Below are 72,089 nucleotides of genomic sequence, written 5' to 3' on the forward strand. Positions count from 1 at the left end.
TAATGACCATGTAGTATGTGTTGTAAAGAAATATATATAACACCATTTTAAATATAAAGAATTTATGGCTTTCAAAATTGTTTCCATCTTGGTGATTGATGTAGAAAGCTCAGCATGTCTCTATACAAGTTCCTATGAGACTTTATGTAACACCTTATGCTCCATTCCTCTTTCAGACCATTCTAATAAATTTTCATGTTTCTCTATGTCATATATTTGTTTGAATTATGTCAACTACATACACTAGATGGTCCAAATTTTATGTTGATTGTTCACATCTGTAATTTTGAATGCATCTATAAAAATATCTTTGATAGTATGTAGTACATGTCTTCTCTTCTATTCTCTATTGCACTATTCTTTTTTTGCCTTATGATTTAACAAGATTTTGAATTGTTCCATTTTAACAAGTGTAAAATTATTCAAATAATACTTAGATCATGTAATTACCTCATCAAGGTGTTGGAAATATTTAACACTAACTAGGTTACTAAGAGGGGAGGGGTGAATCAGCAACCTCAAAACATTTGACAAATTCAAAACTCAATTGCATAATCAAATCACTATTAATAGATCTCATCTGCTACATGCATGAGAAACTAAAAGTATAAAACACTTTGAACAAAATATTTGATGACCCCAAAATCTTCCAAAGAGAAAGTAAAACTAGGGTGGGAATGATACCCACAAAATGTCAATACGGTAGCATAAAGTTGGCCTACTAAGGCTTACAATGATCACTTCTAATGATCTAACCTATTACGAGCAATTAGGACTACTAGGTCAACCCTTTTAGAGGTTTTACAAACATACAATGAAGTATGCACTCAGTAAAGAGATTTAAAGAAAGAACTATTAAGTCTACCCTATTAAAGGATTTGAAGCTGACTCACTTGTTAGGATGAAATAATGGATCTAATTTACAACTAATTTTCTGATTGAGATCCTTGAAGTATTGATCACCTCTATGTGATAGATGTAATTTTGTTGCTCCTAATATAACCTTGCAATACACTTTATTTTTCTATTGATTCACATTTGCATGTTTACGTTTCATTCATATACTCTCATATCAATTACTTTTTCACACTTTGGATATAATACAATATATTATGTATATACCAATCCAATTCACATAATTACAAGGTTGGCCATTGCACAAGTTAACACCAATAAAATAAAGTCAGCCCAAATGTAGATACTCAGGTTCTGAAAATTGACTTGGTGAATTTTTGATACATGGCATCCACTGTCATTACTCGACATTGTCATGCACTTGATAGAAGTAGAGGCTCAGTCCATACTAATCACTTCAACATAGTTTCAAACTTGGTATACACATGTGACTTGGTAGATATAGTGTCACCTGATAGAAACTAAATTCCATGTTTACCATGCCTACACTTGGAAAACACTAATCATCACATCATTTGGTTGACACTAACTTTGCTTTACAAGAATTGATGACTCAATAGACACTATGAAGCTTGGTAATCACTAAAGTACTTGGTAAGAACTGCTGGACTTTAACTACCTAAATTCACTTGGTAACCACTGGAATGATTAGTAGGAACTGTGAAGCTTAGTAACCACTAAATTACATGGAAAACACTGGAAACTAATCAAAGAGCTTGGTAACCATGTAGAATTTGAATAAGTTTTTTCACCAATAAAAAACTTGACTTAATGCCAACAATCTCCCCCTTTGGCATTAGTGACAAAAACACTTATCAGCCAAAACTTATATACAGTGTAGTGTGATACTTAGCTTAGTATGGCATGTTGATTTTTGATATTTTTGAAAATTTATCTTTGTAACTCTATTATATATACATTTTCTTTGCATATATGCATATATCTACCCCTTACAATATAAATATTGTGTCATACTAAGTGTATCTCCTGGTATGGAATCTTTTTCTCATGATATTGACAAATATCTCTCCTCTTTGATTTTATAGATGTCTCTCCCCATTTTTGATAGTAATGCCAAAGTTTTATAAAAAAATCTACTTATATAGAGACACCAAAATGTGAGATTAATTTAGAATGTACCTTGAGAATAAGAGTTAAGGTATTGTCAAAATTTTCTTGCAAAACATTGTAGGTTTGAAGAGCAACTTGTACTTTTGTAGAGAGCTTGATCATGTGATCTGCAATTAAGAAATTATTGTCATGGATCAATGTTTTGGAATAGGTAATGTACTTCTGCAATGTATCCATGATGGAAAGGATCATATTCTGAATGTCTATAAGTGTAGACTACATCCTTGCTTCCTCTCTCAATAATTTTAACTACATATCTGATAAGAATCTGATCTTTGTATGATGTACAAAGCTTGAACTAGGGTCAAGTTGCAACTGCTTTGCACTAGCCATTAGATCTTCATCAATTTTATTCAATTTTCTCTTTATTTCCTTAGTATGCCCGATAATATCACATAACTTTGTAGAAAGAGGTGTCACATTTGTGTAAGAAGTTTCAAGATTTGTCAAATTGAAGAAAGCTCTACTTGTTGGATAACTATTTGCTGAGCAATGTGCTCAAGTGCTTTGTTATCAAACTTCTCTTCTACTTTCTCAATTAACTTATCTTGGCCACTAGAATCTCCATTGAATTTGCTGACTGCCTCTTCTAATTGCAAAAAGATGTGTTGAGAAGAATCAACTTCAACACCTATAGCTTCAATAAAAATATTCTTAGCACTTTCAATAATCATAAATTCTTTGTCTCTCTCTTCTTTAAGTTTCTTTTGTATTGCTTTCTTATGGAGGATTTGACTAGCTAATTGCATTTGATCTATAGTGGCATTATAAAAATCCAATTTGGGAATTCCAATATCCTCATCTAGATCTATGTCTATTTTATTTCCACTAATCAAAAGTCTTGGTTGAGTCTTTGGTTCAACTATTTTTGAAGATTGACACAAGCAAAAGATAAATAACTAGGGCCAAAGGCTCACACAGCTATCCAAACCAACCTACAAGAGTTAACAAAATGGAAGCAAACATAAGGAACAACAATCAAAGGAGGAAGAAGAGTGAAATACTTTATTAATTCATCAAAATATCTTCATACATGCTCAACTTTAAGGCCTTCTAGGTTACATCCAATTACAAATACATTCACATTCAAATATCCAACTAGAAATTCACTCTTTTAGTTCTACTCTCTAATCCTCTTCTCAAAACTTGCTTAACTCTAAGCCTAAACACTCTATATATACTTACCAAAATGGCTTACAAATTATTCTAGAACATTACATAAGGGGAGGGCTGACCAACAATGGTTTGGACACATCCCAAGAAAAGATTTTAACATAAATGTTGTGATTGAAAATAAATCATACAAGTCAGCTCATAGAAATGACATCTGAATACTATCACTCAGCATACACTGGGTAACTCGACACATGAAGAGTCACTTGGCATACACTGGGTAAGTCAGCACATGAAGAAAATGCTATAGTAACTTGGCACATGAAGGAATTGCTACAGTAACTCGACTCCCACTAAGTGCTATAGTAACTCGGCACATTAAAGAATTTTTATAGTAACTTGGCTCCCACTAAGTGCTACAATAAATTAGCTCCCATTGATTGCTACAATAACTTGGCTCCCATTGAGTGCTACAATAGCTTGGTGCCCACTAAGTGCTATAGTAACTTGGCACCTGCTAAGCACTATAGTAACTTGCCTCTCATTGAGTGCTACAGTAACTTAGCTCCAATTGAGTGCTATAGTAACTTGGCTCCAACTGAATGCTATAGTAACTCAACTCCCATTGAGTGGTATAGTAAATTGACTCCAACATGTAGAAAAAATTAAAATGAGCAAGATAACAAGGCAACCTAGGATGCTCCTACATCAAACAGTTGGGGTTGAAAGAAATGATTCTTCTGAATCTTTGAGATGTCACAACTTGAGCTAAATCCAACTCAAATTGAGAAATCCATGATGCATCTCCAATAGGTCTATTCTTCCACTTCACCAAATATTCATAATACTCTTTTCCTCTTATGCTCTTGCCAACTCTCTAATCCAATATCTGTTCAAGTTCTTCAATTTTCTTCTTAGGATAATCATCTAATACAACAACTTCATCCTCTGACTCATGATACTTATAAAGATTGGAAATATTGAATATAGGAGACATATCCATGTCATCAGGTATCTCAACTTCATAAGCATTACCACTATCAAACTTCTTCAAGATCTTACAAGGTCCAAATTTATTCATCTTTAGCTTATTGTATGTTCCAATCGGGGATCTTCCTTTCTTCAAATGAACCATCACCTCATCACCAACTTGAAACTCATGGTGTCTTCTATACTAATCAACATTCTCCTTATACTTTTGATTATTTTGTTCCAATCTTAACTTCACTTCCTTTTGGAAAGACTCCATAAAATCAACAAATTCTTCTCTTACAACACTTCTCTTTTCTTCCCTAGCAACATCACTCAAATTTGATATACCTCTAGGATGCATTCTAATAACAATCTCAAAAGGTTTCTTCCCTATACTCCTATTCATATAATTATTATATGCAAATTCAGATTATGCCAATACCATCTCCCAATTACTTGGCTTATTCCCAACGAAACATCTCAACAAATTACCCAGGCTTCTATTCACAACCTCTATCTACCCATCTGTTTGTGGATGGAATGTAGAACTGAACTTCAGCTCAATACCCATCTTCTTCCACAAAGTCCTCCAAAAAAACCATCAAACTTACTATCTCTGTCAGAAATAATACTTCTTGGTAATCCATGCAATCTCACAATCTCTTTAAAGAAAAGTTCAGCAACATGCTCAGCATCTGATGTCTTCTTACATGGTATGAGATGATCCATCTTATAAAATCTATCCACTACAACAAATATAGAATCATACCCCTTCACTGGGTATGTGCAGGATAATGGCATGCCAAAAAGTGGCGATCTAAAAAATCTATAGTTCTAAAATATCTCAAACCATTTCAAAATTTATTCCAACTTTTTTCCCACCTACCTTGATATTAAATGAAAATGATTAATATATTTATAAGGTCTACTATATCTTTTGATACCAAACCTATATGATCAACTTTAAAAACATCCTAAAAGTGTGCTTTTGGCCTATTTTTATGTGATTTTTACTTCAAACATGTAGCTAATGACTTTTTTTTCACCAAAATTTGATGAAATGAAAACGGTTTCTTAAGAATGTTCTCATCTTTCCATAAATGTAAGGTTTGTCAAATTATGAGTTTAGTAAGTAAATATTACTTATTTTCTAATGGAGTTATGTATAAAATGCTGACTAACACACTACTTGAAAAAGAACAATAACATTCAAATGGTACAAAACATTTTAAATCCAAAAGATGCATTACATTATATGTTTCTTCTACTATAAGGAAAAAAAAGAAATGAAAAATTGAATTTTGTAGAGTTTTGAATTAGTTAAGGTGGTTAGACACAAGAGTTTTTTTATTCCAAAAATACTAAAGTCAAAAATTAATTATTTATTATTTATTTACTATAAAAATGCCCAAAAATATGTGACACATCTAGTCATGAGTCTACTACTTATATCTAGAATATTATTTGAAAATATTATCATTTGATTTTGATTAAGGTGGTTAGACATACATTTACTTCTTATTTTTGTTCTAAATTTTTTGTAATATTGCATTAAAATTTAAATTTTTGACCAATCAATTTTATTTATTTTTAGATAAGTCTTAGCAGTTTAGAAACTAGATTCAATTTTCTAGAGATTCTTTTCTCTCAAATTTTTGTTTTTAAAGTTAATAATGAGTAGAAAATCACACGTAAAGTTGACATAACCCTAATTTTCTAATTTTTTATTACCACTTAAGAGCATAGTTTGCTTAACCATGGTCCTACACATAGCCCACTAACTTAGGCAATCCACAAACAAAATCCATACTGATGTCAGTCCAAGGTTTCTTAGGAACAGTAATAGGTGTATACAAACCAATATTTTGACTCACCTCTTTTGTAACTTGACAAACTCCACAACTCTTTACAAATTTTTAAACATCCTTATACATTTGTGGCCAATAATACTTCTCTTTCAACAAACTAAATGCCTTATCAATTCTGAAATGTCTAGCTAATCCACCACTATGATTTTCCTTAATCAGATTCAACCTCATAGAACCTCTAGGAATACACAACTAAATACCTTTGAACAACATACCTTCTTGAATGAAATATTCATCATACTTACTTATGTGATCTTCTAGATTTTGTGTTCTGCACTCTCTCCATGCCTCAGAAAAATTAGGATCAGCATCATACAACTCTTTCATTTCATCAAAACCAAGAACTTCAACCTTCATTTCAGTCAACAAAGAATATCTTCTACTTAATGCATCAACAACTCTGTCAGTAACTCCAATCTTATGCTTAGTGACAAATGTAAAACTCTACAAGCACTCAACCTACTTCATATGTCTTTGATTCAATTTATGTTGAATTCCCAAGTATTGTAAAGCTTTATGATTAGTATACAATACAAACTCCTTTGGAATCAAATAATGTCTCCACTTCTTCAATGCTTGAATAATGACATAAAATTCTTGATCATACATAGAATACTTCTTTTTAGCATCATTCAAATTTTTAGTAAAGAAAGCAACAGGCTTACGTTCTTGACTTAGTATAGCTCTAATTGCATTACCACTTGCATCACATTCAACTTGAAATACTTTTTAAAAAATTAGAAACAACTAACATAGGTAATTTAGCAATCTTTTGTTTCAAAGTCTCAAAACTCTTATGAGCTCCATGTTTCCACTTGAATTTCTTTCTATCTCCCCTCATCATCTCAGTCATAGCATTACAAACAACACTAAAATTATTTATAAACTTTCTATAGAAACTAGACAAATCATGAAATGATCTTACCTCTCCCACATTCTCAGGTGTAGACCATTCCAAAATTGCTTAACCTTCTAAGGGTCCATCATCAATTCGTCAGCTGAAATCACAAATCCCAAATACACAATCTCCTCTTGCATAAAAGAACACTTTTTTAGATTAATCAACAACTTTTCCTCTTTCAACCTTTTCAATGCTTGTCTAATATGCTCAAGGTGTTCTTCCTTAGTCTTACCGAATATCAGAATATCATCCAAATAGATGATCACAAAGTTGCCCAAAAATATTTTCAAAACTTCATTCATCAACCTCATGAAAGTACTAGGTGCATTAATCAAACCAAAAGGCATAACCAACCATTCATATAAACCATCTTTTGTCATTAAAATTGTCTTCCATTTATCACCTTCTTTGATTCTTATTTGATGATAGCCACTCTTCAAATCAATCTTGATAAAATACTTTGCTCCACTCAAACAATCCATTATGTCATCCATCCTCAGCATAGGGAACCTATATTTCACTATGATCTTTTTAATAGCTCTAGAATCAGTACACATTATCCATTCTCCATTATTTTTAGGTGCTAACATAGAAGGTACAACACATGGACTCAACCTTTCTTTGATCAAACATTTTTGTAGCAACTCATGCACTTGTCTGTTAAGTTCTTCATTCTTTGCAGGTGCTTTGTTTAGCAAACTAGCTCTAGGAATCAGATCCATACAATGAATTATGCTTATTAATAGAGGTAAACAATTAGGAATATAATCAACAATAATTTTTTTATACTCATTCAATAATTCTGTAATTTCTACCGGTACTCAATTATCACTATCTACTATGACTTGGTCATTACTAGTTTCTATTGCTCAACCATTACTAGCAACACTCGGTCCTCTAGAAACTATGGAAAAATAGACTTGATTCCATTTCATTTCCTTTTCAAATCATTTCCCATTAACCATGAAAATTTTTATAGTAGTACAATTAACCTCATCTAGACTTTCAATCAAAGGCAATAGTGTTTGTTTCTTCCCATTTACCCAAAGAGTATATTGATTCAATCTTCCATCATGTACAACATATCTATCATATTGCCAAGGTCTAACAAACAAAATATGACAATAATCCATGAGCATAATATCACAGAAAACATCATCAAAGTAATGTCCAATTTTGAACTTCAGAAGGCATTGCTCACTTACCAATATCTTATGCTCATCTTTGATCCATGAAACATGATAGGGTTTAGGATGTTTCAGCCTCTACAATTGCAACTTGGTAACCCACTCTTCTGATGCTAGATTTGTAGAACTTCCACTATCAATGATCACTTTGCAGAATTTCCAGCCATCTTACATCTTCTCTTGAAAGGACTTATCCTTAAAATAGGTTCCTCATCACTTCCCTTATTACATAAGGTTCTTCTCACCATCAAATTTTCTCTAGCCTTAGGTCCACTTGGTGAAACTTCATCATCTTCTTGAATCATAGCTTTTCTATTACCTTGCCTACTTTTAGAAGATCTACATTCAAAAGATATATGTCCCTCTTTACCACATCTAAAACAATTATTATGAAATCCACCTCTAGAATAGGAATTACCACTTCCTTAGTAAGAACTAGTGCCTCTTAGTAAGAATTACCACTTTTCCATTCAATTTCACCTTTGTCATCATTCTTCCATTCAAATTTGCCTTTATCCTACATAGAACTATCAGATCTACCACTTTCTCCATAAGATCTATCTCTACCTCTCTAGAATCTGCCACCTCTACCTCTTTGTCTTTGTCCATGCTTCTTTGTCAAGATCTCCTTAGCTTTCAAGGCATATTGATATGCATCTTCTATACTTTCTAGCTTCACAAAACTTATTTCATCTTGAATTCTAGATCTCAATCCATTAATGTACCTTGCAATTTTTTCAACATCATCATCCACATGTCCAGATCTAATGTCCAATCTATAGAATTCCTCAGTATATTCTTTCACACTCATGTCCTTTTGTTTCAAATTTTGCATCTTTCTCAATAGGCTAACTCGGTAATTAGCAGGAAGGAATTTTTTCTTTACCTTGTTCACAATCTTTCACCAAGTTCTAATCTTCTCCTTTCCTCTCCTTTGTCTATCCATTTGCAAGTGTTCCCACCATAGTGATGCATGACCTTTCAACCTAGTGTCTGCAATCTTCACCTTTTTGTTATCAAGAGTGTTTTCCTACTCAAAGAACTTCTCCATATTAGAGATCCAATCTAACACAACATTGGTGTCTAATTTTTCATCATAAGTAACAACTTCTACAAGAAGCTTTGAATTTTTCCTAGAGAACACTCACAAAAATCTTTCCTCATCTTGATCTTCTTCAAGTTCTGGATAATGGTTTGGTGTTGCTGCTTTATCATCACTTACGTCATCAAGATGTGCTCCTCTCCTCTAGGTTTTCTCCACAGCATCTAATCTAGCCATAATTTGTCTCAACTAATCCAATATGGCATCATCAACATTTCTTCTACCATGAACCATCTTTACAAATTAGGTTCCTACAAGATCATAACCCTCTACAAGGTATAGGTCAAATCTGTAGATTTGTAACCCTACAACCAAATCTAAATTAGGGTTCTACATGATCCAATCTCTACCTCAAGCTCTGATACCCACTGATGTAGGAAAAGGATGAATAACTAGGGACAAAGGCTCACACAGCTATCCAAACCAACCTACAACAGTTAACACAATGGAAGCAAACACAAGGAACAACAACCAAAGGAGGAAGAAGAGTGAAATACTTTATTAATTCATCAAAATGTCTCCATACATGCCTAGCTATAAAGCCTTCTAGGTTATGGCCAATTACAAATACATTCACATTCAAAGATCCAACTAGAAAATCACACTTTTAGTTTTGCTCTCTAATCCTCTTCTCGAAACTTGCCTAATTCTAAGCCTAAACACTCTATATATACTTACCAAAATGGCTTATAAGTTATTTTAGAACATTACATAAGAGGAGGGTTGACCCAACAATGGTCTAGACACATCCCAAGAAAAGATTTTTTGCATAAATTTCATGATTGAAAATAAATGCCACAGGTTGACTTGTAGAAATTAGGTCCAGATACTATCACTCACCATACACTAGGTAACTCAGCATATGAAGAGTCACTCGGCATATACTAGGTAACTTGGCACATGAAGGAAATGCTATAGTAACTTGACACATGAAAGAAATTTTATAGTAACTCAGCTCCCATTGAGTGCTATAGTAACTCAACTCCCACCGAGTGCTGTAGTAACTCGGCACATGAAGGAATTGCTATAGTAACCAGACTCCTACTGAGTGCTATAGTAACTCATCTCCCATTGAGTGCTATAGTAACTTGGCTCCCACTGAGTTCTATAGTAACTCAGCTCCCACTAAGTGCTATAGTTGCTCAGCTCCCATTGAATGCTATAGTAACTTGGCTCCCATCGAGTGCTATAGTAAATCTACTCCAATTGAGTGCTATAGTAACTTGGCTGTCATTGAGTGCTACAATAACTTGACTCCAACATGTAGAATGGACAAAAATGAGAAAGATAATAAGGCAACCTAGGATGCTCTTTCATCAAAGGTAATTCATTATGATTTAGATTAGAAATAATAGTAGAAATAGTAGGGCTAGCAGTGAGAACTTGTATAGTGCCTACTAGTGGAATACTTACTGTAATAATTATAGAATCCAAAACTGATGTATTTGCCAAACTTCCCAAAATTGAGGTATTTACAAGTGAAGTATTGATAGAAGTATTTATAACTAAAGCACTTACTGGAGTATGTACAACTAAAGTAGTCAAAATTGAAGAATCCAAAATTGTACTTACTACTAAAGAACTTAAAATTGTGGAACACTTTGTATCCATTGTTGAGACTAGCTTGGTAACTAAAGGATTTTTTAGCTTGGTGGATGAAATGGAAGACACTTCTATCTATGATGTGCTAAGCTAAGAGGTAGCAAGGAGTGATTGGACATTTGATGTATCAATGGTTATCACAATCAAAGTTGTTGAAGTTGTCTCTATGCTTGATGATGTTGCAATTTTCGCTGGAGAGTAAGGAAGGGAGGCTATGATAGCCATAACTATCTTGAATAGGTCAATCTCTTCTTCTTCTTGCCTAACTTCCCCTTTAGCTTCATCCTATTTTTTTCCTTCACCATCCTTCATCAACTTCTAATATTCTTTAGCTCAATTGTGACAAATGGAGTATTGTCTTCATCATTTTCTTCATCCTTGTCACTATCATCATTATCATCATCTTTGATTTCAATAGGATTTTCACTAGTTTTATGAAGTTGGAATACATATTTCCATAGGTATATAGTATTCTTCACAACATACTCAATATCTTTCATTAAAACTAGACAAGTTTTGAACTTTAAAGTCTTTTACTGCTTTATTCACCTCTACATCTATCAAGTTGGGCACCAACTATTTTAATATTTGAGAAAAAAATTCTTTGATAGTTTGTTTGGTGCTCTCCCATCTAACCTTGACCTTATCCAACAAAATTGCAGGGACTTGTGATGCAAACTAATCAAGAGAGAATTTCCGTCTGCCTAACTTGTCCATGATCAAATCTTCAACTTCTTTCTGCTCTGCTGGAGTCCTAGTGTCATATTTGAGTGCCTTAAAATTGTGTATTCCAGTACCTTGTCTTACTAACTTTATCCTTTCTTGAAATGTGAGAGGAAGTCAGTTGAAGACAACATCACTATCATCTTTTCCTACTTTCTTCCTAGATCTCCTTGTGAATACTGCAGTGGATGGCTTTGGTGGCTTGGTGATGATCACCTTGCCTTTCTTCCTTGCTAGTTCTTCTTCCTTTTCAAATTCCTCTTCATTTTCAAATTCCTCCACATCTTCTCCTTTTCCTTTGGCAATCATAATAGGGGTACTTTCTATTTTCAACTTTGATATCCTCCTCTTTCATTTGTTCACTGCCTGTGGACACTTGATCTCAAGTTCAATTCTTGCTTTAACCTCGTCATAGGCTCCAAAAAGAGGCACCTTTTTATCTACATGCTCATTTACCAAGGCTTAAATAATTTCCTTGCCTCATCAATGTTAACCTCATATGGAAGAGGTTTTACCAATACAACTCTAGGCCTTACTGCCTGGATGTATACTCTATCACTATCAACCATAAAGCAAACATCATCCTTATAATCTTCAACCAAATTCTTTGGTATCTTGAATCTATTATTCATCATTTCTTTGAAGGTTTCAAAATAGTTGTCGATGATACTATCCAAATTTTCACCCATTTCTACGATATACTCATTGATCTGATACAAAACTAGTGTGTCTTTTCTCCATACAACTGTGCCTTTAGAGGGGAAAAACTTTTGAACATAGAAAAAAAAACATGTCAACAATGAACCAAATTTGCATGGTTTATTCTTTGATGTTCTAATTCTTTCCATATTTTTGTTCAACTTCTTCAACAACAAATAAGCTAGGTCATATACAAATTCTTCTTTATGACCTTATAAGCTAAGTCAACTACTCTGCATGTCACACTATTGAGTAAACTTGAACTGTAAATCTTGTGTGCTATTACATAGATGCCAAATTTAAGTTCTATATTAGATACACTGCTAATTTTCATTCCTTTTCTATCCCACTCGACTAGGGTTTTCTTTTTTAACTCATCTTGACCTAGGGTTTTACTGACTTTAGCTTTGGTGAGCATGGGGAGACTAGTAATGCAATGAATCATTTTCTTTGTAACTAAAACTAGTTTCTCTAACCATAGTTTACCATTATGAACTCAACTTAGGATATACCTAATCCATTTAATTTAAAATTTTTGAGGTAGGTAAGGAATATGGGTTAAACCTTTTTCTTCCAAATGTTTATGCTCAGGTTTGAGAATTCCATCTATATAGAGTTCACTTAGGGCTATATCCATTTCAATGGTTCCTATCTCTTGAACTACACATTTAGAATGAGTGTGAATTTTATTTGTGAGAAGTCCCTTAGGTGGTATCTGTGACTGAGCTCCATTTGGGTCGAGGGTTTTGGCAATCACTAGCACCAGTTTAAAGTTAGGGGCTTTCCATTCAACAACTCACACCAACATTTTAGATCCTTTCTTCACCTTGTTGCTACTAATAGATGCCATGATAACTTGGTTAGCTAAGAAAATTCTTTGAAAAAATTTTGCTAGAAATTCTACTCAAGATCCTTGGGATGCTTTACAAATCACTCTATTTGCAATATACTGAATTCATGGTGAAAATGAAGTCAATTTCCTATCTTCTAATAAAAACTTCCCATTAATTCTCAGTACAATGAGAGCCATAATGGTTTAGTGTGTGATATCTTGCCATCCACTATTAGTATAGATCGCATAGTGAAAGCTTGTAACTTAGCAACCAAACATAACCATGTTACTCCTGAATTTTCTTAGTAGAGTCCATGACCCTAACCTTGCTTAGTAGAGAAGTCAATTTGGTGATAATTATTGCTAATGATTCTTTTGTATCTTGAATACTAATATGAATCTTTACCTCATTTTAATTCGAACTATTTAAGATGTTACCTTGACAAGATAGTTCTAGTTCTTCCTTAAGAACTTAATTGGAAATGGTGGGAGTCACCCACTTCTTGACTGGCATGACTATCATCGCTTGAACTAGCCTACTTGGTAAATTTGGGAATCCACTATTGTCTCATCTACTTCTTGATGTTATTTTCTTTTTCTTTCTTTTCATCTTCAACTCTACCTGTATTCATGCAATTCTTAGCTATATGACCAAGTTCAGTACATGTGTAACATCTTATGGTGGTTTCCTTTCTTCTCATGTGATGTTTAACACAATTTATCCTAATGTGTCTACATTCTCCACAGTATTGACATCTACACCAAGTGTTGTAGTCCCAACCAAATATTGCCTTCACAAACTGTTTAGCTGGATTGAATAACTTAGATTTGCATTCAGATGCCTTGTGACCTTGTTTCTTGCATTTGTGACACTTGCCCTCAAACTTTGGTTTCTCTTTGTATTCATTAGCTTTATGACCATGTTAACTATAATTGTAGCATTTTCCATTGAATTTTTCCTTTGCATTTCTCCAACATTTATTTGATGTATGACCTATCTTACCATAGTAAATGCAAGTAGGTCTTTCATTCCTTTGTGTACCTTGTTTGGAGGATTCACTTTCTTCTTTGTATCTAAGTCCTACCTTACCCTTTTGCCAATAAATATTATGCCCATTTTTCTAATTAAATTGATCCATGTTTGCTTGGGATTTCATTATTCTTTCATTGAGTTGCTTTTTAGAATCTAGATCAATTTTCAACGTTTCATTGATTTGCCTTTTAGAGTTTAGATCATTTCTTATTCTTTCATTTTTAGATCTTAGACTCATTATTTCTTCATTTGCATTGGAGAACTAATTAATAAGATTTTCTTGTTGAAGGGATTGATTTTGAATTTCATTTTTCCTTACCTCAAAATCTTCTTTTGCCTTATTTCTTTGTTTTGAAATTTTACACAATCTTATTGATTGAATTTCTTGTTCTATTTTCAATTTTCTTACTTCTTCTTCTAGGGAGCCATTCTTTTCTAGTTCTTTGATTGCATCATTTTCTTCATCTAAACTACTTGAGGGGAAAAATATTCAATCTTCTCTTCAACATACTGGTGGCCATTCATTTGATTTGCAAGTTTCGTTCTTCTTTTTAGATATTGGGAATGATGCTCTTTTTCTTTCTTGAGTTGAGCTATGGCCATCTCTAGATCTAGTTTTTCATTGACAATAGCTTTGTTAAGTCTGAATATATCTATTATCCTTGATCTTTACTCAATCTATCAAACCTTATCCTGAGAACCACAAAGCTCTGATACCAATTGTTGGAAATATTTAAGACTAGCTAGGTTTCTGAGAGGGAAGGGGTGAATCAATAACCTCAAATTTTTTAACAAATTTAGAACTATATAGAATAATCAAATTACTATTAATAGATCTAATCTATTGCATGCATGAGAAACTAAAAACATAAAACACTTTGAACACAATATTTGATGACTTAGAAACCTTCCAAATAGAAAGTAAAATTGGGGTGGCAACAATACCCATAAAACTTCAATATTGTAGCATAGAGTTGGCCTATTAAGGCTTACAATGATCACTACTAATGATCTTCCCTGTTAGGAGCAATTAGGACTGATAGGTCCACCTTGTTAGAGGTTTTAGAAACATACAATTAAGTATGCACTTAGTAAAGAGATTCAAAGAAAAGACTGTTAAGTCTACACTGTTAAAGGATTTGAAGTTGATTCACCTATTAGGATGAAACATTAGATCTAATTTACAACTAAATTTCTGATTGGGATCCTTGAGGTACTAATCACCTCTATGTGATATATGTAATTCTACTACTCTTGATATGGCCTTGCAATACACTTTTTTCTACTCCTGATTCACATTTGCATGCTTGCATTTCATTCACATAATCTCATATCAATTACTTTTTCACACTTTAGATATTATACAATATATTACATATATACCAATCCAATTCACATAATTACAAGGTCGGCCATTACACAAGTTAACACCAATATTACAAAGTTGGCCCAAATGTAGATACTCAGGTTATGAAAGCTAACTTGGTGAATTTTTGATACATGGTGTCCACTATCATTACTCGACATCATCATGCACTTGATAGAAGTAGAGGCTTAGTCTTTATTGATCACTTCAATGTAGTTTCAAACTCAATATACACTGGTGACTTAGTAGATACATTGTCACTTAGTAGAACCTTAATTCCATGTTTACCATGACTACACTTGGTAAACACTAATCATCTCATCACTCGGTTAACACTATCTTTTCTTTACAAGAACTGATGACTTGGTAGACACTGTCAAGCTTGGTAACAACTGAACTACTTTGTAAGAACTACTAGACTTCACACTGCCTGAATTCACTTGGTAACTAGTAGAATGCTTGGTAGGAATTGTGAAGCTTGGTAACCACTAAATTACATGGCAAAAATTGGAGACTAATTAGAGAGCTAGGTAACCATATAGAATCTAAATAAGTGTTGTCACTAATAACAAACTTGACTTAATGCCAACACAAGGTTCACAAACACATCATATTCCTCTTCTACATGAGTCACATCCTAAGATCTTGATGGTGTGTGACTAGGTGGTGATAGTTGTTGTTGTTTCCCCTTTTCACTTGATCTAAACTTTAGCTACTACACTAGTGTTGAAATCACTTGTCACATATGTGTCACATTTTTAGGTTCTACAACCTTTGCACTTAGCAATTGAATAAGAGCTTGAGTAGCATCACACTCTTTCTATTTCACTTCAAATTCTACTAACATTGTGCATGAATCTTTATCAAATATTTCTTTCTTTTGCCAAATTGGCATACAACTCATTGGTATATATACAATTAATGCCTTACCAAGTTGCTCAACATTTATAGCCTCTATAATTGATGTAGGAGTAACATCATCAGTCTACTTGACTTCAAGCTTTGGATATTCAACTATTTGTAACAAAATTGAATTAGTATAGATTTTTCTTAAGTCTTTCATTAAACCTTGAATTTCCTCTTTAGTCATTATATTAGGATTAGGTGGAGGGGTGTGAGTGTTATCTTTAATTTTTATAGTGTTTTCTATTCATACCCACTAAGAAGTTGTTGAATCTCCTTTGTCAGCTTGGCAACTTCTTTCTTATATTCATCTTCAAATTCAATAGAATCTTGAGCTTCCCTCACCTCTACAAATGGAGTAATAAATCCAAATTCTTCTTTCCATAATCTAATGTGGCTTGCTCAACTTTATGAGCTTTATTTTTTTTAACTTTATATGCCTTGTCCCTTGCCATAAACTTCTTGAAAAGATCTTTAAGGGCAATAGACATATGACTCTTCCCTAAATTTGGTACAACTTGTGCCAATATTATCTCTCTTATTTTATTTTTAGTGGATAATGCCCATTACCACTTAGCATACACTCTATTGTATAATCCCATTGGAAATACATTTACTAATTCTAGGGGTGTGTGTGTGAACTTGATTATCATGTCAATCATTATGCCTTCAAACTTAACTTGGTTAAAATTATTCAAAGAATAACACTAAATGTCTTTGAATCCTAGAATGTTTTCTAATTCTACCAATTTTACACATACATGATCCATAGCCATTGGAGGGAGTCTCTTCACTACTTGAATTTTTATAGTCTTATCAGACTTGGTCTTTTCTTCATCTTCCTCCTCCTATTCTGAAATGATCATTTTCCTCTTTGTCATAGCTTGTTCTTTAGCCTTCTTCCTCTTCTTTGATGGACTTTATGTTAATAGCTCAACAGGAGGATGTACTGACCTCATTCTGGTGTTGATCACCTTGCCCTTTGGCCTCTAAGTTCTCACCATTTCTTTCATGTATTTCTTGAGGTCTTCCTTTACCTTTTGTTCTATTATAACAACCTTTTTCTATTTGATGGCCTTTGGCTTCACAACTGCAAAATATTTTCCTTTGCCTTCTTCATCTTCTATGGGTTATCCCAAGCCTTCTCCTTGTTCTTTAATACTAGCCTCAGCAACGTTTCTTTTTCTTTACCTACCTACCTTGGGTGTGCCAGACTCAATAGTTAGCTAGACAATAATAGTCTCATATGTGCCAAACTACTCAGTACTAGCTTTATTTTCTTCTACTAAGAGTGCAATAACTACTTTAATAACATCAACTACATTTACCTCATACCATATTGGCCTTATCTATGCTACCCTCTATAATACTACCTATACATACATAAAATTTGTGTCCACAATGAAATATATTTCATCATAATATTTGTCTACAACTAACTTTGGAATTCTCATTTTGTTCTTCATTTTAACTTCAAATTCTTCAAAGTAGTTGTTCATTACTATCTCAAAATTCTCTCCCAACAAATCATTCCAATGGTAAGACAATAATTTTATACATAGAAAAATTTTACAAACGAATAGGGAACCAAACTTATAGTGGGTGTTCTTTTCTTTTCTCACTGCCTCAAGGTTCTCTATAAGTTGGTGAAGCTATAGCACAACAAGATCATATGAATGATCTTTCTTCACAATTTTATAGCCCAAATCTAGTCCTACACAAGGTATGTTGTTTAGTTCGCTTGATTGATAGATTTTGTGTGCAATCACATGAACACCAAATTTAGTTAATGGATCCTCAATGGCATGAATTAACATTCCATGACCATTCCACTTCACCTTGCTCAAGTTCTTAATTTCACTTTTTATCCTACTCCTTATTCTCTTAGATCAATCTAGATTAGGTTACCCAATTACCCTTCAAATGATTTCCTTGTTGATCTTGATTGGCCCACCTTCCAACCACATTTTCATATCATGAACTAGGCTAAGCACAATCATGATCCATTTGACCTTGAAATCTTTTGGAAATCCTAGGGCATAGGTAAGCCTTTTGTTAGCAATGATCTTGAATTTGTCTTTCAAAATTCCATCAATGTATAACTTCTCATAAGATGCCCTAATTTCAAAATCTTCAATTTCTCTAATCTTGCATTGATAACACAATCTAATGGTCAAGACTCTATGCAGAATTCATGACAAAGCTCCAATGTCATCAATAAGGGTTTCAATGTTAACTAAATTTCTGAATTTGGGTGGAGGTCTCTAACCATTCCTAGGGATTTTCACAATATTTTCTTTATCATTTCACTTCCAGATGCCATTCTTACTAGGGTTTCTAAAAAAATCTTCACAAATATCTTGACTAAATATTTTCTTGGCACTGAGACTAGTACTTGCTTCACAAATTTGCTGAAAAATCTGCTTGGATTATTTGCTCTAGTTTATAGAAATCACTTTGATCTCCTTTAAATATTCTTGTGAGATCTTTGATCACTTGGTGAGGAAAAAAGAATTTTAAAATTTGATAAATACCTTCAATCTTTCATTTTTAGGTCTTCAATTAATAACTTCATACTTAGTTAGAGTATGGTAGCTAGCTCAGTCTCCATTTCAGCTTGGTCAAGGTTATTCACTTGATCATAACCAATTCACTTGGTTGGTATGTTATCTTCCTTGATCACTTGGTCTATACTACAAGGCTCAGTCAATATAGACTATACCAATGATGCTCAATACTTTATGGTTTTCTATTTCTAGCAGTACTTAATGCAAATTTATTTATGTAGATATGACTTTTTATCACGTATGTGCTAGGAACTGATATAAAATATAACATTGAGTATACAGTTCCTACATACCTTCTTTCTTTTAGTGAGATCTAGTATGATCACATGATCCATTAGATTGGGCAATCATAGTTTCATCTTCTCTACTACTTCTAACTCTTACTATTCTATTCATGTTTTCTTTCATTCAAGTTTCCATTTCCATTACTTGGTGTTGGTGTTGGTGTTGGTGTTTTGGTTTTATTGGTTCTATCGATGTGTCCAAATTTGAGATAACTAAAGCATATTATCTCTCCATTTAACCATTTCTTATAATTTCCACTAAAATGTGTTTACATGCAATCTTCTAGAATGTGTCCATATTCTCCACTATAGTGACAATTGTACCATGTGTTGTAATCACAATTATAGGAATTTCCTTTCCTTATTGTATGCATTTATTTTTTAGGGCGTCAGTTTGATTATTTCTTAAGTCTACACTCATGAGCCCTATCTCCATACTTGTGAGGCTTCACTTGATCCATCATAGTATAGATGACATAATTGCATTATGATACTTCTAATTTGATGTTTTGATATACTTTCAAGACTATAAAGTTATGTTATTTTAATATCTATATTTTGATGATCTACACTTATGTCTACACATTAAGACCTAAATGATATAAGTAATGATTTCATTCATGTACTAACCCTTTTCAATTGCTTTCATAGAAGTTGAACTAGTTGCAGAAATTCTTATAATGAAATGTTAAGTGGGGGTATGTTACTTGATTTTGATATTTAAGAATTGGATATTTTGACATTATTCAAGACTTAGAAGGACAATGACTTATTTTATCTATTGATTTTGACATTTATAGTAGTATTATACATCTATGATATGTACTATGCACTTGATATTGTGAATGGAATGGTAAAACACATATGGATGCAATTGTATGACATGATAAAACTAGAGTATGATATGATGATTACGGTGATTTGTGATTTAATGTAATACACATATTTTTGTAGGTTTGATGATTAAATGTTTTATAAGAAAATGATGGGGAATAGGAAGTTAATTATGAAATGTGTTATATGTGAGTTGTAGAATAACAAAATTATTATGTATCTCTACTTCATGTGTATTTTATATGTGACTTTTTATTGGACTGCTAATGCTCGAGTTTAGTGTGCAAGAAAGGAATCATGGAAACAAGGTATAAATACATGTTCATATGACAATGCCAAGGTGAATCTTTAGAAGATTCGTAAACCTCATTGTGATGTGTTTATTATTTAAACGTGAGATATATGTGTGTATTATGTATTTCATGAATAGATTCAAAACATGTCATGAGTGATGTATAATAAATTTTGTGTGTGTCACTTGACACTTGTACTCATTGTGTGAAAATGACATGTTCTTTGAAGATGGATCATATGGCCACCTCATCTTGAGTTAAATTCCTTAATTAAGAATTAGAGTTATTTCCTTGACTTAGTAAGGGGAACAAAGGTTATAACCATAGGAAACTTGAAATTGGACTTTACCTAGCATTATGAGGGTTAAAAAGTAGCTCTAAGGTGAATTTTGACAGAAATATACCCTACCCATGATAATACTTTAAGTTAGGGGGCTAATAGTGACTCCTAGGGTGCCTAGAAGACCTAGGAGACTCCAAAAAGAATGCAGTTTTTATTGAATCCGAAAATAGGAGACTTTATATAGAGGAATGGCCAAATTAGAAACTCACATGCCCACTCTCTAACTTTAGAAATATTTAGGATTTGGAGAAAGAGGATAAGGAACTCTACAACAAATTTCATTTGCCATTGGTTGGAGTGAGGTTAGTATCCATGATCCATGGCAGTGATTTTTTTAGTGGTGAATCTTTGCCAATTGGATATTCCATCTCTTTGAGAAATTAGAATTTGGCTAATAAAACCTACATTGGGGTCAACCATGTTGTCAAGATATTAAATAATTTGGGTTAAAATCCAAGGCTAATTGCTCATTAGTTTACAAATAATTGTTCCAAATCTCAGTCCAATCACCAATGTAATGTATATTTAGAAAACAATTATTTTAGAATTTTTTCCAGCATTTCCCTAATGTTTTCATATTGGACAATGTTATTTCACCTTTAAAATAAAATAATATTTTCCCTCGGGTTGAGCATCGCCTACCATTTTACTCACATGTGTCGCCAGCTATCCCTATTTAGCCAACTTTTTTATGTTGTGGTCTTTGGGACACTTGTCCTAACTATGGGAAAATTTAGAGTTTATGGTATGCCATTTAAAATTAGACCCGAAATAGAGTTGAAGACATTGATCTATATTACATTAATGGTCCAAATTAATTCCTTTCACCATAAAAAATGATAACGTTAAACATGATGATGACCAAGTTGGCAATTAAAAAGGGCACATTATTAACTAAATATTAATGGATTGGCATACTACAGATACATTGTATAGTGTACACTTGGCATGTAGGTCATGGACCACTTGCAACTCTATCAATTCACCAAAATTTTACATAATCTCTCTTTGGAAAATGACATATTATCAAACTATATTAATATTTCGTGTTATATGAAATAATTAATTCACCTCTTACATTATGAAAATGTTTATGATTGACAAAATAAATCACCTAAATTTTTTTGCATACCAAGAAAATAATTTTAATTTACCACAATTATTATTAAATTTTGATATGAAAAGGAAAATTTTGCCAATAGTAAATAATTTTCTCCCTTGCATTGAATGAAAAAATTGCCCTCAATTAGAATTTTTTCCTACATATTTAATGTTGAATTCGCCATCATTTTACATATTTTTCTTAGGAGGGGTTTCTTAAAGATATCCCTGATCCATGGTGTTCATCATTGCATTGCAGATTTGATATGGTGTTTCTTCCTTGCATTGTAGATTTGATATGGTGTAGATGTGGTCTTGTGAAGAATCTTGTTGTATTTATGTTGAATGCGTAAATTTTTATGTGATTTCTTCCTTGAATCTTGTTTTTTTCATGTTTTTTGTTGTGTAAATTGGGTGTGAAGCATCACTCACCCTTGGGGGGGAAGAGATGCTTGGCTAAAGGGGTTAATTGGGCTCACCCATGTAGTTGAGAAAACTCTTTCATATGTGGAGATGATTTTGATGTGATTCAATGGAGTATGGAATTCATGATTACTTGCATTCTTGGGAGGTATAAGGAGGTGTATGAAGGGGAAAGATATTGATAAGCCTTGAAAGGGCATGTTACTTATGGAAATATCTAATTTATGAGATTAATGGATTTGAAATTCTCCTCATGGAGAGAGCCCACCTTCACCCTATTTCTTGATTCTATTGTAGAATCTAAGTGCAAGCCTTCGGATGGGTTGTATTGTGTTGTGTTGAATTATGTTATTATAGTTTTCATGATATGTGAATGTGAAGGTGTGCAACCATTTGTTCCTTGTTTCCCCAAGCTCGGTGGGAGGCCTACAATGGTAGGTGAGCCTCCATGGATCCCCATTTTTGTCCCTCTTTTGCAAGTTTTACTTGGTGATTGTAGAAACTTGGAGATACATGTAGTCTTCCCATTGCATAGGAGAAGAAGACACTATTATGTTGCATTGAAATAGAGAGAAAAGTCCATCTTGTTATGTGATTATATTGTATTTGTGAGAGTGTTGTCCTTGTTCTATTTCTTTCATCCATAGAGAGGTTGTGAGTCATCTATGTATTGTAAAAGGTATTTCCATTATATGTTTCAAAAATGTTGATTCCACCACCCTATGTTAATGTTTGACAAGTTTGTAGTATGGAATAAATCAGAGGGCTTTGAAGAGAATTTTGTTGAATAGTAATTGCAGTTTCATTTCCTTGGATATGAATGCATTGAAGAGAAGAATTAAGTGTCATGATAGATGTTAGAAAATGAATAGAAGATTATCATTTTATTATTCTTATTTCCTCAATTCTCATAAAAAGGAAATTTTGATCTATTTGTATTCAAGTTTGAATTGTATTAAATGTAGATTTTGTTTCTAATTGTTAATGAATTTGTGGTCATGAAGGAGACATCAACAATAAAATTGGAGTATTTGAAGTTCATAGTATTACATGTAGAAGATTGCATAGTGTCTCATGTAGAGTATGCATTCAATTTCCATTGTATTCATAATTAGAATATATTTATAAATAGATATCATCCATGAAATCATAATACTTGATTTTCATAAAGATGCATGAAAAGATTTCATTTTTGCTTCATATAAAAGTATCTAGGAACTAAATTTTGGTAACAATTTGATAGTGGTTATATGCAATATATTAGATTTCTATTTAGATTTTGTATTGGAAGGTATTATACTATGATAGTATATCATCAACTCAATAATATATAACCATAGAGATCATATGAAGAAAACTAGGAAAATAATCTTAACTCTAACAATAATGCTTGTAGATGCATGTTAACTTGATGGAAAATGTATGGCATTTGAAAAAGAGCCTCTCTCCAATAATACAGGTCAATAGAATAATAATCTCTAAATAAGATAATAATATCTTGCAAAATATAAGTTAGTAATAAATAAATTTTACAACCACTCTTCATTAATAAAGTGTCAATCTAGTGATATGATGTTATTAGATCATGATAGGATCTTGAACAAAAAAGAAGAAGGAAATAATAAAAAAATTCAACATTGAACCAAATCCAAAATGTTAATATATTTGTAAACAAGATTACAACATTGGTGATCCTTGCCAAACCTAGGCATTACCTTTTGTTGCATTATATCATATTTAAATATAGGAATTGGAGCTGAATTATTCCCTTGGTGTACTTGATCTGTCACAGTCTCATTAACATGTTACATGACAATGATAAGAAACTTTTTATGATTTGACATAAACCCATCTTCCTTACCTTGGCACCTATTAAGTTTGCAAGCTTGCAAAACATCAAAATCTGACCTTATTCATCACATCACACCTAGAGAAAGGAACCTATGCATTGAAAAATAGAGGAAGCAGGTTCTGGCATTGGGAAATGCCCATGCCTTGGGATCATGGTTGTAGGACCTTGTCCTTAGGAGCTTTAAGGGAAGGAAGGTAATATTGCCTAAAATATATGGGAAAGTGGATTATGTGGACACATGACCCCATACTCTAGGAGTTTGAAAATTTGTGGAGTAGCTTTTGGATTGAATGTGTAAAAAAGGGGTGGGACCATGTGTAGTAAAGGTTAGAATATAGATATTTGATAGTATTGACTTAGGAGACTTTTGAATTATGGTTAGGGGCTAATTAAAATTAATGATAATAACGTATGTTATTTTAAAGGGAATAAATGGGATTAATTAGAATTATGAGGGGTTTATTAGATAACCTATAAAGTAATTATGTAATAGTGAATAGACATTGGGTTTTAGAATGAGTATAGAAATCACAAAGTAACTAACTTACATAGAGGTAATCATAAACAGATAGGTAGGTGAAGGGTTAACAGAAAGACTTGTAAATTAGTTGATATTAATATAGTTATGATGGTGATATGAAATTTGGGTGTACTTTTTCTTCCATCATTTGTAAGTTAGGAAATATGTAAGAAGTAGATTACAAATGTTAGGGGTAATGAAGTAAGCTTAATTCAGTTTAGTGTTTGATCCATGTGATGTGAATAGGTTATTTTATTAAATGGATTATGATTAAAAATTTAGTTAAGTTAATGATTATAAATTTGTGGAGAGACTAATGCATATTTAAAAAGGTAGATGAAGAAAACAATAATATTAATAAAATGAGTAATGGAACTTATTAAATAAAGCAAGATGATAAAAAAATTTGTTTGTGTTTTGCCTTGTAAATTTAGGGCATGACAATAGTTTTGACAATTGTAGCAATGACCTTGGAAAATTTAGATACCTCTCTGGTTGAATCATTGTTCTTTGATCTGCATTCATGTGCTTGATTCTGTACTTTCTCACAATTAAAACAATTACCACTTGGTCTAGGTTTAGGAATTTGTTTACCATTTTTGCTTCTATAGATATTGGCTATGTATCAAATTTTTCCATAGTAATGATATGTGGGTTTACCTTTTAATTTTACATTCATTTGTTCTCCATGTTTGGATGATTCTCCTTCTTCAGTAGATGAAGATTTATTATTGTATCTAAGTTTAGAGGTGTCTTTAGTTCTGGCTAATTTCATTTGTTCTTCAAAATGCATGATTTTTTCATTTGGTGTATTCAACCTCTCCATGACTTCATTTTCAAGCCTTAACTCATTTTTCAATTTCTCATTTTGTAGACTTAGATTTGTGATCCCCACATCTTTTCTATTTGATTCCTTGTTTGTAATCAGTGTTTGATTTATCATATTCAGTTGATTATTTGTAAGCTTATGTACTTCAAATGATCTCTCTTCAATTTTTCTATCCATCTGCCTTTTTTCTCCTTCATCTATGTTCTTAACTTCCATTGCTTTCTTCTCTTGTTTGATTGCTTCACATAGTGCAACTAATTGAATTTCATTTTTTATCTTGAGATATTTTGCTTCTTTTACTAAGTTATTGCTCTTCTCTATAATTTATGTCAATGATCCATCATTTTTACTATTCTTTCCACTATCTAGCATTCCTTTTGTGTTAACATCTATATATTGAGTCTCATTTAGCTAAATAGCTATCACTCTTCTTTTCTTTAGGGTTTTCCTTAACTCCTCTCTTGTTGCTTCTAATTGTTACAACACAATCTATATTTCAATCATCTGATTCTCAATGATGTTTCCCATCTTATACACTTCCATCTCCATGATCTAATCCTCTTAAGTGGTTAGACTTCTTAAAATGAAAATTGTGTTCTAATACCAATTATTGGAATGGGTATATTAGAAACAAGATACTGAGAGATGAGGTGAATCAAGATCTTATACTTTTGACTTTAGAACCAAATTCATTCATTCATACCTAATTCATCTAATCGATTTATCATTAAAATTGTAATGTTGAAACATAAATGAAATACATCACATCCATTAAGAGTTCAACACATAACACAATAATTTGGTAACCCAGAAACACTTCAAGATGAAGGTAAAACTAGGATGGGACTGAAACCCACAAATCTTCACTATTGCAACAATAAAGTTAACCTATTAAGATTAAAATGTTTGATCATAGGATATGTTCTATCCTATGAAAGTTCTTCCCTATTAAAATCTTAAGAGACTATTAGGTCTCACCTTATTAAAGGATTTTACACTCATAATGAAGTAAGGAATCCATTAGGAGGTTTACATAGATCTATTATGACAACTCTACTAAGATATTTACCTTGCTTCAATTAAGAATAATTTATTTTGTACTTGACCCTCAATTTTCTCTACAAGTTTATCTTGGATTTCCTCTTTCCTAGATCTCTGATTTGATTTCTTAATTTCATAACTTTGTTCAATCCTTCACTTCTATGATTTGTCTTTAAAACTTTGTTTTTACTCCTTGACATGTGCATACACTCCTTATGAATCCCACACATTTATTGTAGGGTTATAATCCACCTTAAATAAACATTCTATGAAGTTTCTAGATCTTGATTGATGACTTACACTTCATCTTTTGTTGTTTATACCCCATTTTTTGATTGGTTGAATTGTATGCCTAGGCATCATCAACTTTGGTAATGATGCCTAATCAACATCTTTTCTACCTCTACAAATATTAAATATCATATAAAAGTAGGCCAAAATGGTTTAGATATGACTTTGTGCAATTACAAACAAACATATCAAAATTGAACACTTGGCACTCGAATGTTTCTATGCTCAGTCATGTAGAAACCTTCATGTTGTTACTTAGCTACTTTATGCCTACTTGTCCATCACTTGATAACCTATCAATATGCTTACTCTTGATTGTATTGCTCAGCTCTTACAATATTTCTTGACTTATATATCTACTTGGTCTCTACTAAATACTCTAAAATTACTATACTGCATGATATAAGCTTGTAATGCTCAACCTTTACTAGATAATTGGTCATAGCGATGACCCTATAATCTTGCCTAGTAAATGATTGAGTGTTTAGACATTAATAGACAACCTAGGATTAAAGATCAAAAAATGTTTGAATGGGCATATTTTGAGCCATAGATAAAAATAATTATCAATGATGGCTTTTTCTAGTGCGAATGATGTATAAAGGATTTGATTGTCACTCAAATTAGGAATTTCAATTATTTCCTCACTCACAATCTACTCAAAAGAATAGAGGAAAATGTTGAATTGTTGCAACTTGTATATATCCATAGGGGGTTATGATTGCAATGCCATAAGGATTGGGGTAGTAGGTATTACCATGATAATGGTGGCATCAGCTAATGGCATCCCTTCATTTTTTTTGTTTGAAATCTACGAGAATAAACCACAGAAGATGTTGTTAGTGCAAATGATTGTGTGGCTAATTTAAGAGGAGAACAATGCCTCAAACAAAGATTTATATTATATTTGGTTGTTATCCATAGTAGACTGACATAACCACACACAAAGATTATTTTATTGATTTCCTTCACAAGCATTAGGATGAAATGATAGTATAAGTTAAGAATGTATTTTAGGGTTTATTAGTGTTGAGAAGATCCTTATGCATCAACAATGGATTCTGTGTATTCACCTACTATTGTTTCCTAGCTTGGAAACCTGTGATAGCTTGAGAAGATCATACGAACTCAAAGTGATGCATTGAGAGACACAGATCAAATAGAATGTGAAGGTTGAATGTTGTATTTTGGGAGAAATAACCAAAAATAATTTATCCCACATGTGTTAAACAGTGAAAGTTTAGGATAAATTTATGCACAAGCATTATGTATGAATTTCTCTTAAAGGTACACCCTTTAGATCATGGAGACACTAAAATGCAGTAGGGCCTAGGGCTAGTCTGGTGCCCAAAATATATGATTTCAAAAAAAAGATTGGTCAAATTTATTTGGAATAAATCTAGATATTAATAATAACCTATATAATTTACATATGTGTTAATAAAAAAACTAAGTTAGTATAATTGAAATAAACAAGTTTTTATAGATCAGTTGGGATATGTTTAATTAACCTATTACTATATATTTCATTACACATTTATAAATAATTTAATTAATTTTTTAAAATAGTAACACTGATTCATACCATTTAGAATAAATCCCTTTTTAAAAAATTAATTTTGATTTAGCTTTGGAGTTAGTTTAATTGACAAGGGATTCCTATTATAAAGCATAAGGTGACAAGGTGTTGATTCCCCAACCTACATATTAATGAAGTGTGTGTTACATCAAGCACTCCAATAATCAAAAGTTTATTAGATGTTTTTTAATAAGAGATATTATAAGCAATTTCTACATTATAAAAAAAGAATAACTTACTATTTACTTCAAATAAAATATTAAAATTTATTTGACTAAAATATAGAAGTCTAAATCAATTATAAATCTAAAAAGGTACACTTTAACAAATATTTTCTATATATATATATATATATATATAACTAAAAATTAATCATACCTCATTTTTGAAAAAAAACAACAAATATTATTCAATTTTATGCTTCAATAATTGGTGAATTATTTCACATAAATAAAGGAATATTTACTTTTTTTTATCGGTGAACATATAGTTTAAAAAATCACTTTAAATTGAAAATCTTATAAGAAACCAAGCAGATTAATATAAGTACATTATTTAACAATCTGAAGGCTTTGAAATATACAAAGTTAAGAGAATATATCTTAGTTGTCAAGTGGAATCATTTTATGGAAAATGAATAAGTTTCGAACCAAAATTTAAAGTAAAAATAAAATGTGAGCCCTCTAATGAGGGATTCCACGATCCCCGCCACCATAATCTTCTACTTCAACTTCTTCAGTACTTCTCTTTTCGATCTGTTTCACCATTGGCACAACATGTAATCTCATTTTAAACCAAAATAAGGAGGCATTCTAGATGGTCTTTAAAAATACAAAATATTTGTTGAAATTAGAAAATTAATGATAAAATCAAGTGGAGCTATATTTCAATATACCTCTATGTTGGACTTCTCTCTTACGCCTATCTTCCCTTCATCTCTATTATGAGACTCTGCAAATGTAGTACAAACGGCAAAATGATGTCAATAATAAGCTTTTATAAAGGCTTAACAAATTACAAATTGTAAAAATAAAACAGAAAATTACCAAGGAGATGACAGTCTGATTGAAATACTAACACCACCATTAGTAAAACAATGATAGCCCAATGTCTTCTCATCGTAGTCTGAAAGAAAAGAAGAGAGGAGATATGAGGTTTGGTATTTGTTCAATTCATTGTGTATGAATGGATAAGTGTTCATATAGAGTTCAGCGCTGTGACTTTCAGCTATTCGGAAGCATTCAAACTTGACTTTAGTTCCGGGGTCCGTACCATGAAGGGACCTCATATTCATCTATTTAGTAGTCGACTATCGACTAAGCGAAAGTCGCAGTTGTGACGCGCGTTTGATTCATATCGCTCAATATAGTCCAAAACGTGCTAAGACTTTAACAAGTCAATATGTTTATTTTTATTTCTTTGAATAGGTATAACATTCAAGCTTAGAAAACAATAAAACTAGCATTTCTGTTCCATGCTCATGATAATAGTATGGTCTATGATTTTTCATTAAAAACTGCCTAAATAATATGATCATGCTATTTTAATATCTGAACTTTCTATTATGTCCTTCAAATTGATAATTGATTATTGACTTATTGATATTGAAGACTTCTAGAAGTGGGAAGTCTGAATGGTGATTTGAATATCACTATATGTCTTTCAAATTGATTATTGACTAATTGACTTATTGACATTGAAGACTACAAATGAAAATCGCCTTTCAAATTGATTATTGATTTGTTGACATTAAAAGCTATTAGAGATAGGCAACATCTATAAACCATCCAAAATGTACCATTTGTTATATCATTAGTTAATTAAAAATAAAAATACAATAAATATTATCTTATTTAATTAATTAATAGTTATATTAAATGATGTATTATGGGTCCATAGCCAATGGATTTTCCAAGACTACTCCCCACAAGAAACTGAATCACCTAAATTAATGAAGGATAAGTAATTCTTTGAATTGTTCACTTTAATGTGGCATACGTTCAGAACTCGTGGGTCCACCCCCTAGTTGCCAAAAAGTGTGACGGCACCAATAGAAAACCATGACCTCAAAAACAAAGCAAATGGGGTTGTAAGCTTTGGGTTCAACCATGGAGGAAACTCTGTAGTTAAGCATGCTCAGGCTGGAATGGTACTGGGATGGGTGACCTCTGGGAAGTTCTAGTGCTTCACCACTGTAAGCATCACATAGATTCAATGAGTGCTAATTGTTCCATTTATTTTCATGAGAGATGGATTCATGTTGAATCACTACTCCTCAAACATGGGTCGATGAAATTGACTCAAAATCACACAGTTAAAATCTTATAGCAATATCATGATTTGACATGTTGTAAAAATTATCTCCTACTTATCAAAAGCAGTGGTTATGCAGTTGCCAAAAGATTTATACCAAGAGAAAACATTTATTGATTTTCTAAAAATTCAAAAAACAGACGGTTTTTGTAGTTGAATAGACAATACCGAGAAAAACGATGTCTGACACTTCAACGTTAAAAAACAAAACGTCTCAACTTGACTCAGCAATCGATTCAACGTCCTTCATAATTATTCACTGCAACTTGTGAAGCTTCCATTACTATAAGTTATTTTGTAAACTTGACACTACATTTATTATAGAGCCTCTTTCCAAGTCACATTGAGCATAAAAGCAAAAATATTTCGAAAACTTCCTTAAATTAAAGAAAATTCTAAATCAACCAGTCCACAAAATTTTATCCACGGTTATTGTTTGCTGGCTATTGACATTATTAGGGCATTTTCCTGCCCAAAATGTTCCTGAAGCTTTCACCCACCGCTTCCTCCAGTTGGGGATTTATGTTTGTGTCTTCGGCCATTCTATGGTTTCATTTTTGTGGACTGGTTCTGCTGCTTAGAAGTGCCTGTTGCCTTTCAGAAGAAGGCAACATACTTTTACAAATCAAAGAGTCAATTGAGGGCAGTGAAGCTACAGATTTTCTTCCAGACTGGTCCGACACCTCCGCTTCATCTGATTTCTGTAAATGGCAAGGCGTCAAGTGCACCTCAACATCAACATCACGAAACGTCATTTCCCTCGCTCTACCTAGCCGAAAACTATCGGGCCATCTTTCTTTTATGATTGGGAGGTTAAGCCGATTGGAGGAGCTCGACATTTCGGGCAACAGATTAAGTGGGCATGTTCCTCCTGAATTGGGAAATTGCACCCGCCTTCACAACCTGAATCTCTCAAATAACTCCTTCAGTGGTGCAATTCCGTCGACTCTGGTCAACTGCAGCTTCCTTACTACCCTTGACCTGAGTTCAAATAATTTATCTGGTTTCATTCTTCCAGAACTGGGAGAGTTGTCAAATCTGTCAGAGCTTTATTTATATGAAAACAATCTCTCTGGAGAAGTCCCCGCCTCTCTTGGTAAGCTGTCAAACCTTCGAGTTTTAAGACTAGGGTATAATAGGTTTTCAAGCTCGTTACCACCTGAAATTGGTAACTACAGAAAGCTTGAATCTATAGGCTTCGCCTCCTCCAATCTGTCAGGCACAATCCCAAGGCAAATTGGCAAATTACAAAAGCTGGAAGTGCTGTATCTGTTTGATAACCAATTGAATGGTTTTATTCCTTCAAGCATGGCGAATTGCACCGCCCTGCAAGAATTTGGCGTTTACAAAAACAGTCTCCAAGGTTCCATTCCAAGGGAGTTCGGCCTTCTCGCGCGCCTTCGATTTCTGTGGGTATACGAGAATCTTCTTTCAGGGGATCTTCCCGCTGAAATAGTCAACATGTCAATGCTACATGAGATAGATGCATCTCTCAACAATCTCGTTGGAAGATTACCAGAGGAAATCGGTAAGAGGAAAAGCTTGAATTTTCTAAGCCTTGCCCATAATAGTCTCTCCGGAACGGTTCCGGCATCCTTGGGAAATCTTTCAGGCTTAGAAACACTAATTTTGAATGAAAACCAATTCAGTGGAGAATATCCTCCTGGCATATGTAGGGCAAAGCGTCTTAGTAATCTCATTCTTTTTGATAATTTTCTAGCAGGCAATATCTCCTCGCTTTTGAAGGATTGTATATTGTTGAAAAGAGTTAGGCTACAAAAGAACCACTTCACGGGACATATTCCTCCAGACATCTCTAAAGTTTCTGGACTGTATTTCCTAGAGCTTTCCTTCAACAACATTAGCGGTGAAATACCTGCTGAGGTAGGCCAACTGAAGAACCTTAGTAATCTCATTCTTTCTGGGAATCAGTTAACCGGATCTATTCCTCCTCAAATTGGGAATCTCACAAACGTGGGCAGGCTGAATCTTAGTGACAATAAACTTAGTGGAAATATCCCTCCCCAGTTGGAAAGACTTGTGAATTTAGAAAATCTGGATCTCAGCCGGAACTCGCTTGAAGGTGCTATCCCTCAATATCTCGGCAGCACTTTTACAAACCTGCTGTTCTTCAAGATAAGCAACAATAATTTGACCGGAACCATTCCGGCCTCTGTGGGAGATTGCTCCAATTTGATAGAGCTGGACCTGTCCCGAAATCGACTTGAGGGATCGATTCCAAGGGAAATAGGAAAGCTGGTGCATCTGTCTACCGGGTTGGATCTCAGTTGGAACAGGCTATCTGCTTCTCTTCCACCGGAGATTGGATATCTGGTACTTCTTGAATCATTAGACGTCTCCCAAAACCAACTATCCGGTCAGATCCCGCTCGCTTTGTCAGGTTTGAAACTTCTTTCCAAATACAATTTCTCATACAATCGATTCACGGGGCGAATTCCTGCTCTGAAAGGTATCTCTGAAGGTGCAGCAAGCGCCTTTGATGGAAACGATGCTCTGTGTGGTCCACCCATCACAAATTCCTGCCCCGGAAGTAGTAATAGTACTGGTAATGGCAAAGGTACAGGATTATTAGATTATTGGCTTTTAGCTTTTAGATTATTTAATCGATTTTTAGAATTGTAGTGATGATCCATATTCAAAATGTGAAGAATTTTTTTTTTTTTAAATTAACTACCATGTCCATACATTTAAGTTAGATAGTCATTTATAATTAGATAACAAATTATATGTATTTCATCAAATTTTACTATGTGATATTTTAGAATAGCATGATAGTATATTTATTTTAATGAAACTTGCTATCATTTCAATAAAAGAAAAATCATATAAATATATATTTAATTTTACGATAATTATATTAATTAAAATAAAATAATATCAAAATATGTAATAGGAATGAAATTGTCATTGTATGATGCACAAATATTTCATCAATGGCAATTATCCACATTAAAAAGAAATCCTTTATGTTTTCATCTATATTTTTTATGTTTACTATGATAACTTTCTTACATACCAAATCTTGCATGCTTTGGCTTCCATGAACGATTCTAAGATGCATTTGGGTGAACAGTTGTTGGCATTAGCTATTCAACATAAGAAGGCCTAGGATAAAGTAGAGAAGGTTATTGAGGGTATCTTGCCTGAGATTGAGGAGAGGAACTTAAAGAGGAAACATAGATAGGAAAGTCATGGAAGGAAAGAGAGTCTCTAGTTGCTGACTAAATGAGATGTAGCTTCTGGGGATGTTGCTTCATCCAGATCCCTCGAGTAGGCCTTTATCCTAGGGTATCTCAAGGAGTTGAGAAAATAGCAGTTGCCATTCCTATTTGAGATTTGTGTGCTCGAGGACAGTTGCTATTTTCTAGATGTTGGTAATGGGTATTGATTTTTTTAGTTTTAGTTTTAGTTATTGGTTAGTTTCTTTTAGCTAGTAGTTTTATTTTATTTGTTGCAAGCATCTTCTTGTAAACCCATTTTTTTAAATCTCTATTGGATGTGGTGTTATTTTTCCATTAATGGTTCACACCCTCTCCAAATTTATCTAACTAGAACTTGGTTACATACTAGAACAACCATGGTATAACTTGTTTTGTATCCTTATCATGAATGTTGATGTGGACCTTTATGTCCACATACCATCCACTAATATATTTTTTCTTTAGTTAGGTTCCAATTAGACCACCCAAAGGCCTTGCAAGTAGATCTTTATTTTCCAAATAACAAAGCCAATAAGCTTATTCTTAGCAAGAGTGACTCACTAGAGTATTTGTATAATTCAACCATCTTACTCCATGAAATGCAAAGATGGTGTTGAGAAAAGAGAGAGTATGTTAGGAAATGTTGCATCTGATTGGAATTTCATGCTTCACTTCCTCATATCAAGTGTGGCACTTGTCATGCTCTAATGAATGTTCATTTTTTTGTCATATGCATATAATTGCATTTTCTTGAATGGTTTTGAATTTTTTTTGACTATTTTATTCATACCCTCTATGGCACTTGCAATCACAATATATGACTTCAAACCCTTATTTCTCACCAAATGCCCATACATAGTTTTAAAATTTTATTTGAGCATGGATAAGGTGGATACTCATCGAGAATATGAAGTTGGGATTTATGCAAGAAAATTAAAATTGGTCAAAAGTTTCTAAAACTATTTTAACAAACTCATTGAGTGTGTTGTTTTGAAGTCATTGCAACCTTAAAGAATGTCATTCGTTTAAAGATTTCTTTTACACAGCACATGCTCAGGGTGGATTTAAAATAGCTATTTAGCTTTTCTTCTTTCCTATCACTTTTATGAAGAGTTGTTATCTAAATCTTGATATCAATTAAAAATTCCAACTCATCCTACATCTAAGACTTCATGAATCAACACATATGAAGAGACAAGATCTAAAATCTAATGTAAGTACCCATTATAGTTGTGTAAACCGAGATGGGCCACTTTTGTTAATTGGAAAAGAGTGTGCCCATCTCATCCATAGATGCTTGATCCCTAATATTTTTGCACCACTTGCTACTTCCTTCACTTGTTGTTATTGTGTATGCTTCTTATGACCATGTAGGGTATTCATGACAACTTTTTCCAAGTTTTTGATTAGAATCCATTCCAAAATTTGGCCAAAATTTTGAACTATTTTTGTAACTTATTTTTCATACATGTCATGTTTGAGGTCAATATTTGAGGAACTTGGGGACTGAATCTCCAAAATATGCAATTGATTTTAATAACTAGATAATTAGTTTTAATTTTTAATAATCATTATTAAAATTTACATTTTAAAAATTGACATTCCAAGACCATATCTTGTTCGTGTGTGGCAAGTAAAATTTGCTATAAATGAAACTATTTTGTTGAATCCTTTTTAGGAATGGTATATAAATAAGCTAAGATTCATGAAAATATTTCTTGAATTTTTTTGTTAGGCATAATTGGTTATAAAAAAGTCTCTTGCGAATGACAAGCACAATTTGACCTAAACATATGATTTTTTAAAAGTCATGTAGAATTACTTCCAAATTGATGCCATATAATTTGTATTACCAAAAAGTTCCAAATTAATAAAAGTTATTAAAGTAAAAAAAAGGGTCGTGTCCTCTAGATATTTGTACACCCATTTTAGTGGAAATTTAATGAAAATATAAGAATTAATCAAATATATATAAAATTTTCAAATATCAAATCTATATAGTCTGATCTATAATGGGTTTATATTGTTAAAAATTTCTATAGTTATCTCAATTGAACTCATGTCCAAGGTCTAAAATTTATCTATGAGTTCAATAGGCCTCCAACTTTTTGATCAAACTAGATCCAAAGTTTAGGGTTGGTTGACCAAGCCATTTTCAAAGTCAATCCTGAAGCAACTTTGTAGGGAGCCCTTAGAATTTTTTTAATTAGATCCCACTTATAAACCATAGGCCCATTCCAGAAGTGTGCTCTAGCATATTAGAGTTCTACAAAATGTGGTCCCATTAAGAAAGGGGTGACATTTTGAAACTAAAATGTCACCTCATATTAAAATGGGTTCATGTTTCAAAGATAAAATGTCACCCAATTTCTAAATGGGGTAAACCTTTTACAATTTTAAAAATCTTATTAAAAAATTAACTAAATTAGATAGATGTACACATATATTAGGAACTTTTATTTGCAGATGCCCATATTAGGATCTAATAGGTATCACAAGGGTTATAATGGGTCGTTATGTGTCTTAGGACAACTTACAACATCTTATGACCCATTACAATATTTTAGGACCACTTATGTATCTTAACGATATCGTACAATATGTAATGTATTCTATGGGGTCCTATGATGGGACCTATTGTATCCTAAGGGATCTTAATGGGCTCTAATGGGTCTTAAGGGGCCTATGACAACTTAGGGCCCTTAGAGACACAATTGTGTTAGAGGTCCCATTAGGACCCATTAGGTATCATAGGGGTCATAATGGTTCCTAAGGGGTACTGATTGGTCCTAGGACCACTTAGGACCCATTATGAGCTCTCATGATATGTTAGGAGCACTTATGTATCATGAGAGTATCATATAACATATAGTGTGTTATATAGAGTTGTAAGGGGTCCTAAGGTGTACTAATGGGACCTAATGTGTCCCAATAGGTCTTAATTCTATTTAATGGGTTGTAATACGAATTAATTGGTCATATATGGGTTCTAAGGTGTTATAGATATCCTTAATGCAATTTTTTTTTTCTAATTAGGAACCCTTAGGACAAGTATTGTATGTTGGGACCCACTATGTATCACAAGGGTGCTAATGATTTGGTATGGATCCTAATACCTTACCTAATGTGTTTTATTGGGACTAAGTTTTTCTTAATGGGTCTTAATCGACTACAATGGATGTTAAGGTGTTGTAGGACCATGTAGTACCCATTAGGACTCCTTAAGATCCTTATTACACATAGGATCCCATTAGGACTCATAGGGTATCATAAGGATCATAATGAGTCCTAATGGGTCCTAGTTGTACTTAGTAACATTATGAACCCTTATGATATGTTAGGACAACTTATTTATCACAAGGTTATCATATAATAGGTAGTGTGCTCTATGGGGACCTAAGGAGTTCTAACTTGTTCTTAATGGGTCTTAATTATCGTAATGGGTTTTAAGGTGTCTTACTATATCACAATGGGTTTAGATGGTTTCAATCAATTTCAAGGGGTCCTCATATCACTTAGAACCACATATGACCCTTATTGTGCATTAGATTCCATTAGGACCAATTAGATATGATAAGATGTTTAATGAGTCTTAAGGGATCCTAATAAGTCCTACAACCACTTAGGACCCACAATAAATCCTTACAAGCACATTTAAACTCTTATGTTTCTTTAAAATGGATGTTAGGATAAGTTGATAGCTAAATTTAAGTAGGTATAAAGAATGCAAATTCATTATTACAACTAGTTATTACAAAACCTTTAATTTCTATTTGTTTGAATTTTTTTAATCTAGATTTGTAAAATGTCTATTTTATATATATATATATATATATATCAACTATTCCATTTTGTTCTATTATCTTTCTATTTGAAGAATTGGTGAAACAAGATACATAGATGAGGTCCCTCATGTGCCATCAAGCACAATAATTACATTTTAAAATATTGTCACATGGGAGCATTAAATAGTGGCTTTTTCATTCATTGTAAACTATTGATGATTGACTTCATTCAATATTGGACAAAATGATCATTGACTTGAATATAGAAATTCAACATTGACTTGTGTATTGAAATCTATTTAGAAGTGACTATTGTCTAAATGGGCCCATTTGGTAGTGGAAATGTGAGCGGAATAGGCATATGTAAATTCTTAAAATTTTGAATTCTCTATTTGAGTGAACCAAAACAGAATTGCAAATAGAAATACGAATTTCAATTTTGGCCAAAAAATGAGCATTTGCAATTCCACCTAAATAGGTGGAATTGGAATATGTATTCTTATTCTAGATTATTTATTTTAGAAAACATAAATTTTTGGCTCAATGAATTCTCATCAAATTTTGGCTGAACCAAATAGAGAATAGGAATATGTATCCCTATTTTCTATTTTAGAATAAAAATTTATATTCCCATATTAGATTGTGAATAGGAATATATATTCCAATTTTGGCCAAAAAAGAGCATTTAAAATTCCATCTAAATAGGTGGAATTGGAATACATATTCTTATTTTAGATTTATTTATTTTAGAAAACATATATTTTTAGGTTTCTGAATTATGTAACCCTTTTTTCTATTGGAGAAAAACTATTCTAGAATAACAATTTCTATTCCCACAATGAAACATACCCTAAAATTTGTTCGATTTTATTGAAGGAAGCAGGAGATTTAAATAATATCTAACCACTCTGAATATTACCAAACCAAATAATTTTGATTTTCTATTTGACAACGCCAACTCCTTGTGAAGTTGGTCTGAAATTTAAACTTTTAGATAAATGTATTTAAATTAATAAAATGGAAGAGAATGAGGTATTTTGTCTTTAAATGATGACAAAGAAATTATAAGTTTGAAATCTTCCATATAGATATGTTTCAATTAACTATTAAGATACCCTTCTTCATAGGAAATAAATTAATGAAGATTAGGACCCTTCATGTTTAGAACATAGCAAATAAATCAAAATTTAAAAGTGTCCAAGTAATTGAAAGTCATGAAGATGAATTTATACATGCTCTTTTCCACTAGCAAATAAAAAACCTCATGTCTTTCATGTTTCATTCAGACTGCGATGGGCAGACGCTTGGCCATCATTGTTTTACTAGTGATGGCATTAATATTTCAATCAGACTGTTGTCTGCTCAATAATATCATATTTCTTTTAAATTTTTTTATTTGTTAAGCATTTATAGGTTAGTATTGATTCTATTTTGACAATTGGTGGATTTTGATAATACAGATGGAAGAAAATTGGGCATGATACCGATCCCACTACATAGAGGTACAAATTGTCTTTTAAACAATGTATATAATTGGCCAATTTTTGGGATAGACTAATATCCATCCAAAATGAACTAAAAACAAAGCAAATTCAATTTATTTTTTCTAGATTCATGAAAATAGAGTTATTTTTTCCCAAATTTTTTGTTGTTTTTTACTACAAACTATGCAGATCATGAAGATTAAAGTCTAAAATTTCATGAAAAATCCATGATATTTTTTATGTTCAGAAAATTGGTCAACTGTATAGTTTGGATGGAGGATAGCTACATCAATTAGTTTTCTACTCCACATTTTTTATAAACATGTGATAAGTAATTCAATTAGATAATTTGGTTATGCCTATAATGTGCTATATGTGTCAAGAGTGTTATGTTGTCATCAAAGTTAACCGTATAGAAGAAGGTCCAACGTGTAGTAGGTGCCAACAAGAAAAAAGAAATAATAGATTCTTTGTAGAAAACAATATGGACTCAAGTTTACAACCATCTGAACTTGCAAATTTAACTCAGGTAGAAGAAATGTTAATTGCATGTGTAAGTCCAATTATGCAAGTTACACATACAATAGGGGGCCAATATAAATATAGGGGACACATAGTAAGTTTCCCTCAAAATATTGAGCATGTATATCAAAGTCTACCATGCCCAATAAAAGACTTGACTATAATAATAGTTGAAGAAAAAGATCAGCGTGGTACAAACTATGACTTTACTAGTAATAGAAATCGGGTGTACTATGCTCTAAGGTATAAAATTAAAAATGAATTTTTTTATATAATATTAATGTAGATACTCATGCATTGGATGAAATTGAAAAAAAATATTTATTATAATATATTCCATCAAATTAAGATTGTTCATATAGATGTTGATGAATCAACACAAATCATATGTGACCTACAAACTAAGATTGATGATGTTAATGATACCAACATAGATTATTCAACATCAATGGAAACAAGACCAATGAATCTTTGAAAGGAATGGAACTGATTCATGCATATGTTAATAACCCCAATATAGATCATTTGAGTTTGATTGATTGGCCATCAATAGGTACATCTCCAGTGAGTGAATATGTTACACCATGTTTAATAGACATGGCCTTTCGAACCTTGTTTTGAAATGGACAATGTGATTGCTTGTAGTCACATCTACAAAGAGTATACCTTTATGAATATTTGATGCATCTAATTTGGTATAGGGATTACGTCTTTGGTAGACATCTCTGATTTAGATATTAGATGGAAAACATGATAATGAGTCACCATGAACAAAATTCCAGTTAAGTTTTTGTAAAACAAAATATTGAAGAGTAGTCAAAAACTCTTGATGTGTTATGAAAACATATGGAAAATTTTCTTGGCACACACCTTGCTGATAAATTAATGCATTTTAGAACAACCTTAAGAGGTACAAGATCATATTGGAAAAAATGTTAGGCTGAATAATATGATTCTGAAATAGCTAGGGACCCCCACAATTCTCTTTACACTTAGTGTAGCTGATTTGTATTATCTTGATCTACATGCACTGATGCCTTATATTGTTGCACACTACATGCACATCAATCATACAATATTTTGTAAAGAAATTTTGGAGAAAGGCTTCAATGTTAAAGAGTTTTGGTCAAGATATGAATGGAAGCATAGGGTATCTCCACATGTACATGGTTTTTTGTGGTTTCATGATTCTCTAAATATAGATAAGTTAGATTTACATAATGAAGAACAAGTAAGAGAAGCTGAATATTTTTCCATCGCATTGTACATGCATATAATCCATGGGCATTTGGCTGTGAAAAAAATATGTAGGTATTTCTACAGTGAGTTTCATTATGAAGACATTTCTATAATTAATTTTTTGTAATCCTTATTTTATCACTGACATCTTTTTTCTCAATTGAAAAGTTTGTGTTTTCATTGAACCATTTCAAAATTTTGCACAACATCCATATCTCAGAAATACAAGCCAAATACTATAAATAAATATGAACTAAGATTATGAAGAAATATTGTATACTGTACAATGACATACAATATATAGAGAGGGAGCATGTTTGTGGAGAAAAAAAGAGAAGAATGACATGCAAGTACTGTGCTCTTTTTTTACAACAAAATTATTGCAATGAAATATTTATTGCATTGTAACTATTTGCACATGAATTGTTGCTATAATGCTCCTTGGGCAGTCCATATAAATGGTTCAAAATTATATGAGGATGTAGAATGTGGAGGAAAAAAAATTGAACCTAAAAGGAATGATGATAGAATTAACTCACATAATCATTACATTTTGCAATTATGGAGAGCAAATATAAATTGACGACCAATTTTGTTAGCACATGTTGTTATTAATTATATTGTAAAATATGCATCCAGAGTAGAGAAAAGTTTTGAGACCTACCATCAAATATTTATACAGTTGGGAAATATAGAGAATCCTGATGACTTTGCATCTTATGTCTTCAAAAAAAATTTAATTGAAACTTTTATTGAAAGAGATGTTGGAGCTCAAGAAATATGTCACATACTCCTAGAACTTCCATTGGTGGAATGCAATAGAAGATTTGTTAATCAAAAAGTCTTCCAAAAAATATTCAAATCTATTAAGACAAAGAATGAAGATTGTATTGAAGAAAAAACAAAATCATTCATAGATTCATATAGATGAAGATATGTTTTTATGGACTCCATCTCTTTGATTGATGCCACTAGAGTATGGATATGTAATTAAAATAAAAATAAAGATAATAAGTGGGAGTGTAGGAAAAAAGATACAATTGTTAGAGTCTATCCAAGATTTATTTTGATTTGCCACATGTATCAGACAAGTTTGTTGATTTTTTATTTTTAGAGTTGTTGTTATATAAATTGTTTCATCACATTCAAGTTGATATTGGTGATGATAATATCACAATAGTTTCAAACTGGGAGTCATTAGATTATGTTCCATGGCATGTTGAATAGAGAGTGGATGTAGAAAATAGTGATAGCAGTTCTAAATTTGGAAGTGATAAAAAAGTAATGGGTCCTCATAACATTATAGAGCATGAATCGAAAATCATCTCACAGATGAATCATGGTCAAATAATGGAGATCTCTGAACTTGATATGCTAGGTAGAAGAAATATGGATAGACAACATAGTTGGTCAAAGAAATATAGGTTAGATAAATAAACTTTAGGTGCAATCACTTTTATTGGTAGAATGTGAGAAAATGGATGCACTATAAATCTTCAATGTGAACAAGAAATCAATGGCAGTAAATTGGGTAAAAAATGAAAAAGGGCATTTGATGTTATAATGACACACTACAATGGTGGTGATAATGTAGAACCCTTGTACATGATAATTTAGGGTATAATTGGTACTGGAAACTCATATTTGATTGGTGCAATCAATAAATTTTTAAAAGATTTTGCATTCCCTAACCATTTTCTATTGTTAATACTAGCACCAATAGGAGTGGTTGCATACAATATAGGTGGTCCAACTATACATTCCAAATTGAAGATTTAAGTAAATGATTGTAGATAGTTGGAAGGAACATGTTTGACAAATTTTCAAGAAGAATTAAGTAAATAAGATATATATATATATATATATATATATATATATATATATATATATATATATATATATATATATATGAAATGAGATTGCTTGGGGAGAAGTTTCTTGCGAATATGGATTGCAGACTTTGTCAAGCATTTCCTCAAAATTCTAATCTTAACTTTGAAGAAATTCTTATTTCAAATCTATAATTGATGTACTAGAGCAATAAAAAATATTATTTATACTAAATTGCTACTAAATATTTGATACAATTTTTAAGGTATCTTAGTGATTGTGGTTGGTGATATTGGCCACCTCCTTCCTATAAAAGATAGAGTAGCATATGATAGCAAGAGACATGAAAAAAATACTATGGGAAGACTTCAAGATTGTTATTACATTGGAAATTTTTTATAGATAAGATGGAGAGAATTTGGATTTAAAAAAATTCCACCAATTTGTTAAAAATATTAGAGATGCTCAACCACCAATTGAGGATTGGAAATTACTAATGTCATGAACAACATGCAATACTCAAATGATAATAAATGATGATTCTGACAACAATATTCATTTATTCTCTACAAATTATAATGTTTACAAACATAATTGATGAAAACTCCATTCTCTTCAAGAACCAGTTGCACGTGTTATTGCTACAAAGTTGTCAAACTATAGTTCCTTAAGTGATAATTGTGCAAATGAACTGGTTATTTAATTATTAATTTCAATAAGACCAAAAGTTATGCTTACATCATGCTTGGAGATAGAATCGGGCCTTCTAATTGGAACTTTGGGTTATGTTGAGGAAATAGTCTACAAGCTAGGTAGTACACTATCTCAACTACCATTATATGTCATGGTAAAATTTGATGCCTACTTTGGCTTTCCATTCAAATTTCATCATCATAAAATAGTACGTGTTATTGATGTACAAAGAGGTTCTACCACTCAAATGCCATTGAGATTGGCATGGGCACTAACAATACATAAATCATAGGGTTTGACACTTGAAAAAGAAATAATTGATATTGGACTAGGTGAAAGAATAGGAATGACATTTGTTGTAATTTTTCATGTAAAGTCACTATAGGGTCTAAGGATAATGCCACCATTTTCTTTTGATTGTTATGAGAAAATGAAGAAGGGAAAATAGTTAGATAAAAGAAAAGATGAAGAAAAAAGGTTGAAGGCTTTAGAAATAAATCATCATGATTGTACAGTTTAATAAGGTCATTTGTACAATAGTTAAATAATATGCATTTGTATATAGACATGTACAAGAACAACAATTTTTTTTTTGGAAAAAAAATGGTAGAAGAAATATGTCCATACTTTGATGTTCATTGTTCTCAATGCAAGTTGTACTTCTTCTATAATTTCTTTACGCTTTTATAGTACTATAAAAAAGAAAGGTAAAGATTTACCAAAAAAATGATATTGGATAGTTTATTATTCTCATTCAATATTTTTATATTATTGTCAATCAATTATTTCAAATTAATATGTTGTTGGAACTTAACATGACTTAACAAATAATATTTATTGAATAGATAGAAGATATATTTTTCTCTTTTAATACCTTTTTTGTTTTTAATTTCCAAATATTAGGAGGGAATACAAATGTTGAGGCAAAGAACGATTAAAGTTGATGACACATATCATCATTTTGATCTCCAAACAATACAAGCCAAGGAAAGAAAAAAATATTTGACTTGTAAAAGGCATCTTTTAGAAGCAAGGATGTTGAAATTTTGTAGACCAACTCTTCAAAATTTTGGTCACTTCTACCAAGATCCTATTTTTTTGCATTTCGTTTATTCTGAAGATTGTGACCCCACAAAGGTTTAATTTTTTCTTGTAGAGGTTTGGATTGAGTAGTCTCCTTATCCAATGGACTCTACAAAAAATGGTCCTATTTGGTTAGAAAAATGCTTTGATCTCCACAAACTAGTACTCAAGGTCTAGCAAATTATCATTATCATGATCAAATTTTTAGATTTCAGTTTGGTGGATTACATAACACCCTATGGAATCAAGTTTTAGTAGATAGATGGACACCTCAAGGGATCTTCTCGACTCTATTGATCCATGAAAGAATAAGGAAGATTGTTGCAAATTAAATACCAACATGGACACAAATCACATGGTATTTGTAGCATAGAACTTATGAACATCTCTATTGGTTTGATATTTTAGATCCTATGTACTTTTCTTTATTTCAATGAAACATTGTTCAATTTGATGATGATGGTGATTTTAATTAGAATATTTAACTCTCTATTACTTTCCTAAAACAATGTAAATTTTATGTTACTATAAAATTAGTGAACATTCCAACTTTCTTTATATGAACTATACATAGATTTTGTAAAACCATTATAGTTTACATTCACATATTTTATATGTTAATTTTATTTTTACAAATATATGATTTATATCTTTTTTGGTGTAATATTTTGATAAATAGAAAGTTTTAACATTTTTTATTTTACATTAAAAGATTATGTAGACATTTTCAATTGTTTAATAATTTGGTATTAATTATTGAAAATTTGATATGCTGCATTAATTATCGAAATAGTTTTCCATTATTTTTTGAGTTGACATATGTTATACATTATCTTTTTAGTTGACCTATGTTATATGTTACATCCATTTTTCTCAAATATATAGTTTACATAATTATTTTTCCATGATCTATGTATCTAATTGAATATGGTTATTCTTTTTCTTCTTGTCATTTGGGTTTCCTATATTTTTATTATATCTTTATTTTCTTCTATAATTGATAAGTAATAATAGAATCTCATTTTTATTCAAATATTTGCATGTTCATGAAAGATGAAAGATGGACTTATCAAACAATGAATCTAAAATTATTGCACTAAGTCTTGTTGTTTCTTTAAACTTGGATGGCTCCCCTCAAACAACAATTGATAAATGTGAAAAGTTTGTATTGCAATATTATTACCAAATGATCCAATATTTTGAATCTACAATGTTGTTAATAAATTATGTTTTAGATAATGATAATTTACGAATGCAAATTGTTTTGATTAAGTAAAAGTAAGTTTTGAAGGACTTGAAACCTTTTACATAGTATTAGATGGAATAAGTATAGAAAGCACACAAGGAACTATGAATTAGCACCAAAAAACTAAGAAAACTAAGAAAAGAAGCCTTAAAACAAAAAACAAGAAAAAGAAACAAAAAGATAGCACTAGGATACCTACAAAGTCTTTATTAAATTAGGAGCTTGATCTACAAGGATATTCATGTTCACAACAAATGCCTTGATCTCATCAATTTGATTGTTTTCTAGAACCTCAATCTTCTTTTAATTACCCCTGGTGCATTTAATGGAGCCTTGATCCTATTTTAGATCCTTGAGACCTTGAACTCTCCATTGTTCTAGTTTGCCAAATAGAGTTTTAATGTTATCCACAATAGTCTTCAAGATGGAGAAACTTTGGAGTGCAAGTTTTCTAACTACATTCTCCATGTTGTCAACTTTGTTTCTTATGAAATCCATCTTTTTCTACATGTACTTCATCATTTATTTCATATCTATATTCTTCAGTTCTAGCTATGGGATTCTCTTCATTAAATTCTTGACTTCTTCCACATTTCTAATAACCTTAGAGAGACTATCTAGATGTTGACCAAGAGTCCTCTCACCTCTTCTAGTCCTACTTAGCTATTCAAAATCCCTCCTAATGTCCTACATTTGTTTCTTCCTACTAATCATGTCCCTTTTCATCACACCTAGGTTTCCAAGGATGCCCTTTGTATACCCTTATTCATAATAGTCCTTGTTCTAATTCAAGTTTTCCTCATCTATATCTATAGTGTCTCTTTGAGTATTTTCCTGCTTGATGCCAATGTCATCACCCTTCCCTTGAGATAGCATTTTATTACCTCTCAGCTCCTTTTTATCAAATGGTCATCATTTGAGGGAATGCTCATAACTCTTTCAGTATTCTTCACCTTGGTTCTAGTAACAATACCAATTTTGCCCTTGGTTTTCTTCCCTATAACCTCCTCAAGATCCTCATCAAATTACTTTTCCATCTCATAATCAACCTCCTTACTCTTTCTTTTTTAGCAAACAAGCTTCAAGGTGAAATTTTTTTCCCCTCTTCTTATCAACACTCTCCTTTGCTTCCTTCTTCATTTCCTCTTCATAAACCTCATTCTAATCACTCCCCTCTGTATTGCCTTCCAAGGTTTTTTTTATTGATACGGGGTCTATCCACACTTATTCCTTTAAGAAGATTCATGATCAACACCATCAAACCCTCATGGAAAGCATGATCCCCCTCAAGGTCATTCTGGATAGCTAGGATGGTATTATCTAGCAACTGCCTTAGGTAGAAAGGGAAATTAATTCTAACCCTATGCCTAAAATGATTTACCAGCATAAAGTGGTGCCCAAAAATCTTAGTAAAATGGGAGATGTTTAAACAAGTATCTTGATTTCTAGAATATATAGAATAAGTACATCATGATCATAATGAAAATGAAGGCCATAACACTATTATCATTGGTGAATATTTTATTAGGTCACTACATTGTAACAATTAGTCTATATTATAAATTTTTATGAATGGATTTTTTGACGATTATGTTTACAAATGGTATACATACTTGATAGAAAATGCCATTGTATTGAAGTATATATACACAATCAATCATGTTTATGTTGGTATTATATGTTAGATTGTCATATGGATTCAATTTATGTATTTTTCTATATTTCATGATTACTAATTTTTATAGTTGATAGTAGTGAATTGAAGATATATAAAAAAAAATTTATAAAACTTTAAAAAATCATATTATTCTTTATAACAAATATCTATAATCTTTAGAATTAACTTCCATAATGATGATATTTGTTAGTAAAGAGGAAGATATGATTATAAGGGGAGAGAAAGATGAAGTACAAACAAAAGAGCAAGATTAGAAATATTTATTAATAAACATAGGAATATTAAACTAAATTGGATTCTAACCTTTATCCAAACTAACTATACAAATATTTTTGAACTACATATCTAACATGCAACCAAATAAATCCTTATTCATTTTAAATCATGATTAACCTCATACAAGCAAAACCATGAGTCCAATAGCAAACATATCTCTAAGAAACATATATATAGCCCTAATATTAAAATTGAATATTTACTATTGAGAGTTTACATAAAGAATCAACCCTATGACTAATTAATTAACGAAAAATAAAAGTAAACTCTATTTCAAGCTAAATGCTAATGTTAAGCTATATTTAGCCTTCCATCTAATTGGAGCTTCAAACCTAACTATTGAAGTTTACAATATATTAAACAAAGTGTAGTTCTTTACCAAATAGAAGTCTAAATCTTAGTATAATTAAACATTAACTATATCCATTAATTCAATTTTTTTACACTAAGTATTACACAAACTCTAACAAAATAGTATTAAAAAGAAAATATTTTTATGTTCCTAATTAAAGACTACCTATTCAATATTAAGCCAAGTTTAAAAATAAATCTAGATATGATACACTAACAAAATAAAATTAAACATTATTGTCTACCAAATGATTAATATAATATTAAATAGTAAATTAAGTTGAACACTTATTTTATGAAAATTGTAGAATGACACTAAATTAAATTAGCCTAGATACCATTAAATTTTAGATTAAAATAAAGCCTAACTCTATCATTAAGGTTATATGAAATGTCATTGTGTACCTTATGTTGGCACTAAAAATTGCAAGGTCAATTTTGAGAACCATTGAAAAATTCAAGCCCTTAAACGCTTTTAAAGTGCATTTGTACCTGGCTATCGAGTTGAGGCCTAAAAGGTGTTCAATACTTCTAGCACCTTCCATTTAGCCTGTCTAAGTGTTCCATGAAGTAAAATTGCCATTCTGAGCTATTTTGTAAGATCCCATTTTGAGAAATTGTTAAATTTGCATTTTTACCCTAAGTGTCAAATAGCGACAGGAGGTTGTGTTTGCCATTAAATATCTCGCACCTAGAAATGTTTTGTGACTCACCGCTTTGGGAGTGTCTACTGTCCATACTCAAGAACCTATGTTTCAAATTTTGAGTCATTTTGAATCCGTTTGACTAGGTTTTGAATCCCTCAAACTTGGTAGTTTACTGTTTTCACACATTTGCATTTTGCACACATTTCTGAGAAGCCCTGTTTTACGTGTTATAACTTTTGACCAGTTGACCTAAATGCTAAAATTCCTTTTGCATTGCATTATAGATGTCAAAGGCTTTTTATATTTCAATTTTCAGCTCTTGACGAATCTGTTTGATAAGTTTTCAAATGTGATTCCAAATGCAATTTCTATCTTTTCACTGGTGTCAGTAACTGCAGATTGATTGGAACCCCTGTTCGTGATGTCATATCTCCTCATCCGTGACAGGTCGAGTTAAATGGATTATACCCCTATGTTCTATATTGAAAATATTATAAGTCTACCAGTTTTCAAGTACTGACGAATCCATCTTCACACTTTTCCAGGGTCACTCCATTCATAAAAAATGATATTTTACTCGTGTCCACTATCCTGCAAATCTAGATAGCCAACTTCAGATGCTTGCCAATTTTGACCTGTAATTTGTCATGAGCCCAAATCACCCAATCATATTCTCCTCATGAAAAAGTACCAATGCCCCAATTTTCAGAATCTCACATACCCATTTGCCCAATTTTCGGAGCTCAAACCAAACGTACTTTTTAGTTTTCTAGCATGTTTATCTGCAGGCGATTCAGAGAAGGCAACTTTGACATTGAATATCTTTTGACTGCGAATTTGTCATGATACAAGATCTAATAGGGTGAAAGAATAGAAAACAAACATTCAATGTGCGGGTTTTCAGAGCTCGGTCATGTGTTTGAATCAGTTTTTAAAAGCCAGCTGATAGGCCCTATTAACACAAACCATAGTTTGCATAAAGAGGGTAAATGAGTTTTTTAATGATCATTTAATGTTTGAAATGAATCCTCATCAGCATCAGATGATCAATGGATCAATCTAAGAATCCAGTTGTTTGGAAACAAATTTTTTTTTTTTTTATAGCCGGACCCACTTTGGGGCCCGACTAAATTCATCAGACTGATAGGATTGGATATGTTTAAATAAGTCATAATACTCTCGACTATACAAGAAAATTGGAAATGATTCACCTTTCGCCATTCAGAATCCTAAGACAACTTTAAGATGAATGGGATATCAGGTTAGAACATCGATGAAATGAATGGTATGTCTGGGGGTTTAACCTCCACAATGGTGGATTTCTTATGTGATGTTGTATCTATAGTTGTTAAGAATTTATTCAAATATCTGGATGAACTACATTTTCTTCTCTCTACTTTTAATTCAAGGCAAGATCTTGCATCTCCACGTTTTAACCCTCTTGTGATCTGTGTCTTGCAAAAGTGCATTCAAGTTGTTGAGTCAAGTTCCAAAAGTCAGAAGCTTGCCCACTGGATAATGATTTTATTTTATGTGGTCAGTGTGATGAACTTTCTTTTGCAAGCTTAGGCTAATTCAAGAATCATCATTTAGTGAAGAGGCAAACTCAAAAGAGCAACTACAATCTCGTTTTTCTCTCTTAAGGCATCTTCTGATTGATGCTATAGAGGGATTCTAGAGTGATTATGGCACGGATAGACTTGATGTTAGTTTGGATATGATGTTTGGTTTCAAAGAATATCAAAGGCTTAGAGAATCGTGATACAAAGCATGAGGACTTGCATTGTGATCAATGGCAGTGAAGCCTGAATACCAAAAATTTGAAAGCATGATCATTTTAAATCAGGCTAGTTCTTGTATTTTCAATCAAACCAACCGTACAAAAGAGGGAGATCACCATAGTATTTAAGCTGCCAGTCAATTGAGAGGGAAGCCGCTTTGCAAACAGGGAGCCACGTTTTTAGGAAAGACCTACACATTCAAGGGGAAAGAATGAAAAGAACAAGAGTAGACGTATGCTCTAAGTAGGCAAGGAGGTTTTAAGAAGCCAACAACGTGTGATATAATGAAGGAAATCATACATTTTAAAAGAAGCCTCCCCATGTGGAGGTAAAAGCCAAGCATATCACGCTAAGGGAGCTGCAAGAAAAGAAAAGTCAACGCCAATGTAGAAAGAAGACCATCACATTAGATGGGGAAGCTCATAAACTCAGAGAAATAAAGAACATCTCACGCCTATTTTGGAAGCCAGTATAAATCAGAGAAAGCTCACAGTTAAAATTTAAACAAAGTAACCTACAGCCACGCATGCAAGAGGAAGCTAAGCCATTTCAGCAGGTTAGCTCACGCATTTAAAAGCGTCTCCATGTCATGACAAAGCAAGACACTGCAATGTACAAGAAAAAATGTCACCAGCATGAAGGTGCCAGCTTAGAACATCCAGCGAGCGCCAAAGGAATAGCCATGGCGTGTAACAGGGCAGTCCACGCAGCGCATAAAAGGACTCCACATAGATATGTTAAAGGAAGATGCCATTTCAAAAAGGAAAACCTTCCACAGTTCATGCAAAACACATTCCAAGCCAGAGCAGACCCACGCAAAGAAAAAGAGAATGCAGGCAGTACAAAAGAGACCTCATGCAAAAATAAATAGAGAGAGAAAGACAACACATTGGGATGTTTCATTTGCAACTTACTGTCAATCTTTGGCCTTTTGAACACCCATTATTTTTCAAGAACTGGGAGCTAATTATCTCTTGCCAGCTCCAATTTCTTTATCAAATGAGCTTATTCTTGTATGGGATCCGGAAGTGGGCTGAACCAATCCTTGTGAAAATATCTACCTTTCATCAGTAAAGTCACTGACTCAATGCTTAAGGGAGGCACGAGATACACAAGAAGAGTCTCAGAAACATGGCGAATCCATTATACAAATAAAGAAGAATGTGCAGGAAAGCTCTGATGAATCAGATCCGCAGCAGAGGAGAGCATGGTTATAAAGTTTTTTTCCCACATTACCCATGCAAGGATGTCTTGTTGTATTTAAATACTCCTCATTACGCAAACGTAAATGTCTTCAAGACAAGGTCTTTTGAAGCGTAAAGCTCACGCTTGAGTGTCCCAGCCAGTTGTATGATAACCTCAACTGGAGGTAATAAATGCATAATTTTAAACAAATGTACAGACATTGGATGCACTGAAAAAGCTAATTTTCTGGCAAGTCGCTATGGTGCTAGCCAAAAAAATTCAAGAAATTCTAGCTAGTGACATAGCGACTAGCTGGAAAATTCAAAGAAATTTGATGAGGGGTGGATGAGCCTGTGGGTCCTGTGTGCAATGGCATCAATGAATGATGGAAGGACAAGTGGCAACCAAGCAATGACTCGTGATGAGGTGGCAAGAGTTTGAATTCAGGCTCAGAGATCACGCCACGTCGATAATCCGAGGATAGTCATTAACTCGCTATGAGAGAAATGCTCAGAGGTTACCATAGCAAGTTAGTGAGAAGATGACATGTGGCACCAAGCAGGGATCCAATCAAAATGTGACACATGGTGCTGCCCAGGGCCGAGCCAATCAAAAGACAACACATGGCAATGATGGTCAAATAGAGTTGACCTAAAATGAAGCTTGAAAGGGAAAATTTCAAAGGCTAAAAAAGTTTCTCTTAAAAAAATTTCTCCAAAGGTGCAGTCTAGAGATCTTTTAAATCATGTTTGAACTTTATATAGTTTAAACTACACAAAAGTTAAAATTTTTACAAAAATAATGGTAAACTTGTGAGCAGAAGTCTGAACTTCAAATAACCATTTCTAGGGCATTTTTTCACCAAAACATGTACTCCAATATACCGTTGGAATCGAGAGAACCCAAACTTTCCAAATATGGAGTTTATTTTTGCACATGTACTTCTTGGTTCGAGTTATAAGTCATTTTGTGAAATCTGGGGAATTGGAAGCAGAATAGGCAAAACTCATCATTGATCATTGAGAGTGGTTAAAAGGCAGATGCAAAGGCCTTTTGAATCCTAGGTATGGAGGAAAACTAATCCAAAAACTTTATTTTTCCTTTGAGGTCTTATAACTAATTTTCACCTTTCACTTTGAGTTCAAATTCGACATCAAAAGTCAGTTATTTCTCCAAATCAAAATATCTGAGATTCCTTATGCTTTGTAAAGGCCAAATAATGAAGCCAAATTGGATTTTCAGTTAGGGAGAGAGGATAGAGAAAGGCTTTTTCATCTTCTTGGGAAGGAATTCTGGGTGGACACTTGTCACTTCCTGATCACATCTGGGATTTTCTTCTTCCTTTATCTCTCTCTCTCTTTCTCATTATAAGGGTTCTAGTCTTTGGAGAGAAAAGCAGTCACTACTAAGATACCAAGTTTTGGATCTAGTTTTGATGTATTCCCATGACTGTGACACCATTTTCTTCAGCATAATTCTCTCATGTGAATAGCAGTAATGCAGATAATATAAATTGTTTTGAGATGTTAGGTTGTTTCATGTTTTAATTTGTGCATCTGAATGTATAGTTTCAAGGAAATGAATACATATGAGTAGTAGTTTCACTAGTTTCATTTTGGTTCTTGTCTCGTGTCTTAGTAATCTGTAAGTCTTATGTGGTTTTGGAACAAATATCTGAGACCCATTTGCATCCCCTTTAGGTTGTATGTTTGATGTATTTTTTTGTTGGACCAAAGGGCCAAGTAAATGCTTGATATGTTTAACAAGGTTACTGGTTACTTGAGGAGGATATTTTGTGAGAGTGAGATCTGAATGAACACTGATGTCTGAATCACAAGGTGATTAGATAGATCTAATGTCTGGGTATACAAAATATGTCCCAATGTCACAGATGTATGTTTTGAATTCATGGAATTGCCCAAATGGATTAGGCACTGATCAGTTATAGGGCCACTTGTTATATTGCTGCATTTTTGAGGTTGTGTTGAATCAACATCATTAATCAAACATTTCCCCTTTCATGTTGAAGAACTTAAATATGATGCTCTCACTCAACTTGTGAATATCATAGATTTGCAATTTGTTACTATGGATCTATGTTATTATGTGAGTTAATAGGAGAAATAAGGGTTTTATCTGCTTTACATTAGATTCGTATGCTTTGATAATTGGTACCATATAAAGAATCTATAGGTCCACCCACCTAGGTTTTGTAAAGCCTGAATTGCAGAAGGAGTGTAGCCTTATAGTTAGCCCAGGTTCTTGGTGAAGTGTGTCCATTATTGGAGATAACTACCCATAGACGCATTCTTGCCTTGCATACTTGGTTGTTGAAACACTGTTAAATCAAGAGCCAACACCTTATTTGATGCTTCCTTGAGTATTAGGCCAAGTTTACACACATCTCTACACCTAATTAAGCATTATATTTAATTGAACCTAAAACCTATAAAAATATATCAAACCTAACTGTGCACACAAAATAAATCAATCCCTAACTATAATTAACTCAAATGTTTAAATAAAATTAACTAAACCTTGTAAAAGAAAATTAAACTAAAGCATTTAAATCGTAAATCACAACAAATTATATACTAACTTACAATATTGAGATTTATTTTATCATGCAACAAAATATTATTCTATTTTTTCAATATTTGAATAATTAATTCAAAATTATGTCTCAATCTTAATATATAATAATCTTAATATATTTGTTTACAATTGAGGCCTTCTTAGTTAAGTCTCATGTGTTCTATAGTAAACTCTTAATGAAGATATTTGTTTTTGAATTAATAGTAGCCAAAACAAGGGGGCTGGCCCATAACAAAAAACTGGTCAACTACCAATGGATTACCATCAAAACTAAACTAATTCCTATTGCTACTAGCAACAAAAACAAGGTTCACAATCATAATGAATAGAGTATCAACACACTTAAACAAAATGCCTATAATCAAACTTAAGAGTCTAAAGAAAAATATTAACAAAGGCATAACAAACTTACTAACACATAAGTCTAGTAACAAGAAGACTAACAACATTAAAAAGAAAAAGGAGGGAGCCCATAATATTTCATCGCCTCCTTCCTTCCCAGGAGGACAGTCACCCAGTCTTCCACAAAGAGGTGAAATAGCATCTTCAAGTCTTCCTTAGGCAGGTCCCAATCGGAATCCTTGAGCAAGCATAGAGTGGTAGTCATTGCATGTGTCACCTTGACTGTGAACTTGGTCAGAAGGCACATTCTTTCCTCCAGTGCACTAATTCTTTCCCACGCCTCATTGCCAACCTTGTGCAGACCACCCAAATGGCCATTAGTAGTTATCCTTGTGTTATCTTGCACAAACAGGAGGTTAGTGGCTTTTTTAGAAACAACCTTAACAAGGAAGGAGATTAATATGGGAGAAGGCATCCTATCTACCATATCAGGGAACTAATCCTTTGTTAGGTCCACACACCCCATCTGAACTATTGCCAAAACATGTGACACATCCTTATTATCCTTACCCTCACCTGAATCTGACCTAGAAGAGTTTGATTCCTCCTCCTCTGCCTCCTCCATACCTCCCACCCCAAAGTCAACCACTTTTTCTTTCATCCTCCATTTGGGGTATCCCAAATCCTCCGAGTCCAACTCCTCCTCCTACAAGGCTCCATCCTTCAACTTCCTCTTAGCATTGCATTTTGCTAACCTCCTTGAACTCTTCCTACCCCCTCTCCCCTCATCCACTAACTCCACTAACACCTTCTCCTTCCCTTTATTCTACCTCCCTTTCTTCCCCACAGGGGGGGGGGGAATTCACCATGGATTTACTAGGTGAAGGCTATGGGGTAGGGGCTTTGGGACCTATAACCCTAAGGGGAACAATTTGGGGCTAGGGTTTCAGATGGGCAAGAATATCAATTTCCACAATCCTAGTGGGGCAAGGGTGAGGTGGAATTTGTAGAACCTAAAAATTAAACACTAGTGTGAAATTGTAAAATTAACCCCCTTTTTCATTTTTTCTTTTACATCAACAACAAATTCCACTAAATCATGTAGTAGAAAGAAAGGAAGTGAAATGAAATCATGGTGGCAAAAATAATTAAGGAGAGGAAAGTGGTTGTAGTAGCAAACTCCATACGTTCCTTCCATGGTAAGATATTTCATCAAAACCAAACAAACCTAAATCCATGGGTTAGCAAGCCTCTCCCACATGAAACCACCTCTATGTCAAATTGGTTCCTCTCCTTCCACAAAGAAATTTTGCAGGCTCATATCATCAGTCACCCTTGTCACCTTCTACCATTTCCTACCCCTCATGGGAAAGCCCATCACCAAAGCAATCACCTCCTCTGAAATATGAAATAAGATACCATTTATGGTAACTCTATAGTTCTCCCAAGAGTTAACAAATTGAATAGAGAAATTCTCATTTTTCCCATTAAGTGCCTCCATAAATGAGACAAAACCACCCTCCTTTAGAATATATCACACTAGGGGCTTCCTCATATTTTCATCAATCACAGTTAGTTCAATGTGCAACAAACTGCCACCAATCTCTCCAATTTATACCTTTCCTCTCTTTCTCCTCAAAGCTCAGACACAATTTCTAAAAAAGACTTCACTATTAGGCAAGAAAACTGACAAGCAGAGATGATAATCACAATTAATAGTAATGATTAAAACAACCAACTTGGTAAGAAAGATCACATGTTGGCCAGCATGATCAATCCTCCAATCATTTCCATCATTCCCAACACACATCAAACCTTTAAAAAATGATTCCTTTTTATGCATAACACACAAAGACACATTTAGGGAAATAAATTAAAAAATCCCCCATTTCAAACTTTCATTTTTTGGGCCATGCGTAATTAATATTACTCCTACTTGATTCTTTACACTTTGCCACTTGTACATCGAGAACATGTCCTCCTTGCTAGCTCAACAACATTATTCAAATTAGCTAGCTATGACTCATTATTTCTCACTTCAAGGTTCACTAACTCCCTTACCAACTTTTGCAATGTGTTCAATTCCCTCCAACATCTAAGCCCCTTTTCCTTTAATCCAATTGCCACCATTTCATTGGCCACACTATTTCCCTCCTGAAAGATGTGATTTAAATCAAACCTAGTAAGAGAGGTTAATAGGTACATGATATCATCAGTTACATGTTTAATGGCTCATCCCTCCCTCATATTACCTTTGACAATATCAATAATTGTTTTAGAATCTCCTTCAATTTGCACACTCCTCCAACTCACACTTATGACCAATTTTAAATGCCAATATAGAGCCATCACCTCTACTTTATTTTTAGAAACTTTCCCTAACTCACCAGTATACAGCAACAACATCCTTCCCATACTATCCCTAGATATCCCTCCCCCTGTAGAACCCTCCTTTCTAGCTGCACCATCGAAATTAAGTTTGAACCAATTTGTAGGCAGTAGTTCCCACTCTATTCTTGTTCTAGCCAAAAGATTAAAATTATCGATTTCCATAATTCCTTCTATCAATGACTAGCACTTGGCCACCCCGACCTCAAGGGTAGAAGGGGAAAACACTAGTTTTCTCCAATTAGTGCAATTAATGTTCTCAACTATCAATTTATAGATCCTTTCCACCATGACAACATCCTCTCTCTCCTCATTTCTAAACACCCTATTATTATGCTCTTTCCAAATACCCCAACATGCATGGCAGAGAATGATCTTCCATAGACAAATAAGGAGGGGTTAGGAAAAGGGGCCCTACCAGTTCATTATCAATTGCCCCATGTCCTCATTAAACACCCAATTCACCTCTAGCATCTAAATAATTCTCTCCCACACATTTGATGCATACCTGCAATGCAAGAATAAGTGGCTGATATTTTCTTCCTCCATCTTACACATATGACATCTATTTGGTAATTGAAAACCCCACTTCATCAAGTTGTCTATAGTGAGAATCATCCCATGAATGGTGGTCCACTAGAAAATATTGATCTTCGAGATTAAGTGATTAAACCAAACATTCTCCTAGTCATTAGCTTCAAAGATTTTGTCAACCATTAATTTGTAGGTAGATTTAACCAAGAACTCTCCCATGGAGTAGCCTTCGAAATGAATTCATCAATCCTATCTCTTCCCAAGATTTTGTCCTTCTCCACCAATGAATTCATCTCTTTGATCAACTCCCTTCCAAACATTACATTCTATTGTAGCTTGACCTTTTTCCACCTTCTTCCTTCACAAATTAAAATAGCTACCATTCCATTGCCCTGGCCCTACAAGTGATACTAGAGAGACCCAAAATTTATTTTTATTAAAGGTTTATCTATAAGCCATGGATCCTCCTAGAAATTAATCTAGTTACCCTTCCCCACAAGCCACCTAACACCTTCCTTCAAAAGGGTTCTATTTCTCACAATATTGACCCAAATTTTGGAGCCTATAGGAAGATCATTTCTCCAAGTGTAGTGAGAGAACATCAGACTACAAAGGTACTTAGCTCTCAGAATATTGCACCAATTAGCTTCTCGCTTCATCAGGTTCCACCCCATTTTAGTGAGAAGCACATTGTTCAGATCAGTTATCCTCCTTACTCCCAATCCACATTTTTGTTTTAGTTTAGAAACCATTTCTCAATCGACTAAACTTATTCTAACCTTCTCATTCCCTCCAAACCAAAGGAGGTTACATTGAATTTTATAAAGTTTATTCGCCATATAGTGAGTAATTTTAAATAAGGACAGGAAGTACACCTGTAATCCTTGGAAGGAGGAAATCAGTAGTTGTAGCTTGCCCACACTACTAAGGGTTTTGCCCTTCCATCCAATCAGATTTTTCTCCATTCTTTCTAGAATCCAATTCCAAAAGTTGTTACTGACATCTTTCATAATAAATGGGAGACCCAGATAAAAATCTAGTAACTCAACAATGTTGTAGTGTGAAATATTAGCAATCCTCCACTGTAGATCAGGGGAGTATTAAAGTGGAACACCTTGCTTTTGTCAAAATTGATATTTTGACCCACGTTCATTGCATAAATCTCTACAACCAACTTCCAAGCTCTGGTTTTACTCACTAAGGACTCCCCACTAAGAAAGGTGTCATCCACAAACCATTGAATCACTTCAAGAGGTACAGTGGAAGTAGGTTTAATGCCTTTGATTATCCCCCCCCCCCCCCCCCCCTCCAACATTCTCATAAATGCTCTACCTGGGACTTCAACAACCATAATAAATAGGTAGGGAGAGATAGGGCCACCCTTGCTAAGTCCTCTCCTCCCACCAAAATTTCCCCAAGATGACCTATTAACCATCACGGAATATTTGACAGTTTCCACCATCGACTTCACTAATCTAATAACCTTTTGACTAAGGCATATCCTTTCCATAACTTTATACAAGAAGGTCCAATTAATCCTATCATAAGCTTTAGAGATGTTGAGTTTCAAGGCCATACTAGGATTATAACTTTTCTCCATAGAATGTAAGACTTTATGTATTGTTATAGCAACATCCAGGATTTGTTGTCTTAGGACAAACCCACTTTGGGTTTTTCCTATGAACTTATGTAGCAATGACTTTAACCTACTCACTAGGATTTTAGAGAATATCTTGTAAGTGGTGTTATATAAATTGATTAGCCTGAAGCCAGCAAGGACCTCCATGTCTTTCACCTTGGGAATCAATACAATAAAAGTTTTATTGATCCATTTAAGAAGCTTCTTGATTCTAAAAAAACATGAGTTTCCCGAAGGAGGTCCAATTTGATAACTTCCCGGAAGTACTAAAAGAATGCCAATGGGAAACCATCTGGTCCTGGGGATTTATAAGCTTTCATAGAGAACACAACTCTATGGACTTTTTCTCACTCACCATTTGAAGTAACTCCTCATTCTCTTCAGTTGATATCATGATGGGCATTGAATCAATCAACCATTGCCTATCCTCTGTAAAGTCTCTTTGATCTTCCTAGTAAGAATTTATGAAGTAAGCCATTGTCCAGCTCCTTATCTTCTCAAGCTTAAATAATTTCACATTAGTGTCATCTTTGATGTTATCAATTATACTTCTCTACTTATGAATTGAGGTAGATCTATAAAAAACTACAGTATTCCTATCACCCACTTTGAGCCATAACACCCTAGATATCTGCTTCTAGTAAGTCTCCTCCCTTATTATCATTTCCTTCCACACTTTTGCATATTTATCCTCCTCTTGGATAATTTTATTAGTGGGTATGCCTTCCTCCATAAATTTTTGGAGCTTGACTAACTTCCCTTCCACCTAAACCTTTGTCTTAAAAATATCACCAAAATATTTTTTCTTCTAGGGCTGCACATTTCATTGTACACTATCCAGCTTAATAGAGAGTCTATACATTGTTGTTCCTTCAATTCTAATCCCCTAGCACTTAGCCACACTGGAGATGAAATTAGGGTGGTATTACCACATTATTTCATATCTATAGGGTCTTAGACCACCAAGCAGATCTTCCTTCTAGCTAAAAAGGATAGGCACATGGTTTGAGACTATCCTAGATAGTCTCATAAAAGAGGAGGAAGTTAATCCTTCCCATCTAGCTAGGACCAAAAGTATATTTAATTTGACTTGAAGGAGGTCAACATCCTTCCAATTATTCAACCATGTGAACTTCACTCCACGCATCTCCATATCTAATAAATTGTTATTATTTATAAAATCAGCTAGGTCTTTCAAACTATCATTAAAATCTATCATACTTCCAATTTTCTCTTAAGGGTATAGATGGAAGTTAAAATCTCCCATACAAAAGGTGTTCTTATTTTGAGAGAGAAAAATAGATATCTCATCCCATAAGTTGTGTCTTCAACTTCTGGTATTAGGAGCATACACATTAACAATATTCCAAGTCTTCTCTCCCATCTTAAGTTCAGTAATAAGATAGAACTTAGAACTACAAATTAAACTCTCATTACCAACATCTGGGTTTTATAAGGTAGCCACACCTCTTGACACACCTTCTACTTCACTTTAGAAAAAAATTTCTCTTGGCCAAACATAATTTGCAATATTCATCAAATTAATCATAGTCATTTTAACCTCCTAGATGAGTAGGATGTCAATTTTCTAGTTTGCCATCTGTTGTTTGAGGGAAAACTGCTTGTGAGGGCTATTCAAACCCCTCATGTTCCATGATAGAATAATCATTTTCTACCTTCTAACATGGGTTCCAAAGTGGCCTGCCTACCCCTTGCCACCTCCCTTGCCATCTGCTTCGATTTCTTACTTTTTTTCTTGACTTCCCTACATCAAACTTCAATTCCACTACCATATTTGGTTTCATCGAAACTATTGTCTGTCTTCTTTAAGTTTTCCACTTCCCTTCCATATCATCAAATTGGGCTAGAAAATCTACAATCTTATTTGACTATTCATCCTCATTCTAGAGAATAACCCTGGTGACCTCCCCCTCCTTCAAGTCATTCTCCTCTCTCTTGCCCAAGGCCTTTATCTATATTTCCTCTGTAAACCTCCTCAATACCTTACAAAAAGGGAAAAGAAATTTCCCCTTTGTCCAACCCTCTCAATTCTCCTTCTTGTGTTCAAAGAGTCTTCAGGACCTAAACCAAACCAATCTTCCCCTCCAACTCTTCCATCCTTACCCTCTCCATTACAACATGAGGGTTATCTTCTTTCTCCTTTGTAATAAGGGAATATGACCCATTTTCTATTTCTACTTGAGAGACCTTCACTTCTAGCTCCTTCCTAGGTGTAGTAGTGACCACCTTTCCATCACGATGAAGAGAGGTAGTACCCTCCACCCTTGACTCCTAAGGAGGATCCCTCTATTCTATAACACCCTCAACATTCTCCTTAGCCAACCTCTCTAGCTTCTTACAATCTATAAATAAATTCCTAAATGATGAGCATTTTTGGGAAAACAACACCACATTCTCATAAATGATGGGTTGAATCTTCTTTCCCCACTTCGAGATTAGTATAATAGAATCAAGTAAGTTAGTTTCCACTGCCACGTTTACACTAAACCTCACAAAGACCAACAAGGACCTCTACAAAGTTACCATATCCACAACTACAAAGCACCCAAAGGAATCACCAATGGATTTTAGGATACTCTCATCCCAAAACTCAAGTGGAAGGCCAAATAACCTGACCCAAACCAAAGCCATCTTATTTAGTTATTTTGCTGAGTCCAACACTAGATGCCACTTTGCAACCACTAGGCTATGCTTACCATATGACCAAGAACCAACCATTACAATTGTCATATCTTTTGATGCCTTAAATTTAAAGAAAAATAGGCCTCCTAACATGGTTGAAACCATCACACTCCCCTTCAACTTCCATTTCTGACTAACCCACTTCCTAACCATCTCAATCGATGGGTTGAAGGAAACAAATATGCCTATAAAGTAGAGCTTCAGATTAGCTGACACACTATCGACCAAACCATTTGGTATCACTATTTTCATCCCCTTCTCACCAATGATCACTTCAAGAGCTTCCAACAGGGTATAAGCCACTTTCTCTCCAAGAGCAACTTCCTTCCAGCCTAGAGCCTTAGAATGACTAGCTTGAATCTCTTGGCCCACCAACAAAGCACTCATGTGGCTGATTTGAAACTCCTAGCCCATGACCAGAGCCATTAAATCCACCAGTAACCCCCTAATAGGACAAGCAATGTCAACATTCCCATGGATAGCCCCAGTCATAGTCAGAACAAGATGCAGGTCTAAGTAGGAATTTGAGACTAGGCTCGACCCCTCAGAAGCCTCAACAATCAGTTGAGCAAGAAATAAAAATTTGCAGAGAATTCATGAAAAGTTAAATTAATTTTTTTTTTTATTATGCCTTTTGTTATGAAGATATTTGTTAATCAAGGGGAAGATATGGTTAGAAGGGGAGAGAAAAGGATAAGGTACAAACAAAAGAGGGAGATGAGAGATATTTGTTAATCAAGCATAGAAATAATAAATTGAATTGGATTCTAAACTTTACCCAAACTAATTATGCAAATATTTCTAAACTATAGATCAAACATTCAACCAAAATAAACCCTTATTTATTTTAAATCATTATTAAGCTCATAAAAAAAATGAGCTCAATAGCAAAAGATAGCTATAAGAAACATATATGTACTATTGAGAGCTTATATAGAGAAGCAACCCTATGACTAATTAGATAACCAAAATAAAAGTAAATTCTATTTGAAGTGAAATGACAATGGTAAACCATATTTAGCCTTCCATTCAATTGGAGCTCCAAACCTAACTATCAAAATTTTGAATCTATTAAATAAAATGTAGTTCTATACCAAAAAGAAGTTTTAAAAAAAATTGATCCTAATTAAATACTACCTCTAATATTAAGCCATGTTAACAAATAACTGTAGATATGATGCACTAATAAAATTAAATTAAACATGATTGTCCACCAAATGATACACAAATATTATAATAGAAAATTAAGAAGACTTACTTTGAAGTTTAAAGTTTGAAGCTTTCTAGTTTGAAGTTTAGGGTTATTTTAGAATTTTTTGGTTGAAGCCAAATGCTCCCAAATTTTGTAATGATTTAATCTAAGTTGAATAGAAAAGTAAGCAAGCATGCATACATGATTCTATTGCTTCTTGTTCTTGCATTTGATAAGTTTATTGTTGAGTATTTCAAGCTTCAGGTCTCTAGTTTTAATGATGAAAATACTCACTTCATAAGTCTGCACTCGATATTGTCTTTCATAGAAGTCATTCTCTGCAGTGGCTACCGAGTTGCTCCTCTACCGAGCTCCACTCTCCAATGGCTACCGAGTTCACTCGTTAATCGCATTGTTTACCGAGTTCACTTGGTAATCGCACCCTACAGTGTCTACCGAGTTCTTCATCTACTGATTTGCTCTTCATTTATCAAGTTCACTCGGCACTCTCCTGCCACTCAGTTTATTAAAGTGCCGAGCATTTTTTGGCACTCGGTAATAGTTTGTGCCGAGTAAAATTTAAGGGTTGTGAAATTTTAGGTTTAGGGTTGTGAGTTGTGAATTTAATTTTAATATTTCTCACATGGTACCAGAGCTTTGAGGCCCCACATCCACAGTGAGTTAGGGAAAAAGAAATTTGGGATATTCATCATGGCAGGAGATGCAGAAAAGATATGGCAGCAGCCACCACCATTTAATGGACAGAATTATGATACATGGGAAAAGAAAATGAAAACCATTATGATTGCAAATTATTTATAGAAGTTTTTGGTTAATGGATTCAATGATGTGACTGATCCAACTCAGTATGCTACTCTCACAAATGCACAAAGGACTCATTTGAAAGAGTCAAGGAAAAAGGATGCTCAAGCATTAAGTTTGATTGAAGCAGCAACGACAGAGACAGTTTTTCCAAAGATTGCAGTAGCAAATTATGCAAAGGAAGCATTGGATATCCTTGAGATGAACTTCAAGGGGACTGATAAAGTTCGCACAGTAAAGCTACAAAATATAAGGAGGGAGTTTGAGAACCTTGAGATGAAGGAAAATGAATCAGATGCAGACTTTAGTTCAAGGACCTCCAATGTGATTAACCAACTAAAGTCAAATGGAGAAGAATATCAAGAGAAAAGGATAGTGGAGAAGATATTGAGGAGTTTACCTCATAAATATGACAATTTGGCCATGACCATAGAAGAGGCAAAAGACTTCACTGTTTTGATAATGGATGAGCTGATGGGTACTCTTCAAACACATGAGCATAGGATCAACAGATCTACATCTTCTTCTTCCCAAGAGCAAGCATTGAAGGCTCAATCAAATCCAAGAGGAAGGGGGAGAGGAAGAAATGGCTCAAGCAGAAACTCCAAAGGCAGAGGCCAAGGTAATGGAGGACAAAGGAATGTTGCAGCAAAGCTTAGGAAGAGCAGATGGAGCAAGTAGCTCACAAAATACCTCAAGAGGAGGTAAGAAAAACTACAACTCAAATAAGAGTAATGTAGAATGCTTCTACTATCATAAATATGGGCATTATGCAAGTGAATGCTGGAAGAAGCAAAATGATCAGTTAGGACAAGCAAAAGTGGTTGATGTTAACATGGGAAGTGGAAAGAATGTCACTACCTTCATCATGTGTAATGTTGGTGAAGAAGGAAGCCCTGAGGTTTGGTACCTCGATAGTGGATGTAGCAACCACATGAGTGGTAATGAAACCTTGTTTTCATTCATTGACAAGAGTTTCAAATTTGAGATTAAGATGGGTAACAATGGAAACCTACCAATTGTGGGAAAAGGATCTATTATGGTCCGCACCGAGAAAGGTGAGAAGAAGGAAATTTAAAATGTCTATTTTGCCCCTAGTATGAAGCATAATTTGATGAGCATAGGTCAGCTCATTCAAAATGGATACAAAGTGCTGATGGAGAATGACAAGTGTGTCATTCAAGAAAAGGATGGGAGCAAGAATTTACTTGCAGCAGTTCAGATGACAAAGAACAGAATGTTTCCCTTAAGGATAGAGACATGTTTCTCATCTCAAGTTCATGATGCACCTCCCACACAATCAGCTCTAAGGAGTGTGATTGAAGACCCCTCATGGCTATGGAACCTCAGGTATGGTCATCTTGGCTATGCTGGTTTAAATTGGTAGAAGGTTTACCACACATAAGAAATTCATGTGACAAGTGTGAGGCTTGTATTTTGGGTAAGCAACATAGGCTTCCTTTTAATTCTAGAAATTCTAAGAGGGCTAGATATCCATTAGAGTTAGTGCATGCTAACCTAGTCAGTCCATGCAAGTTACTTCCATTGGGGGGAATACTTATTTCATGACATTTATTGATGATTTCAGTTGTAGGACATGGGTGTATTTCTTAAAGAATAAATCTAAAGCATTTGATAAATTTGTAGACTTTAAAGCCCAAGCTGAAAGAGAATGTGGACATCATATGAAGGTCATCAGGTCAGATAGAGGAGGGGAGTATACCTCCAATTCTTTTGTAAATTTTTTTAGGAAACATGGCATAAAGAAAGAGCTCACAGCCAGCTATACACCACAGCAAAATTGAGTGGCTGAAAGAAAGAATAGGACCATTGTTGAAATGGCAAGGAGCAAGATGAAAGAGAAAAGTCTCCCAAAAAAAATTTTGGGGAGAGGCTGTGGCAATAGTATTTTATCTAATTAATAGGTGTCCTACAAAGGCAGTTCGTGACAAAATTCTAATGAAAGCATGGTCACGAGGAAGATGGACAGTTGAACACCTAAGGGTGTTTGGATGTGTTGCATATGCACATGTGCCTAAAGAAAAAAGGCAGAAAGTGGATGAAAAAGGTGTGAAGTGTATCTTTATAGGGTACAACTCAAAATCAAAGGCATACAGATTGTATGACCATTGAACAACAAGATGACTCTTTCAAGAGATGTGGAATTCTTTGAAAATTAGTCTTGGTATGGTCCAACTGATGAGTCACCGAGCACTTCAAGTAAAGTGCCAATTATGAGTGAAGAGGATGCTGATGAATAGCAAGAAGAAGGAGCAGATAGAAGAAAAGGCAAAGAGCCTTAGTCATTATCGAGCTCCTCTAGGCATGACCGAGTGTCAATGCCAAGTAGTAACAGTGAAGATTCTTATCCCACACTCTCCTCCCTATTACCAAAACAGACCAAGAGTCTTAGGGAGATATACCAAAATGAAAGGTATGAAGATTATGATGAGATTGTTAATTTTGCATTATTTTCTCATAGTGATCCAATATATTTTGAAGAAGCTATTAAGGAGAAGAAATGGTGTAAGGCCATGGATGAGGAGATAGATGCTATAGAAAGGAATGAGACATGGGAGCTAATTGACTTGCCTTCAAAGAAGCAAGTGATTGGAGTGAAATGGGTCTACAAGACCAAATGCAATGTTGAAGGCAAGATTGATAGACATAAGGCAAGGCTACTAGTCAAGAGCTACAAACAGCAGTATGGTAGAGATTATAATGAGACCTATGCCCTGGTTGCAAGAATGCAAATCGTGTGTGATGTCATAGAAATTACAACTCAGCACAAATGGAAGGTATATCAAATGGATGTGAAGTCTACCTTCTTAAATGGTGTATTGAAAGAAGAAGTATATGTGGAGTAGCCACCTGGTTATGAATTGTAGGTGAAGAACACAAAGTATATAAATTGAAGAGAGATCTTTATGGGCTCAAGCAAGCTCCAAGCGCATGGTATAGTAGGATTGACTCATATTTGATGAGCAATGGCTTTAGCAAATGAAATGGCGAGTCCACTCTCTACATCAAGGCAACAAATGGTAATGTGTTGATTGTTGTCTTGTATGTAGATGATTTGATTTTTGCTGGTAATAACAAGGCTCTAATTGGTGAGTTCAAAGAGGCCATGAAAAGTGAATTTGAAATGACAGACCTAGGTCTCTTGAAGTACTTTCTAGGCATAGAAGTAAAACAAATGCATGATGGCATCTTCATCTCTCAAGAAAAATATGCAAGTCAAATCTTGGAGAGATTTAAAATGAAGAATAGTAAGGCAGCCCCAACACCAACAATAGTAGGTCTGAAGTTGAGCAAGGAGGACTCTAGCAAAAGAGTGGATCCAACACTATACAAGAGTATGGTTGGAAATTTAATGTACTTAAGTACAACTCGACCAGACCTAATGCATGCAGTAAATCTGATTTCCAAATTTATGGAAACACCAAAGGATTCCCATTGGCAAGCAAGAAAAAAGGATCCTAAGGTATGTGAAAGGTACCAAGGGATTTGGAATTTTGTTTACTTCAAATGATGATTGCAAGTTGGTAGGTTACAAAAATAGTGATTGGGCTGGAAGTATAGATGATAGGAAGAGCACTTCTGGATACATGTTTCATATGGGATCGGGTGCAATTTCATGGGCATCCAAGAAGCAACCTATTGTTGCTCAATCTATAGCAGAGGCTGAATACATAGTAGCAAATGCAGCAGCATGTCAAGCTATTTGGTTAAAGAGGATCTTGATAGATTTGAATGAAAGGCAAGAGGATGAAACCACAATTTATTGTGACAACATCTCATCTATTGCATTGTCCAAGAATCCAGTCTTCCATGGGAGAAGCAAACACATAGAAATCAGATATCACTTCATCAAAGAGCTGGTGGAGAATGGGGATATCAAAATTGAATATTGCAAGTCTGAGCAGCAGCTAGTAGACATTTTTACCAAGCCATTAGGGATTGGAACTTTTGTACACCTAAGAGAGTGTCTTAGTGTAGTTGATCTGGATCAGCAGTGATCTTTTTTTTGGGCTCGGGACAAAGGGGGAGTATTGGAATATTAAATGAAATGTCTGTTTGCCCCTAGAACCAAATGCCCACCTACCATCCCTAACGACCTGCACAACAGTCATAAACATGAATGCAGTAGGTGAGTTTTTGAAATTTAGAAATGAGGGGGAAAACATTTTGCAAGTATAACAAAAGGAATGTTCTATTCATTCGATCAGTAGATAGACAGAGAGAGTTTAGCAGAGCAGGGAAGTTGCAAAGAAAAGGTGAAAGGAAGTGATCAACAGATCTTCGCATTGCAGAGATAGAAGGAGTTTATTTCGTGACTGCATTAGCACATGCCTCTTTGTGTCATCTTGTAAGTTCATTGTTTGTTCTTTTGATTCAACCTGTTGAAGCAGTAATTGCTCTAGGAATTGTAGTATGCAGCAATTAGAGCTGTAAGTTTGAAGTTTAAAGTTTATAGCTTTCCAATTTGATGTTTAGGGTTATTTTAGGGTTTTTTGGTTGAAGCCAAACTCTCCCAAATTTTGTAATGATTTAATCTAAGTTGAATAGAAAAGTAAGCAAGCATGCATACGTGATTCTATTACTTCTTGTTCTTGAATTTGATAAGTTTATTGTTGAGTATTTCAAGCTTTGGGTCTCTGGTTTTAATGGTGAAAATAATCATGTCATAAGTCTGCACTCGGTATTGTCTTTGGTAGAAGTCATTCTCTACAGTAGCTACCGAGTTCACTTGGAGCCTTCTTCTACCGAGTTCCACTCTCCTGTGGCTACCAAGTTGCTCCTCTACCGAGCTCCACTCTCTTGTGGCTACCGAGTTCACTCGGTAATCGCATTGCTTACAGAGTTCACTCGGTAATCAAACCCTACAGTGTCTACCAAGTTCTTCATCTACTAAGTTGCTCTTCATTTACCGAGTTCACTTGGCACTCTCCTGCCACTCAGTTTATTAAAGTGCTGAGCATTTTTTTGGCACTCAGTAATAGTTTGTGCCTAGTAAAATTTAAGGGTTGTGAAATTTTAAGTTTAGGGTTGTGAGTTGTGAATTTAATTTTTAATATTTCTCACATTGCCAAGAAAATTGTGCTAGTAAGGTTCCATCTGCTGAAAGAAAAATTTTTTTGCATCCCATGGCGGTGAGATTTCACCATCAAAGGCGAAACAGCAAAGGCCAGAGATGCTAAGGGGCCTCTGCTTGAGATGGAATTCATGCATGGCATGAGTTGGATCTAAGGGGTGAGTAACACTCCATTCTCAAAATGTCCATACTTATTGTAATGATAGCATTGGATGTTTCTTTTATCAAATCTATCTCTTTCTCCTTGAGTGCCTCATCTGCCTTTGGATCCGCTTGAAAAATTCTGATTTTGACCCCTTTTAGAACCTTTGTTGTTGTTACTACTGCTGCTAGCACCATCATTCTTTGAAATTTGCAATTGGAGTGGAATGCTGGAATGGTGGAGTTAGAGTTTTAACTATATGTAGACAACATCAATACTCAGGACTCACCCGTGATGCTGAGACTTATAGTCTTATCTAATAGAACTCAAATTAATCCAACCACCTCATAGTTTTAACTCCTCATTAGAGCTAGAGTCATCAACGACTCAACAATGACATCAACCTTAAAAAAGGAGCGTATAATATTTAAAGTAGGGTATGCAAAACTACACCTCCACGAAATGAATCTGGCAAAGCTTTTACTTGGGTGAAACAGTTTCCAGAGAGTGAGTCATAGATGAGGTCATCACCTATCCCCTATCATTTTTTGCCAACATTCAACACATCTGTCACTGGGGGACTTCTTGTGCTCTATCCCTTTTCTTCCAATTAACATCACCCAGTACGAAACATTGGATTCTAATGTTCTGGGTTTCGCCTGAAATGAAGATTAACATAAAAGGATAAGAACAATCAGATCCCAATTCACATCAATGATAATGAATAGGCCCATGAATGCAACCAGTCCAATATTCGGTCCAATACGAAATATTCTTTCAAAATATGGGGATCATATGGTTCTTGTTTGTGTAATATTTCAAATCAAATAATTTGTATTGTCAATAATATAAAGTTGTTTAAGCCCCCGCCAATAAACCCTTGGAGTAGGGCGGCCAAACACTAAAAAATTGTTTTTCGGAATGGTTCATAGTAGGGGCTCCTGATCAATATAAGGACCATTAGCATTATATGTTTTGTAACATATTGAATTTACCTTTATGTTACTACTATAATAGTAGCACCGATCGCCCTTTTACGGACACTATCGAGATAGTTTCGAGTGCAGTGGCCAGTATGTGTCCTATGTATGCATGGTTTGTCTGGAATGCAAGCTTAAATTTTCATAAAAATATTATCATTTATTTTGTTTTGTTTCATTTTCTTTTATCAATGAATGCTTGTAAGGATTTAAATATGAGTCAACTTCTGGAGCCTCTAAATCTGCATGAACTTAGGGATGCGGCCTTGTGTGTCATTTGGATGCTTTTAGCACGAGCCTCTCACAATTTAGTGACTGAACTGATTGCCTGCAGATGAATAAATTGCAGACTTCTCATAGATGCTCACAGTTTAAAAAAGTTAATTAAATTGTAACTTCTCTGGTTGCTACCAATGCAATAAAAAAAAATTATCAAAATAAAGTAAGGTGGGTATAATTTGTAACAAATAGCCATGCACATTTTCCTTGCTCGGATTATAATAATAAAATGCCATCACCATCCTCTGCTCATCTCAACTCAATCTCACAGCACTATGTTGGAAAGGCTGCATGTTCATTACATACCTTAAGGATAGAGGGCACTGGCAAAGTAAATAGGTTTTGATTTTTCATCCACGCACTGAAAAATGTTTGAAAATTTCTCAGGCTCTTCTACATCCTGTTTTATACTCTTTTTCGTGCTTAAGCAAATGGCTCTACCATATTGTTTTTAAACTCTATTTGTACACGAGCAAAAATGATGTGCAAAGTTTCTTGATTCGTTCTTTTCACTTGCTGATAGTATTTGCTATGAACATTTCTTTACACCATTTCGACATTTGTGCTCACAAACAAGAAAAGGTACAACTATGTAATGCATTTTCAATCAGCTTGCATGTATTGTCTATGCCTTTCCATTTCCCTGCCACACCTACCATCCTTGTGTTCCGAGAGTTTCGTAGAGCTTTCCAGAAACTTTTAAAAAAATTATAATTGTTATTTTTTTCAATTGGAAAAATAATAAAATATATGACAAATTTTAAGTCAGCCAATAAAACAAAAAAGGTGCAATAAAGATTTGGTGGATATGATAGTAAATGAAAGTCTTAGATATATTATTAGTTAATATCAACAATTTAATATAATCATATACAAATGAAATATTGACTTATACAATTATACAGATCATTTATAAATTAGAATACAATGAAGTATATGTAGTAGTTCTATAATCATATTACAAATTATAATTTATGAGAGAAATGTTGGTTGATTTATATTTTCTTAATTTAATTGATATTACATAGTAAATTTTAGGATAAATTAATATTAATTGAGGTATTTAGTCCATTTAGAGAGTAATATTATATAAGTAAAATGTTAATTATGTCCTAATCTAAAGGGTTATCCAATGGGCTTGTGTACTAATTGAATTGTACTAGTCATTACTATAGAACATTAAAATTTAAAACTAAATACACTCAATTATACGCATGTTTCTATTCAAAATATTGCATATACATGTTTCCTTTAGCATATCCTTCTCAAACACAAATGTTTTCTATCATATGTTCCTTATATACTAACATTCTCATATTAGTAATTCTACCCAACTTACTTGCAAGCTAAGTACTATTGTGACATCTTTTGAATTTCTTCCTTTAATACATTATTAAATTGAACTCTAATTCACCAAGTACAATTTATTTGTTTTGCTTCTTTTATAAAAATATTAAGTTTTTGAAAACTAAATGACAATTTTTTAACTTTTATTATTTTTTATATTAGTTTTCTATGTCAGAATTGGTCTTTTATATGTCAATTATTGAATCAAATATTTTTTTTTATAATTAGATTATTTCACATTGTTATTTTATAGAACTTTTTTTTTAATGCCTAGTTTCATGCACATATTTTTGGCTAATGCTATAGGTACTATGACATAATTATATTTTTAATTTTTGGAGGAAGAATATAGGTATTTTTTTAAAAAAAAAATTTAAACATTACAAATATAAT

The 72,089-nt window shown here is 33.4% G+C and overlaps 1 protein-coding gene and 1 long non-coding RNA gene across 2 annotated transcripts; one reads left to right on the forward strand and one right to left on the reverse strand.

Annotated features, from left to right (window-relative positions):
* Positions 1-28,791: 28,791 nt before the first annotated feature.
* On the reverse strand, positions 28,792-29,468 carry LOC149562709 (uncharacterized). The gene is made up of 3 exons (XR_016363519.1): positions 29,351-29,468; positions 29,200-29,255; positions 28,792-29,059 (listed from the first exon to the last, which is right to left on the reverse strand). It is a non-coding gene; the product is annotated as an uncharacterized LOC149562709 (long non-coding RNA).
* Positions 29,469-30,986: 1,518 nt separating this feature from the next.
* LOC149562710 (uncharacterized) lies at positions 30,987-33,260 on the forward strand. Its single transcript, XM_089828014.1, has one exon. The coding sequence runs from the start codon at positions 31,095-31,097 to the stop codon at positions 33,258-33,260; it is 2,166 nt and encodes a 721-aa protein (XP_089684140.1). The 5' UTR covers positions 30,987-31,094.
* The last annotated feature ends 38,829 nt before the right edge of the window (positions 33,261-72,089 follow it).

Source organism: Cupressus sempervirens, chromosome 4, assembly GCF_028749045.1.
Source record: "Cupressus sempervirens isolate cs-2001-9-10 chromosome 4, ASM2874904v1, whole genome shotgun sequence".
NCBI classification, from domain to species: Eukaryota; Viridiplantae; Streptophyta; class Pinopsida; order Cupressales; family Cupressaceae; genus Cupressus; species Cupressus sempervirens.

Excerpts from the sequence above, each read along its gene's own strand:
- LOC149562710 (XM_089828014.1), top strand. The coding sequence starts at position 31,095 with ATGTTCCTGAAGCTTTCACCCACCGCTTCCTCCAGTTGGGGATTTATG.